The sequence below is a fragment of the Gadus macrocephalus genome, chromosome 15 (genome assembly GCF_031168955.1).
Source record: "Gadus macrocephalus chromosome 15, ASM3116895v1".
Lineage (NCBI taxonomy): Eukaryota > Metazoa > Chordata > Actinopteri > Gadiformes > Gadidae > Gadus > Gadus macrocephalus.
Window position 1 is genome coordinate 23,494,081 of NC_082396.1, and position 72,089 is coordinate 23,566,169.

Sequence of the window (72,089 nt, forward strand, 5' to 3'; positions counted from 1 at the left end):
TCGATGGAACTGCCCCTGCCTACCTCCAATCATTGCTAAAGCCACACACCCCAGCTCGAACCCTCCGCTCAACTACCTCAGCTGGACGTCTGGTACCGCCATCGCTAAGAGCTAGCAAAGGTCGTTCAGCAAAGTCACAACTTTTCTCGGTTTTGGGACCTCAGTGGTGGAACGAGCTCCCTGCTGCTCTCAGGACCGCAGAGTCGCTCACTATCTTCTGAAAAAGACTCAAGACTCACCTGTTCAGAGTCCACCTCGACTCTGCATAGCCACCCTCCCCCTTCTGGCCACCAATGTACACTGTATTGTGTTGTGTTGTATTGTATTGTATTATAGTACTTAACTCTGCAGTAGCTGCTATCATTGCTATAACACGGGGAATTGGTTAGCCTAGCGATTGTTTTACTTGCACTTGGTTCTATGAACATCCTTTCTGTACCGACAGCAATATATTGATGCACTTCTTATTACAAATGTACTTATTGCAAGTCGCTTTGAATAAAAGCGTCGGCTAAATGCCCTAAATGTAAATGTATATGTGTGTCCATGTACGCATGGACGTGTGGGTATGAGAGGGTAACTGAGGATGTCCTGTTGTGAGCAGTCAGCGTCATATATCACTCAGTCTTACATAGAAAACTCAGACACACTCACACCCACATATGCACAAACACACTATTAATAATACACAACCATCAAGAAAAAAACATTGATAAAAACACACACACACACACACACACACACACACACACACACACACACACACACACACACACACACACACAGACGTCCACTTCCATCCACTTTGTACAACAACACTTTGCCCCCTTTGCTGGGGCCACAGACGAGGGCAGGGACCATGCCGTGTTATTAATTACGTCTCTAGGAGACAAGGTCACAGCTCGGCTCAGCTGGGAGGATGTTCAGAGGTCAGGGCCTTCCGTCCAGCTCCTCTGAAGCTGTCAGCAGCAGGGAAGGTGAATCCATCATGGCTCAAAACTCCAATCTCTAATTACATATGGCTCGTCCCTGGAAGCACTACAGGAGCCATTGTTTCAATCTTTTCGCTTTACAAGGGTATATCTGACCGGGTGCAAACTTTTGGAATGGACGCTAAATCTATGTCGCTTACTATGTTGATCATGGTTGATTCAAAGAGCTTAATTTTTTCATGTACACTGTTTCAAGTAAAATGAAAGATTGAATTCATGTTCACAATGCAAATTTTACGTTGATTACTTCTCAAAATGAGAGGAGTTGCCCCATCCTTTTCACTGCTATCTAATCGTTAGTGCCTGTATTCAGTTTAGCCTGCTGCCAGAAGGGTCACGCCAAGGAAACGTTCATGTACACAAAGGATCTGGATATCTGTGAGACACACCTAGAGCGATCAATAAGAAATGTGAACAATTATGCAATATTATTAGAGATTTCAGATCCCTCCATTTAATTTCTGACCAATCGGGGCATCTTTTTTTATTTTACTTCAAATGTACAAGGTCAACCATTAGGAGTTGAATTTGAAACATGGCTCTTTTTCAAGGCAGTGTGCAAAGTCAGATGTCAACACAATCCCATTTCTCACACTATCAGTTATTATGCATATCTTGCATAAACCTTCACATTTAGAGGCCCATGAAAAAAATATGAAAAATGTCACATTTAGCAGGGGCTTTGAACCAAAGCGCAAAACAGGAAAGGCTGGGAGAGGTTTGTTTTTTGTAAAAAAAATAAATGTTTGAAATAAATGTCCCATTCCCCTTTCATCAAGCTGCCCGGAAAGTAGAAAGCTGTTTCCTCCTGTGCCTCTGTTCCCTCTCATCCGCAAACAGGGTCTGAAACGTGTTGTCGTATCCATCGGTTGAGCTCTCTCATTCTGACTCCATTCATCCATTATTCAACCCTCCCATCCACTGATTCATCCATCAGCTGGAGAAAAGGTAAACAGTGCTGTCTTACTGAGTAGGTTAAGGTCGGCTGACAGCTCAATGTGTTTGTGAGTTCAATATTTTTGTCTGAGAGAAAAACAACGGAACAGGGTGTGTGTGTGTGTGTGTGTGTTAGTGTGTGTGTGTGTGTGTGTGTGTGTGTGTGTGTGTGTGTGTGTGTGTGTGTGTGTGTGTGTGTGTGTGTGTGTGTGTGTGTGTGTGTGTGTGTGTGAGCGTGTGTGTGTGTGTGTGAGCGTGTGTGTGTGTGTGAGCGAGAGAGGCAGGTCTGGGCATGTGTCAGCCTAAAACAGAGTTCATTGTAAAAACAATGGCACAAACAAAACAATTGTGTACTCCAGAGGGGTATTCCATCCAAAGTCGCTAACGAACGCGGCACTTAGTTGATTAAGCCCGGTTAGAACTAACGCCAACTTCCACTTGAGGCTAAAGCCATCAACCCAGTTCAGCTGCACCTTGCTCAGGGGCCTGTACCACGAAGCTCGCTTAGAGGGTTAGCGAGGTATGTTGAGCTCAAAGCCTGGGTTAGTTGTACCACGAAAGTCGATCTCTTTTAGCGTCGCTGTATCACCATGGTGACTTATGCTCGCAACCAAACCTGGTTGGGAGCAGTTTTTCGGCTTAGTCAAGCCGGAGATCGGCTACTTAAATCGGCGTGCGCAGCTTCCTAGCCCCTCCTCTGACAATGGCGTCACCATTTGTGGGTGTTCCCGTGGACCTCGGCGCACTCTACTCTCGTACAGGCGTCTCTACGGAGACAGAGGGTTTTATGGGACAGAACCGATCCCTTGGCATTGTCTGACGATATTCAGATTTCAAACTTTATTGTCATTGTGCAAACAACGAAATTGGGGTTCTTCATGAGAGATACAGATTCTCATCAGAGGGTGTTCGTTATTTGATCGTCCGTTTGGACCTTATGTAGACAATGCTTACTGTTGCGCATTGTGTCTCCGTGACAGAGTGCTAGAGTGGAGGTAGCGCGTCAGTCTTGAATTTCTGCGCGGGGGGTTCGACTCCCAAGTGACGCGAATTTATGTGAAGCTTAAAAAGGCCCAATTCTCATGCATATGGAATACTTATTCACTAAAGCTTATGGAATTATATTTTTGTGCTTATTTCGAACTTGAACCCATATTTTCAAGGCCGTGCTGGCACCACATCTATGGTAGGGCTGTCACTTTTTATTCGAATTTCGAATATTCGTTCGAAGGTGGGGTGAAAAGTTCGAATTCGAAGTGTAATTCTCCATTCGAACTGTGTGTGCTGCCGTCTCATAAGAACTTCAGACCATTTTAAGTAGTCTGCTTTCGATCCAGCAGAGGGCGCGCTAACATTTTATATCAGTTTGACCTGTTGCCGACCCTCTTGGCCTGGCTATCTGTATCGAATGTTGAATCAACATTCGATACAGATAGGCCAAGAGGGCTTTGAAACAAAACGTAACTGAAGAGAACGCGAACCGAGATACGGCTATTAAAAAACTGCTATTAAAAATGGAGAATTGCGAGGAGTACAATGCTGAGCGGACCATAACGACACCATCACATTTAAAAAGCAGCGTATGGAAGCATCTTGGCTTTTACACCGTGGGTGGAAAAGTCACAAACAAAGACAAGGCCGTTTGTCGTCTTTGTAAAAGAGAGCTGTTGTACTTATCGACAACATCAAATTTGCGCACTCATCTGCTAGCTTACCACCGAAATGTAGCAGCAGAGGAACAACTGCCGAGCGGAGCAGCACAGAGTGTACAGCCGCGTGTGACAGCATTCTATTCGGCTCACTCAGCAGGCCCCTTACCTGACGCCCGTAACAAGGCCATCACCGGTAAAATCGTTTATATAGGCTGTGTGTGCCATGGACGACATGCGCTCCGCATATCGCGCTCCGAGCAGTTATTGTTAATGTGTAAAAGACAGCCGCACTTGTGTGTCGGAGCTTCCTCTTGTTGTGTTTACAAATGGGTTATCAAAGATGTTTTTATCGTGTGCTGTTATGAATTCAGTAGGTATACGTGATTTCCACAAGAAATAAAAAGAGCAACATAAAAAATCAAGACTGTTGTCGTGTTCTATGGGGGGGGGGGGGGGTCGAATGTATTCGAATGTATTTGAATTAATTATGGACATTCAAAATTCGTTCGAATTTCATTTTTGGAAAAAGTGACAGCCCTAATCTATGGGGGTAAAATGCATGATGATAGACCGGCAAATTTGAACCCCGGTCGCTGGCGTTCGGGTCTACTAATCCACTACGCTACAGCCGCTACCTCTCAGCGGTTGATAACATGCGATACATATCTTACATTGGGTGTATTTAAAGTGAATTCCCTAAATGATAGAATAAGGCAGGATGGACGTTGCTCATGCATTTTTAAATCATCATCATTCTTTTTGGATTAATGGCGAACAATTCTGCATTTGGCATAGTTATTTTATAGACAATATGCAGAATCTTTTCACTTATACGCATATAGACTGCTTGATCTATCGTAAAGGTGAGAAAATTTACGCAAAAAACGCCCCTTTCAAGTGAACGCGCGCTGAACCTAAAGCGGAAAACCTGGTTCAACTAATTGAATCTAAAGTGAGCTTCGTGGTACCATTTAACTCTGATTGCGAGTTGCGTCTCTGTCGAGCCAGGTTTTCCCAAGAAAGCCTGGGTATGTTCAGCGAGGTTCGTGGTATACCCCCCAGGTTAGTTCAAGCCAGGCTTACGTTATCGTTGATTACGCGCGCTCACGAGATATGTAACCAGCCCAGAACCGTGAATGTCGAATCATGGATCAAATGTCAGAAAAGGACCGAGCGGGATCTTTTCCAGCGGCGAAAAGAAGCAGCTTGTGGAGGTCTATGAGTAGTACAAGCAGATAATAACTCAAAAAGGGAACACCGTAACCATTAATAAAAGCAGGGAGGCCGCCTGGCAATAAAATCGCAGATCTTTTGAATGGATAATTAGTATTAAGCGTAACATATTTAAATGTAATATTGACCGTAGATTAGCAATCAGGGAGATAGTCTTGAGGTAACGCGTAAGACTTGCACCGGGTCGTCCGGGGTTCAATCCCCACCTATTTAGCAATTTAGGAAGGAACTTTTCATGCCATTTATTTTCCATTTCTTTGAATATTGGCTGCCTGCTGAGAAACTCTGAATGGAATTTATGTGGCTGCAATTTCCCATGCAGCAGTGTCTTTATCATTGTGACAAAGGCTTATCAGTAACATTAATATTAACATTAACTTCACCATGGGTTTTTGTAAGTTATATTTGGGTTCTAGGGATATTGTAAGACATATTTATTACATAAATAGTCAATTGTTAGGCCTAATTTCTCTGATATAAAGGAAATTACAAAAATAAGCCAACAGCGTTACCTTCTGATGGTACACTTGTTTCCGACAGATGGGACTTCTCTGAAACACCGCTCAAGTAAGCCTGACAGTTATCCTGGTACCGACCAGGTTAGTTTGGTCAGAAAAAATGCCATGGCTACTTAGCGGAGATTCCCTTAATTCTCGTTGATGGAATGCATCTCCAACCTAAAGTATCGAGGCTAAGCGAAATAAGCCTGACTTTGCCTTTAGCTTGGTTGATGGAATACCCCTCTGGGTGTGAGTGTTTTATGTGTGCTTGTGGCTGTGTGTTCATGTATTTTTGTGACTAAATATCTTTTGAGTGTTAATATGTGTCAACGTGTGTGCACATTAATATGGGTGGATTAATGCCTGTGTGTGTGTGTGTGTGTGTGTGTGTGTGTGTGTGTGTGTGTGTGTGTGTGTGTGTGTGTGTGTGTGTGTGTGTGTGTGTGTGTGTGTGTGTGTGTGTGTGGAGGGTATGATTGTGTGGGTGCATTTAGTGTGTGTGTGGTCTTGCGTGTTTAGTTGTTTGTTTGCGTGACTGTGTATGTCCGCACAAGAGCCTGTATAAGTACATTTATGTGTGCACTCACAAATGCATGTGTGTGTGTGTGTGTGGCACGAGGTCAGGACATAGCTGACAGGTTGTACACTGTGGCAAGGACACACATATGGAACCCAGCAGCTGGAGTCAGGGGGGATGGATGGATGGAGAGATGGAGGGATGGAGAAATGGAGGGATTGAGGAAGGACAGGGAGAGCAAGGGAATGACCTAGCCCATTGAGAGACTTTGAAATATATGTTTGTCTATTGGGCTCAGCATTATCTGGGGAAAAGAACTGCAAAAGTTCCGAAATTAAGCATCTTGATATGATTTTGTTTGCTGAAATTTGCACTAAACAGGGTTGGCTTGGGAGGTAAAGCAGGGTGACTTGTAACTAGAAGGTTGCTGCTTCGATCCCCGGCTCCTGCTAGCTGAGTGTTGATGTGTCCCTGAGCAAGGCGCCTCACCCTGTTCTTGGTGAGCTGGCTGTCAACTTGCATGGTTGACGTCAACGTGTGTATCGACTGTTGTAAGTCGCTTTGGATAAAAGCATCTGCTAAATGTAATTGTAAATAAGAATGGAAGATTTAGTGCTCATATTGTCCTTGTGTAGACAATTAATAGGAAGGGAATTTACACAAGGGTTATGCTGTTTTTAATGATTAGTTGGTCAACCCCTTCCCCGACATGCTCGATTTGCCTGTGTGTGTGTGTGTGTGTGTGTGTGTGTGTGTGTGTGTGTGTGTGTGTGTGTGTGTCGTTTTTGATTTGTTGTTTCCCAAAAGAGGATGTTTTCACATTCTGGAGGACTTTCCACCTCCGTGCCTGCTGCAGCGTTAGCTGTCAAGACGCTGTTTTGCAGCCGCCCAGAGCCAGTCTCACGTCCAGGCCATTCTTCGTCCTTAATACATGAAGGGCAATCAATCCTGTTTATCACCGCCAATAAGAGCAAAGTCCAACTGCAAAGTCCAAAGAGAGAGACACAGAGAGAGAGACTGGATGGATAGAGAGAGAGAGCAGTTGGAGAGGAAGGGAAAGAAAGAGAGCCGTTTTCTTAAGACTGGTAAACTTCCCTGATTGGCGATAGAGCTGATGGAACATTGTTTTCCAGGGGACTTACTGACATAGACAAAGTAATGGAAGGGCCAACATTGGACTATTGAATTGAAACATGAAACAAGCAGCGCTGAACACCTGTAGAGGCCTCGGGTAGCAGCACTCCTCTTAACAGGCCAATCACAATGTACCCTGTAGGGATGCAAATTATCGAGTAATTCATTAATCGATAGTTGTTTCATCTTATCGATCGATGATCGTTTAATTGATAAGCGGCAATTCTTCTGAGAAGCTGAATTTCCTTCTGAATGTGACACATTTAGGTGGTAATTCAACAAAGTCGTTTAGTTGTTGTACTTTAAAATACATTTACATTTAGGGCATTTAGCAGACGCTTTTATCCAAAGCGACTTACAATAAGTACATTTGTCAAGATACTTCCACATATTGTGCATTTGGAGTCTTTGTCGTCATTAACCAACTTAAAGTGGCTCCATACTGCACTCCGTTTTGCCCTCTTCATAGCTGTGTTCGAAATCGTTCCCTATACACTCGTTCCCTATTCCCTATATAGTGTACATGATATAGTGCACTATATAGGGAATAGGGAACGAGAATTCGGACACTACGCTGAACATTTCTAAACGTCATTTGCGTCAGTAAATGCGCCGGGTATTTGTGTGACGCAGACAGATGCGCCCACATCAAGTAAACAAACCGGGCACTCACGACGAAAGCTGGAGGTTGTATTGATGTTGAATGTTACATTTCCTTGTTTAATTAATTTTGAATGTTTCATATTCTATGTTAAATCCCAAATAAATTGTTGACATTTCTAAACGAAAGCCGGAGACTCCATCATTAAATGTATTCGTTTTCGCGGTTATTCGGCTTCTTCTTCTCCCCTGGAAAAATACAACCGCATTGCATTGTGGTATACGGGAGTAACATGTAGGGAACATCGTATGTACCCTATTTTAAGTCCACTATATAGGGCCCTATATAGTGGACCACTGAGAATTCGAACACCCTAGAAAATGGCGTGCACCCTATTTAGTGCACTACATCCATGATAGGGAACGATTTCGAACACAGCTAGTAGTGTCCCGCTTTTCGTTGGGACTCTCTAAATCGACGCCACTTCGACCTGGGCGGGACTTTACGTCCTACGTCACTCGCTATGGGTGTGCATGTGTGCGCGTAGCAGTCACTCGCGATGGGTGTGCATGTGAGAAAGGTTTTGGCTTTTAGTGTCTATGGGTTTTAATAACGGTTCTGATGATTTTTCTGATGGAAAAGTGGTCTTTTATTTCCATAATCTTTGTTCAGTGAACGCATAAACCCGTTTGTTAGTTAGCAGTTAAACAAAATGCGATCTCTTTGTTTACAGTTACCAACGACCAACGTTTAAAGACTGATGATTGGGGGTTCGATTCCCTAGTGATGCAAGTTTTTTTCTTTCATTTTGGACTGCACACACACATCGCGAGTGAAGGATACTCGCACAATGTACACACATCACTGTCTTTACAATTTCTAGGCAACCGAAGTTTGAAGATTGTCAAGTGGTTAACTCTTGAACTAAGACCTGATGGGTTAGTGGTCAGAGAACAACTCATTGACGCGGGGAGAAGGGGTTCGATTCCTTAATGAAGCTAGCTTTTTTCTTTCATATTGGACTGGATGTTTGTATGCCATTTTGCGTAACTTGTAGTTTATGATGAAGAAATGTTACTGGGGTTAATGTTAGGGTAACGGTAAGGGTAAGACACAAAGTGTTTTTGCAACACAATATTTCTTACAATAACAAAGTTCAAAGTTTTGATGACTCCAGTAGGAAACTTAAGATACCTAGAGAAATGCCTGAGTGCTCACAAAACATCAACAAGTCAGCAGTGTGGTACAGGGTGATCATTTCTGATATACAGTACAAAAGCTGAAACTATAAGCCAGGAGTGGGAAAGATGCAGACGCAGACGTGGGAAGCAATAAGACACACCAACACACAGTTGCCTGTTGCAAAGTGGTTCAGAGTTTAATAGAAATAGTTAGGGTTAGCTGGTATGGCGTTATCTGGTATGGCTACTCCAATGTTAGCTTAGTTCGTGTTGTTTCGTCATGTCATTTGTAGAAATATAGCCTATCATCACAGACTGTAGGAATGTCACCCCCCCTTCCATCGCGTATGACACTGACGCTCGTAATCCTGTAGTGCAAGGGAGTTCGTGCACAGATCCCTGAGACAAACGGCTACGCGCACACATGCACACCCATAGCGAGTGACGTAGGACGTAAAGTCCCGCCCAGGTCGAAGTGGCGTCGATTTAGAGAGTCCCCTTTTCGTTTGTCTTGTTCTGCTTCGCTTGTGATCCCGCTTGTGTTCCCGCGTGTGCGTCAAGTACGTCTGGCGTCAAGCGCGCCCTCACGTGGACGGTTGGGGAATTACGGGTTAAAAATGCGATTAATTGCAAGTAATTTATTTTAATCGAGTAATCTCTTATCGACAATTAATCGATAATCGATTAATTGTTTGCATCCCTAGTACCCTGCCCTAAGTCTCACAATTCTAAATGATCCCAATGGATTCAAATAGCTGTTCAGAAGTGATTCCCGCTAGCTCTACAACAAGCAGGTAAATAACTGCTCCGGTGTGGGAGAAATGCACAGACTGTATAAAATATAGGTAACACTGTCTTATCATAGACTGCATATAATTGGCCGACATGTTCAACTAACCTCAGATACAGTTCCATTGGTGAAACTATCACAGAATTCTTCTCACAGAAAAAGAAATAGCTCTACAAAACGAGTTCTCCGTGAGATTTAGACCGTGTCTACGATGAGTATTTTGGGGTGGTTCTGGCATCCCTCATACTGATTCTTGAACTCCAGATTGATTCTATAAGGGAAATCCCTCTGCTCTCCAGAGAAACGCTGATCTCAATCCTTCCTCCAGTGCAAGATCATCTTCTTATACAGATTGAGCAAGAGAGGAGGCGCTGTTCACAGACGATTTGTTGTCACGGTGTTGGTCAGAGTGAGAGAGGATCACTGTGTTGGTGCGAGAGTGAGAAAAAATCAATGTGTTGGTGAGAGAGTCAGAAAGAATCATGCGTTGGTGAGAAAGGGAGAGTAAATCAAGGTGTTGGTGGGAGAGTGAGGGTAAAAAACTCTGTTGTCTGTGTGACGCCTCGTGCCCACTACCTCCGTCCGTTGACTGATCCCCATTGACTTTGAATGGGGATGGACGCGCAATGCATTGTGGAACCGTCCGTTCCGTTGGAGCCTTCGACGCCGTCAAAAAGTTGAAAAATTTTCAACTTTTTCGGCAGCGACGGATCCGTCATCCAATCAGATCTCGTATGCAAATTTAAGCACTGTGACGCGACTCGGGCTCTGACGATACTGGAAAGCGGGAAAGCGGGTCATCTTGCATCGCAACAAGCAGGAAGAAGCGGGAAGAACCCGGCGAAGCGATTTGATTGGCTGACGGATGCCTCTGCAAAGACTACTCCCCCATCCGTCAGCCACGCCTTCCCACGTCCGTTGACTGACGGTGCAGTGTATTACAGAATACAAAGCACTGCACCGCTTTCCCGCTAAATCTGTATATGGCTTAATCCGATCTAGCTGTCCCATGTAAACGCAAACGTGTGTTTTTGTGCCTTTCCAGTATTTGATATCAGCTTAGTCAAAATGTGATAATATGTATCATAAATATATGATAATAGTAATGCATTTATATAAATAAATATTTTCGTATGTAGATTTGGCTACTTCCTGTAGTTGGTGGATTTAAATGTTGTGAAGTGTTTAGAAATGTTGTTAAGTGTTTAGAAATGAGATCCTTATTGTATTTTATCCTATCCTTTGTAGAGTATATACTCTCCCGATCCAGCGCAAACCTATTACCTTCCTATAATAGTAATAGTTTTAAGTGTATTTGTCACATACATGAGTGCACAACTGCAAAGAGCATATTTTTAATTTATCCTTTCATACTTTCTGTTTATCTACCTGTTGTATTGCAACACTGAATATCAATGCGGAAAAAATACAGAGTTCAATCCCTTCTCTACGGTGGCGCTGAGCATTCACCAAATAAAAAAAAGTTTCACAGCTAATGTAGCCGTTAGCACACTCAGGATCTCGTAATTACGAGATAATATCTCGTAATTACGAGATAAGGATCTCATAATTATGAGATAAGGATCTCGTAATTACGAGATAAGATATCATATTTACGACATAAGGATCTCGTCTACGAGAAAAGGATCACGCCTCTCATTCATCAATAACGTTGCTGGCTAGCTGCAGGCCGGCAAAGATGACGCTATCCGACGCTATCGTATTTAATCTCCTGCTCGGGTTAAGGGAATTGGGAAATATTGATGTTCCTTAAAAGTGAGGAGGGCATTAATATAAGTATGTCAACATTGCGCAGACATCTGAAGTCATTGGCCGGCAAAGATGACGATATCCGACGCTATCGTATTTTATTTCCTTTTCGGGTTGAGGCATTGGGAAATATGGATGTTCCTTAAAAGTGAGGAGGGCATTAATATAAGTATGTCAACATTGCGCAGACATCTGAAGTAGGGATGGGCGTGAGGAATCGATTACTCGAGTACTACTCGTTACAAATTAACTCAGTTGGTGGACAGGCAAACTCGAGTTTGCATATACACACACAAACAAAGTTTTCTGAAGCAAATGTATCAATTTTCTGTCGGCGCCACTAACGCATGACGTGGGCACAAAGAAAATTAAATGCATCCATTTCCATGGCGCGTTCCGTGGCGTGTGCAGGCACGCCAGAATTCAAAAAGTTAAGAGATGGCGGTTAAAGCAAACCGCAGCGAAGAATTGAAATACTTTAAAGAAATAGGAGATCATAAGGTGAAATGTAAAATATGCCAAGCGAAATCGAGCTACCAGAAAGTACTATGCGGCAACATATGCTCCTGAAACACAACAGTGAGTTCGGGAAAGCAGACCCGCAGCAACGGTGAAAGTGAAAGTGTGTCGGCTATATTTTCACCGCCGCAAGACGCAGCTGTAATCCCGGGCGTGTAGAGAAGATCACAACGCTGAGTATTTCCATAGTCCATTTGCTGCCGTTTTATTTGCAGCTTTAAGCATTTATTTGCAATGGTTAGGCTACTTGTTTCGTTTTTTTTAAACTGTTACAGGCCTTGGTTCGACGTGATTTAAATTGTGAGACGCATATTTATTTTTGTAAGGGAAATGTGTTTTGAACGTTTGCAAAAATAAATAATGAATACTCTGATAACTCTGACTGTTTTGATGGAGAATAAGCATTAGGCCTACATGTTTGGTTGGTAATATTGCCGTTCATCATCAGGCCTATTCCTGCTGCAGATGCGTTGCATTCTAAAAATAGATTTGATTTAACGAGTACTCGATTGATCCTCGAGGAATTCCTTCGATCACTCGAGTTTGGAATTTACTACTCGTGCCCATCCCTAATCTGAAGTCATTGGGACTGTTCAGGAGAAAAGCCCAGTCGGACCTGCTACAAGTGGCTCTCTTCCTGCAGGAGCAGTTGAACCAGTACGGGATGCTTCACGGATACAAATTGATGCATCTGAAATGCATCCAAGCAGGCTTGGTAGTGACTCAAACAACTATACAGCACCTGCTCTTACTCCTCGACCCTCGAGGAGTACAACTGAGGAAACGTAATCGTCTAAGACGTTTTCTTTACATAAACCCAGGTCCAAACTTTTTGTGGCCCGTCGATTCATACGACAAACTTAAACCCTATGGCATATGTATTAATGGTGCTGTCGATGGATTTTCCCGTATGGTCATATGGCTACATACACCACAAGTAGCAATCCCTGTGTTCTTTCTGGCTACTTCCTTGATGACGTGGAACCAGTTTTCTGAGAGATGCTACATTACCGGGGGTCATCCCTATGTTCCCCGGGTTCTATGTTCCCCGCTCGGAGAACATAGGACCCTTTAAAAAAAAAAAAAAAAAAGGGTCCTATGCTCCCCTGTAGCCATACATACCGGGGAGCATAGGACCCTTTTTGGGATAAGCGCCGAACATAGTTGTTCCCCGCAATCTATCAATCTTTAAAGATATTTAAACTTTGACGCGACATTCGTGTGATGACAGCCAATCGGCGTTCAACAGCCTGGCCACTGAGTGACATGTGTAACGTAACAGCCAATCAGCGTTCAACCGGCCAACTCAGTGCAGTGCAGTCCGGGGTGAACTGCAGCATGGAGGAGAAAGTGATTGTTGCCGTTTGCGACCCCCGGAGCTCTTTATATGATATTATAATATCATATTATACGGGTGGCTTAAATCCAGCGATCTGATTGGTTCATAACTGTTGTATAATGAGCGTATACATAACAAGTGTCGGCGCTAAGGGGGGGGCATTTGGGGGCCGTGCCCCCCCTAGCGGTCATTAATGCCCCTCCTACCACAGGTCATTATTTTATTTATTTTCCCGATAATGACCGGCGTTCTATAGCCTACATTATCCCTTATATTACACGGGTCTTCTCAATGCTGTGGAACGCTCCGTTCACTCGCATGGGTCCTTCACAACTTCGGGCCAAGTATGACCGCTGTCAAGGTAAACAAAGGATTTTTTGCCTCTCATGACGTCTTTGGTATCACTCGGCAACCCAGACAGTATTCGGTTGCTTAGCAACGTCTTTGGCGGACTATTTCTCTGCCCTTACATATTAAATGTGCAAACTGTAACTTAAATGAAATAAAATAAATGAACGGGGAAATCACATCAATTTGGTTGTGCATGCATAGCAGGTTAGGCTTGCTCATTGGTTGCTGAGTAAACTTGTTACATTTGATTTCAAAATAACGTTGTTGAGCTGCAGTGCGCAGCCGCAGAATCCTGGTATTAATCGAAAATCACAGTTGGTCCTCCTATCATCGATGAAAGTTAGCCTAACTAGCTAATTATTGCCAAACAATGGATTTACGTAAATGGCTTAGACCTCCTGCTCCTCCTCAGCCAGTAGCAGACTGTGACACTCCGGCCACCACATCTAGTACTACAGCCACCACCACGGTCTCTGAAAGCCGTGCAGGCCCTTCTAACGCAAGCTCCGGGCAACCGCCAACGGATTTAGCCCGCGCAGCCATAGAGCAACGGCGATCCACAAGCCCCCCAAGTCAGCGGATAGCGGGCGATGATCTCGGGACTGACAGGCCTGTCCAAACTGTGCTAAAACAGTATCCTGTAACACTTTACAATGGAAAGGGGAGATCATTTGTCGATAAATGGTTTCGCAACAGAGAGTGGTTGGAGTACAGTGTAAAGGCAGACGCAGCATTTTGTTATTGCTGTCGGATGTTCAGGATCACTAGAAAATCGGGAACATTGGATGCCTTCGCGAGTGTGGGCTATCGTAACTGGAAACAAGCTATGGCCAAAGACCGTGGATTTCATCAACATGAAACTTCAAAGGACCACATGTCTTGCTATGCAATGTGGAAGGAGAGGGAGATGCGTCGCACTACAGGGAATGAGGTATCAACGCTTGTCAATACAGAGCAACTAAGGAGAAACCGGTATTATGTGGGCTCACTAATAGATGTTGTTGGGTTCTTGGTGGAAAACCAGTTGCCGCTACGCGGGAAGATTGAAGCTTTTGACGACATGTCGGAGGGGGGGTCTGGACTTTTCCTTTCCATGCTTTCTTACACCATCAAAAAGGATCCTGAATTGGCTAATGTAGTGAAGACTATCCCTCGCAATGCCACTTACACCTGTCATGAAATGCAAAATGAACTTATACGAACACTGAGTGATGTGGTGACAGAGGCTATAGTGGAGGAAGTTGCTGACTCCTATTTCACTTTGAAAGTTGATGGAACGCGTGATCCCACAGGATGTGAAAATATATCAATTGTGCTTCGGTTTGTGAATGAGTCATAGGAAGTTACAGAGCGTCTACTGTGCATCGCTACGGCTCAGAAAGGGGACGCACAGACACTAACTGACACTGTTCTGACTGAGCTAAACAAGGTTGGCCTGGATTGCTCAAAAATTCTGAGTCAGGTATATGATGGAGCTTCGGTTATGTCTGAGAAACGTGGTGGTGTTCAGACAATTCTACAGGAGAGACTTGGACGTGAGATACCATATGTGCACTGCCTCAACCATCAGTTGCACTTGGTTGTGGTTCATGCCATGTCTGCAGAGACTGCAATTTTGGAGTTTTTTGAGGTGTGCAGGTCCCTCTACAAATTCTGTAGGAAGCCAACGGTTGCTATGCACTACAAAGGCGCGCATCTTAAACGTCTTCTGGAGCAGAGATGGACAGGGCATCTTGCCACTGTCTCAGTCATTCTCAAGTCATTTGATGACATAAAATCGATTCTGACTGATGCTGACACTGTGCTGGACTATGGCGCAGAGACGAGAATGGAAGCTACAGGCCTGCTGCGCGAGGTATCTGAGCCAAGTTTCATGTTCCTTGCCAACTTAACCCACAGAATCCTTGCTCTATTGGACCCACCGAACAAGCTTCTCCAGAGAGAGGACACTGACCTGTTGACGGGTTTAGGTGTTGTGGCGAGTGCAACAGCATGTGTTAAAAAACTCTGTTGTGATGAAGAGTTAAGGAAGATGCTGGATACTGTCACGGCCACCAGCGAGTCACTGAGACCCGGGCCCAAACGGAGACGCATAGAAAGCTCACGATTGGATGGTTACATCGTTATGGGGCTTACAGGAGCACACAGAGACAGAGGTGATGATGACTCGAAGACTGAACTTCGGAGATTGTACTACGACACCATTGATTCGGTGGTCGGGGAAATGGAGCGTCGATTCAGTGAGCGCAACACACAACTGGCAAGTGCACTTGCAGCACTAAATCCAGAGGCCGATAACTTCCTGGATGTGAAAGCTGTGCAGCATATTCTCGACCTGTCACAATCGATTGGAATTGACGCTGAGTTTGAAGTTGCTAAAGAGTTCTTAGTGTCACAAAAGCAAGCAATGGAGGGAGACTGGACAATACAGCACATAATCTCCACGTACCACAACCAACTGACTGCCATGCCCAGTGTGCTGACTGCGTTCAAACATGCAATAACATTCGGCGCATCCACAGCAATGTGTGAGAATTCATTCTCCACTCTGAAAAATGTTTTTTCGGAACACAGACGCACAATGCTGCACGAGAGGAAGGCCAGGTTGGTGCAGCTTGCATTCGAGAAAGACTTGACGCGCAAATGCACAAGTGAATGGAAGGACACAATACTGAGACGTTTCAGCAGCAGTACTCGTCGCCTGCAACTCTTCTAAAGGCAAGACGTTTGTTTGTTTATTTCACTTCTTAAAGCCAGCCCTGGCTTTCAGAAGGCCTACGAAGCAGGTAATTTGTTTATTAATATTTGCTGGGTCTTCTATCTGCATTTGTGTTTTAGAGGTAAATATCACACACAACCAGACACTTTTTTTTATTATTAATATTTCGTTTTTGTTCTTCTGGTTCATTATTCCCATTAATTCCTGCCTGGAATTTCTGTTTTTGTGATTCATTCCTCAAATGTTTTGCGGTTGTTCATTTATTCACTTCTTGAAGCCAGCCCTGGCTTTTTATAAGGCCTACTAAGGTTGTTGATTAATGTTTGCTTTGTCTATTGGTGTTTAATAGGCTTGTATAAGTACTATGGCATTGTGTAATTTCTGCCTGATGCGTGGCTTGTTCAGTAGGCTACTTTCTGCCACAATGCGTGCCTTCTGTCAGCGGTCCTGTTCTGTTATATGTTGTCAGGGGTGTTTTTTATTATTGTGGAGGCTGTTCTCTTCATAAACAGTGCCAGGCCTACTTAATCTTTTTTTGGAGGTCCATAAACTGATGTGAATAAACTATTTATGACACATAGCAGAGGTGGTTAAAGTGCATTTATTTGCGTTTAGCATCCACGACAGCCCTCTCCCTTTTTTTTGCGTTAAAATATTTCATAAACGGCAGTGCCCCCCCGCTGGCAACCCATGCCCCTCCAGTAGATCTGCTCTGGAGCCGACTCTGTACATAACTGCTATGACGCACAATCACGGGTGTAAATGTTGTTACTCCGGGAGTGAGCAAGGCGATGGAGAGACTAACGAAAGCTGAAAGTGAACTGCTCCATAGGATAAATTGCCGGCGAACCGCTCTAGCCGAGCCTTCTCTCGGAGGGACGCTAAAGTGTGTTGCATAGCGACCGTCGTGCATTTTGAAGGCAGCCAGGAGGGACTACTTTTTTGTATTCTTTAATAAAACAGCTACTTTGACTTTGTTGTTGTTGTTTTTTTAATGTAGTGTGTCTATGACTTTCGTTTTGCCATAATAGTAACCGTTGTATAAAAGCAATAGATCACTTCAGTCAGTGGTATGTGGTCATTATACCACTGTGAAGGTTTTTTTTAAATAATTTAACAACTGACAGGGTTTGCCTTTAGTATGAACATAGTATTTTACATTTGAATACATTAATTATGTGACATACTGTCACAGCCAATATTAAAACAAAATCTAATGTGGGCAGTGGGACAGAAATTCTATTTCCCCACAAAAACAATATTTTATTGATTTGTATAAAAACAATTTAGCTCATTAATTGGAAAAGAGCTTGAGGTAAGACGTTTTCTGAACAATAATGCATAGTATAAAGTTAAACACATAATGCACTGCTTGTGTTCAACTTTTAAGAGCTGCAATGTGAGGGGCCAGCCACATGCCCTTTAAACCACCACGACAACAACATTTCCACTTCTGGGTTCCACTGAACAATTAACGCGTCAATATTCGAGGGGCTTTGGCAGATCAAATGATGGAACAAGCATCCCGTACTGGTTCAACTGCTCCTGCAGGAAGAGAGCCACTTGTAGCAGGTCCGATTGGGCTTTTTTTTTTTTTGACTTTTAAGGAACATCCATATTTCCCAATGCCTCAACCCGAGCAGGAAATAAAATACGGTAGCGTCGGATAGCGTCATCTTTGCCGGCCAATGACTGCAGGGATTAAAGTGAAAAAAAATCTTCTGACTGAAATTTTATTCGCGCTACAGCCAAGTCACGTGCAGTGTGTGAAACATGTTCCAGGTTAGGTTACTTGACACCTGCTTAAGAAATACAAATGCATAAGACGTCAGCACCAAATGCAGCCATCACGTTTAAATGCTTGACCAATACTGTTTTACAGGAGGAGGATTTTAAACAGCTGTTCTTTTGCATCTATTGCAATTTTTTTGTTGTCTTTTCAATTAGACTCTAAGATTTTTTTTTGCAAAGCTTGTCTCATATTTTACTCTCTAAAAAAATCAAGCATCTACATAACTTTTCATTACATGTTTTATTTCAAGTAAACCTTTTATATATAAGAAAATAGAAATAAAAAAATACAACAAACAGCACCAGGATTTATCTTATTAAAACAATGAACAACAAACAGAACAAGCATCAAACAAACAACACCAGAATTAAATAACAATTGCAACAACAAGTGCAACTTTGCAAAAAGGCTCATTTTTTCTGCTTTTTGGCAACAAAACCATATGCTTGAAGCTTGGTTACACCGAATGCACGTTTTAGTGGTAGTAGTGCAGTGGCTCTGGGTCCAGGAGTGATGAGGGAGGAGGAGGAGGCTGTGGCTGCAGTGGCTCTGGGTCCAGGAGTAGTGAGGGAGGAGGAGGAGGCTGTGGGTGCAGTGGCTCTGGGTCCAGGAGTGGTGAGGGAGGAGGAGGAGGAGGAGGCTGTGGCTGCAGTGGCTCTGGGTCCAGGGGTGGAGGAGGAGGCTCTAGCAGCAGCAGAAGAGGTGGAACCTTTCTTTACTTTTCTTATTCTAACTGCTGAAAGGACCTTCACAGCTTCTCTCAGTTTCCTTTCCTTTTGTTTGTTAATGATCTCCTTCTTCTTCTGCAAATGGTTCTGGTATCGCTCATAAGAGGACAGGCAAGAACTCCTCAGTGCAGGGCTAATTTCCATTTTGGATGCTGTTGTCCCTGTTGCCTTCATGTGGGACTTGATGATGGCTAAGCCTTCATATGTCTCAATGTTCAACCTGACCCTATCATTCTCAATGATGTCATCCATGATGTTAAATGATCCTTCAATAAGAGGGCCAGTGAACAATGACAGAACAGCCTTTACCAACTTCCCCAAGACAGGGAATCTCAACCCTCCTCCTGGTGTCTTGCTTGCAAGTATTTTACTCCACCAGTCAACATCAACATTTCTTCATAGCACTTGGCCTGTGCCCCAAGATCTGAGTCAATCTGGTAGGCTCGCACCTCATCATCCAGTTGACCAAGCTCCTCTGATTTAACCACATTTGGCAAAGCTTTGGCTAGGGTGTTGAATGCTCCTTGGACAGATTCCTCGAGAATCATTGATGGTGCCAGCGCAGACAAAGAGGTGATGGTGTGATTCCTCAGTGGAAGGTTTTTCAGGAGGAATGTTGCTGCCTTGATGTAGCCTACTCTGAGAGAGCTGTAGATGTTCTGAACCCAGATCTTCTTCTCCACTCTAGCCTTGTTCAGGGCAAAGAAGCTGTATCTCCCCACAGACAACTTTTTGTCAGGGTACTGCAGCTCTCTGTTCTGGACATCAAGCTTCAGCAAATCATTTACCCTCATGGAGATGGCTTCAGGCTTCATGAATTTAGAGAGGAGTTCCCTGACCAGCAACACCATCTCAGCATGCAACACATGGAGCATGGGTTTCTCATGTTGCAACTTCTTCAGGAACACCTGGAATGTTGGAAGCACACCTGAAAATCAGATTAGAACCTGATTAGAAAAGTGGGTGAATGATCACAGGAGCTAAATACTTTCATACTTTCAAAAAACAACACTGAAAAGTATTTTACCCCTTTCCTGTTTTGATAACATAACAGTTATAAGCTATTTAGGGTGGTATATGTGGTATAAGACAAAGTTGCATGAGCTACTGCATAATTTAATCTAGGAACAGGACTCTGACCAGGCCACTCAAAAAAGAAAAGTGACTCAACATACCTCTGTAAAGATCTATCAAGACTGTGAGCTTGTCGAACTCTGAGAAGAGCTGCACACAGATGCGTCTCTTCCGGTTTTGGTTGAACACTGTTCCAGTCCTTGCAGATTTTGCCATTTGCTGTCGGAGAAGAATGATCCTGGCCCTCTCATCGGGTGTCACTTGATGCTTGTCAAGAACCTGGTTCAGGAGCCATCTGCATCATAAAAGGCATTCTACACATTAGATTAGGGCAGACAACACACCTGAAAAAGCTATATATTTGTTCTGACTTATTTCAAGAGTTTGCATAATATCATGATATAACATAAACGTTATAATACATAAATATAGTATATGTGGGCCTAAAAATAAGTTCAGTGTTAAAAGAACAAAATGTATTTCATCCCTATTAAACTTTGGTGACTGGCTCTAAATCACATCCGCCCACACCCACATGTAGGTTATTAAGAAATGTCACTTAGGCTTGGCTGTGATGCAAATTGGGCCTACTAGTAAAGACAAATTGTAGTATAAAGTTGGGGATAATAATTGAATAAGAATATATGAATGGATAATGCAGAAGATGAGGGACGGGCAGTGTCGCTGTCACAAAATGTCCTGTAGGTTTGCTTACTCTCGCCATCTGTCCATGGAAAAATATGTTTTTCAGCAGATATCTTAGTCACTACAAGACTGAACTAACAAAGCAGTTTAGTGCTTATATGTGCAGTATTTATTCAGTTTGGGAAACTCCACGATCTCCATAAGCTTTGACGGGACTGGAAAACGTCTCCGTTGCTAGGTCATCGCTGCTGTGCCTGCTTCATTGCACAGTTTGTATACAGTTCACATGAACAGTTTCGCCTGTATCTAGTCATTTCTTACGCGTATTCCTGAATTATTTGTGAATACACGGAGCCGCTAAACCGGAGTAAAATTAATTATAGCCCATGTTTAAATCTACATGGCAGATGAAGATTACATCCCTAATATAAAAAAGAATGAATCTCACCTGTGTTTGTGTTGCTCCTGAGGGGACAGGAAACCGTAGAAATGCACAATCAATGGGTCCATAATCTCCCGCACCCTGTTGCACACTTCCAGCATTTGCAGGAACCTGTTGCTGATAGGACGTATCAGGCTCTTGTTTTCCAAATGCAGTAAGGACTGAAACTCTGAAAAAAATTCCTTCTGTTTGGGGAATTTTTGGATATCATAGTAGACATCAGAGCAAAATTCTTCCACAAATCCTTGGAAAGGATCCAAAAGGGCCTTGGCTGCATTTGAGACCATGTGAACGGTATCTCCGCTGATGTCCAGGAGTGATGGGTTTTCTCTTCTGGCTTGTGTCTCTACGCCAGACTTTTTCCCCCTCATAACATTGCAATTGTCCAATAACAGACCAACAACCTGATCCCAGTTCAGGCTGTAGGACTGAAGAATATCAGTCAGTTCTTGTTTGAGGGTTGAGGCATCTGCAATGTTGACTTTTCTTGAGGCCAGGTGCTGAGTTAAAACCTTCCCCATGTCTTCATCAAAGTAGCGAACAAGAACATTTAATATCCTGTCCCTGTTGCCATTTGTTGCCTCGTCGGCATTTAACGAAAACATACGTGTTTTCAGTATATGTGCTATTTTCGCTTTCTGATGAGCGGCAATACCGTGTGTGCACATATAGGACGCATGGGAGTTGGACATTGACAGTCTCGACAGTGCGCGCCGGTCTTCTGCACACGACTTTATGAGGTCGACTAGTGGTTGGGCGATGGTCAGTGACAGGTCATGTTCCGCAATAAACGAACATATGCATACTTTCTGGTTGCACGCACGATCGGCCATGGATTGTTGCGCCTCCGATGTCGTTGTTGTGGCACCAGGCAGTGAGGATGTGTTTTGGAGACCGCGAAGGGCAGCCTTGTGAGAAGCGTCAGCCTGATGGCGAATTAGCACTTTTTTGCCATTATTGCCATACAGAATTTTTTTGTGGCATATCACACAAAAACACGCACCTGGTTGTTGAATTTTTTTGCACCATGTACCGTAAGCCTTGCCATCGTTCCCCGTTTCCATCAGCCATGCCCATCTCCATTAATTTTTTTGTGTTTTATCAATATCCGATACATCAGAGCCGTCAATCATTATAAGGGAGTTCATACTAGCTTAACTTTCGCTCTGACACTCAACACTAACACAACAAAGAGACGTAAGATGTGGCGCGAAAATTGTGTGTATATATATATATTTGTATATAATATATTTAATATATAATCGGGATGTACATTAAAATGCTTGTGTTTTCAGTCAATTTTAACGGTAGACCCTTTAAATACTCACTATATAATTTGACAATTTTACCGGCCAAAAAAAAAACTCCTCGGATCTACATTGATCTCACAAGTGGCCTCTGTGAACTCCAAATGACGGAAATCCGTCGTAGCGACGGAGAACTTTAATCCATGATGACTTCAGATGTCTGCGCAATGTTGACATACTTATATTAATGCCCTCACTTTTAAGGAACATCAATATTTCCCAATGCCTCAACCCGAGCAGGAAATAAAATACGATAGCGTCGGATAGCGTCATCTTTGCCGGCCAATGACTTCAGATGTCTGCGCAATGTTGACATACTTATATTAATGCCCTCCTCACTTTTAAGGAAAATCAATATTTCCCAATGCCTCAACCCGAGCAGGAGATTAAATACGATAGCGTCGGATAGCGTCATCTGTGCCGGCCTGCAGCTAGCCAGCAACGTTATTGATGAATGAGAGGCGTGATCCTTTTCTCGTAAACGAGATCCTTATGTCGTAAATATGATATCTTATCTCATAATTACGAGATCCTTATCTCGTAATTACGAGATCTTTTCTCGTAATTACGAGATCCTTATCTCGTAATTACGAGATATTATCTCGTAATTACGAGATCCTGAGTGTGCTAACGGCTACATTAGCTGTGAAACTTTTTTTTATTTGGTGAATGCTCAGCGCCACCGTACTTCTCTCCTCCTTCATATATTCTTACTGATATACCATCTGGTATAGTGTCATTACCCTACCCTGAACCTGCACAATCCTATCACCTCCCTAATAACCATTGTTTTTTGGTCTGATGACATTTGGACTCAGGTAACATGGAAGGACAAAATGGCTTGCTGGAGTATCTGGAGGACCGAGGAATTGAACAAGACATTCTGGATAAACTGAAAAAAGACAAAGTATTCTGAAGAAAATGTTAATTTATTCTGGGACCAAACTGTAAATAAATAAACTGCTTTCTCTGTTACGTTTAAGAACTGTTAAATTCTTAACAAAGTCTTAGAAAGTATACAGAGGATATCTAGTGGTAAACCTTTTTTTTTTTTGACCTGTCGTCCTCGAAATAGAAAAGGCTTATGAAATATTTCTACTGCCAGAACGTACAAAACGTGCATGTCACATAACGATTTACTTTTGAAAATCACATACTACGATTTACTCTTGAAAGTGGCCCATTTCTCGTTTACGTCATACAACATCTTTAAGGTAATCAAGAACAAATTGTGTATATACATATATGCTATTTTCAAGGAATGTAAATGGAAAATCATGCTTGCTGTAATTTCATATGTTTGTACTGTAAGAATGATGACATTGTCGATTGTTGATATCACGTGGAAGTTATATCCTCAATATGTCTGGTCAGTTGTCTCTGAATCTGTGACTGTAATATTTACTGACCAGTTTTCCATGTTTGAAGTTGGATTTTCTTTAGTTCAGCCAGGATGGATTTTTTAGCGATGTTTCATTCGTCCCGCGGCAGGTTTCATTGCACCTTTGCCAGTAGAATTTTAATCCTTTTAACATATCACTTTGTATTTTGCAGATTGATTCTTCAGTACTGACATTGATGTCAGAGGATCTCTCCAAGTACATCCCCCATTATGGGGACAGACTGGCTGCTGTCGCGTTCTGCCGCAGACATTCACAATCTGCCGCAGGAACATCTACACTCACAACCTGCCGCTGGAGCATCTACACAAGGACATCTAGAAAGAGTAAGAGCAAAGTACTCTTCCCCAGATATGCCTACTAAGAAGAGACAATTGTCTTGGGGGACATTAAAGGGTAACAAAAATGCAAAGAAAACACTCAGAAGAGTAGAAATTGGTTGGATTCACTTCTCTGAAAATATGAATGCCTTTAAACAGGTGCGAACCAAAAGAGGGGGTTGGACCCGGCATGTCTGTGCAGACAGTTTTGCAACAATCGGAGACCTCCAGAAAGATGCAGAGATACTTTTTTTTCCAAATGGTTCCTACAAGTCTCTTAAACTGACAGAATGCGTCCGGCATATGTGTGACTTTGCCCAGAACAAGATTGTCTCAGTGTTCAATTCAAGAACTATATGAAAAAAATAAACTAAAAATAATTAGATTGTACCTATGCACCAAGAGAACATCACCAAGGCAGCAGTCACACGAAGTGGTGCATCAAGAACAAGAAAATCAGACAACAGTGCAGATGCAGAACCCCATTGATGTCCAGGATGAAAGTGAAGTTACATATCAAGAACAAGAAAATCAAACAACCAACACAACAGACGACAACCAAAACAACAGACCAGACCAAGAAACAACAGTTTCAGATGTGCAGATGCAGAACCCCACCGATGTCCAGGATGATAGTGAAGTTACATATCAAGAACAAGAAAATCAAACAACCAACACAACAGACGACAACCAAAACAACAGACCAGACCAAGAAACAACAGTTTCAGATGTGCAGATGCAGAACCCCACCGATGTCCAGGATGATAGTGAAGTTACATATCAAGAACAAGAAAATCAAACAACCAACACAACAGACGACAACCAAAACAACAGACCAGACCAAGAAACAACAGTTTCAGATGTGCAGAACCTCACCCATGTCCAGGATGATCGTGAAGTAACATTTATGGGACAAGCTTCAATGACAGATCCTGTTCTCTTGGAGGACACCTTTCCGTGGGAGGATTCAAAGCCAGTCCTTGTCATTGTTGTGCGTAGGGGTCACTGCCTTGCAGACCTAATGATGGCGTTTGTGGACCCTGAAGTAATGAATAAAGACATTCATGTGAAAAGGAAACTCCCAAATGGACAGCTGGAAGAAGGTGAGGGCTCGGGTGTACTTAGAGACTGCCTGACTTCTACAGCAAATTTACATTGGGCACCAACGTCAAGACACCCTACATTCGGCATGAATATCAAGCGGAGAAATGGCAAGCAATCGCAAGCATCCTGGTCAAAGGATGGACATCTGTCAGTTATTTCCCACTCCTTCTCCCACTCCCATTCTTGGAAGAAGCACTGTACGGAACCACTTACAGCAGTGTCACAGAGAACTTTTTGAAATATGTCTCAAAAAAAGGCGACATGAGTACTTCAGCAAGCACTGAGCTCCTTCCAATCAGTTGATCGTGATGCTCTTTTAGATGTGTTGGATGCGCACGATTGCCACCACCTGGCCACTGAAGATAACATTACAGTACTTATCTCACAGTTGGGTCACAAGACGTTGATCCAGACGCCGATGTTTGTGATCAAATGTTGGAGACGAATTTTAAAAACGCTGGCAGACACCTTGTGCCCACGGGGACCTCCTGATATTCCCAACACAAATGACGGCCGTCCAAAACTCAGCAGCAAGAAATTTGAAAAGGTATGTAGGGGAATGCGAGATCATTTCTTAGATTCTGCACAGGAGCAGATGTCCTTTTCGGACAGAGAATTAAGGTGGAGTTTATTCAAACGTCTGATTTCCAGTGTTGCCCACAGGGGCAGACGTGTGGGTGCCAGCTAATGTTGCCGATCAATTATCAGAATTACCCAGACCTCCGTAATGACTTTGACCTCATTTTGAGAAGCTCAGTTTGGGTAATGGACATTGTGTGACTCAAACCTAAGCAGGTCTTTCACATTTAATTCCATGCACCAATGTACCCGCTAATAAGACTGCACACATAGGCACACCTATTACATGTTGCAAACTCTTTTTATTGTTGTATTGGTCTGCTGTTCTTAAAGGCTCATCTTATTCCATGCACGGATGCACCCACTAATATGACTGCACACATAGACAGACAAACACACACACACAGGTACATCTTTTACCTATGCGTTCACATTTGCTTTTTTCTATATATTTGTTTTGCAAATTCATTCATGGTTCTTGTAAAGATTTAAAAAATGTGCGTTGCTTATACATTCACTGAATATAATCTGCATTACAGTTCAAACTAGTTACCTGACATGCATACCAGTTACAAAGGCAATGTGTTATGTTCTGCCACTTCATGTCCGTTCATAGTGTTCTATGTTGTAAGTTTATATATTGTCCATGTGCTTGGAACTCTCCATGTTCTTTAAATATGTGAAAAAAGCCCTTGAATGATTGTATTATATTGATTTCATTTTTGATATTTGATTGTCATTTTATTCAAAAAATATATAACAAATGTCCATTCAAATACACTCATAACATTTGAAGATTGATAGGAATATGTGAAGTAAATCATTCACTGACCACTGAGTGTCACCATACATTTGTTAACCCATGCTTTAATTAACCCAGGTTTAAATAGTTATCATTGAACCAATATTTTAGTAATGGAATCGGTAATGAGTTGTATTTCACTTCCAGAATCGTTGGTCATATTACAGGTGGAGTGTTAACATGTTTTTGCAATTGTTGAATCATATTGTAGCTGTTCATATGTGAGGCTTTCACAGTAGGGCATACTGTAACTATATGTGTAATTCCAAAGAGTCGCCAGCACAGATAGGAGCCAAGTCAGTCAATTTATCAACATAAAAGGTTGATTGACCTCAGTGTTAAGAGTTGCAGTTGAAAACAAAACAGAAATAGATTAAAGAAACCGTCTGAATAATCTAACCAGTTCATTATGTGCTCTGTATGACAATACAATTTGACCTTTCACAGGTCACCAAAATCTAGTATTTTCATTGAAGACTATGCCCCTACCTTTTCTATTTGAAGTCTTAAGACATGCCTGGGGTGTAGCTTCAATCATTTAGTTGTCAATAGGCTGCTCAGTTAAATATGAGGGAGCGAAGAGCCACACAAATTGTCAAGTAAAACTCTTGAGCTTCTGAAATGTTTTTCGGGAAAGTAAGGCCAGACTCTGACATGATCATAGTACACAGGTCAAATATATCTTCATCGCAGGGGACAGCTGAGAGGAATTTGCAAGCCTCTTTGCAGACATCAAGATCACTATGTGGAACAATAAAGTCCTCAGTACCCCAGAGCTGTGGTACAGTGAACATCACATCAGGGATCCCACTGGGTACGTTGGGATTATTGGTTGGCCGGATGCGGTGGCCGTTCCAGACCCTCTTAATCTCATCTAGCTCGTCCTACCAGACCAACATGAAAGAAAGTAGACACGATTATTGAGAAATTAAGATAAGCTTACCCACATTTTAAGCTACCCCAGTAAATGTACACTGTTATACAAGCTGTTCACTCACTACTTTACATTGTAGCAAATTGTCATTTCTTAGGCCCACATACTTTCAAACTCACCTGAATAATGTTCCGAAAGCAAAACTACACAAGGGATTTGTCCAGGTAGTCCCCAATACACAGGCCCTCGTCTTTCATTTCTCCCAGGAGTTGCATTCAGTACTGGATACTGTATCCATTATCCAGTACAATGCTGTCTTTGCGCAAAATACTCCACCAACTTTCAATCCTCTGATTTGAAGTACTTGCTCCTGCAATGTAGCTTTTTTCACCTGCTCTACTGTCAACATCACTGCTGCGCAGGTAAGTCTGGATATCTCGGACAACCACATTCCGTCCCTAAATCAGTGCGGACAATTCGGGGACAGCCACCAAACGCCTCAACGGCCCCTATGAAGTAACCCCCTATGATGCTTGGGTCGCTACTTGTGTAGGCGGATTTCAGCCATATGATTTTCTGCGAAAAGCCATCAATGCACTGATGCAGATCCCATGTGGCTTTAATTTATCATAAGCATCTATATGCCAGATGTAGTTGGGTCCTGCGGCAAAACACTGTCTACTGCTGAGTCTTCTGGAACGACGAATGGCCGATGCATCAGGGTCCAAGGCTGAAAGAATAATACGAACATCTTCCTTTTTTGCACGAATGCCATTTGACAAGCACTTTTGGTGCATCCATCTGTATCCGTGAAGTCTCCCAGGTCCTTTCAACTGCTGAATAATGAAATCTATTACTTCCCCGAGATCAGCATATACTTTGCGCGTCAAGCCATGCATTTTTAGCAGCCGCATTAGGTGTCTCTTGCTAATTATGACTCCATGCCTAACCGCGAGTGACTTAAGTATTTGATTATAATCCATCCCTAAATGAAAATAAAACAAAATTAATTCTAAGTTTTCCATGTTCTCCAAGTTCTCCAACGTATAGGCCTACAGCCGACAAGCTCCTAGTTTGATCGTGGCCACAACATAGGCTACTAATTAATGGCCACAAATTATTATTATGTGGCCACGAATTATTATGTTGTGGCCACGAATTATTTATTTTGTGGCCACAAATTATTATTTCGTGGGCACGAATTATTATTTCGTGGCCACAAATTATTATTTAGTGGGCACGAATTATTAATGTGTGGCCACAAATTATTATTTCGTGGGCACAAATTATTATTTCGTGGGCAGGAATTATTATTTCGTGGGCACGAATTAGTAAATATTCACCCATGTCACCAGAGGGGCACCGTAGAAACACATGCAGTTTAACTCAAAATAAGACGGGGCATTTTTAAAATTATGAGAAGATGTCAGTGATCGTATGTTTGAAGGGAGATTGTTCCAGTCCGATGGCGCTTTGAACATAAATGCTTTTTTACCAATTGTTTTATACACTGTATGGATGGAAAAGAAGTACTGAGATGAGTGTCGTAATTGATATGTTGAGGAATATGGAATCAAATTTTTTTGTAAATAAGCAGGTTAATTGCAGTGTATACATTTAAAGATAAACTGTAGCCAGTGGATATGTCTTCTTATATTGAGTGCGGGCCATTTGAGTGTGTTATACATGATACAGTGATGAGTGTAAAATGAACAACCAAGAACAAATCTACAAAGACAGTTATATGCTGTGTTGAGAGGTAGAAGATTGGTTTTAGATGCATTTAGATATACTACATCAGCGTAACCAAAAAACTGTACAATAAGTTGTAATGCCCTGTTTACACCTACTTTTATAATTAAAGGGGTACTTCGCCCATTTAGAACCGGCGTTCTATTATTATAAAATCGCTATTGTAATATAAATAAATATATAAATAAACATCAGTCTAAACCAGTCTCCCCTTGGCCTTCTCCCGAAATGACGTCAAATGACGCCAAACGCACTTCGGGTGTCTTCCCTGGCATAAATCGTTATGTTATCGTTATAACATCGGGAATGTGTAAATGCTACCCCGATAAATGGACCCGATCATACATTTTTAGCCCGATGTCACCCGAATCACCCCGACTTCCGGGGTCGGTGGCACATTCCATCGGTGGTCCATCGGCCAATAGCGGCCATTAGCGGGATGGTGTAAACGGGGCATAAGGCAAGTTTCTTTCGAACATTAGATGTAAAACAGTTCTTAGATCGAAATAATACACCAGTACCAAAGTTGATTTTACGAAGCATATAGTCAATGTGAGGTTTGAAGGTAAGTTCTGAGTCAAGCCATAAACCTAGATATTTAAATTGTTCAACTCTAAGCAGATTCATACCATCATTACATGTTATTATTAAATTATTAGATTTTGTTTTTAGATTATGTTTTGTACCAAAGACCATGGAATACGAATTTGTTTTATTGAGCAGAAGTCTGTAAGATGAGAGCCAGTTTTGAACGATATCAAAGTCCAATTGAAGAGCATTTTGTATCTGTGAAATATTAGATTTAGAGGCATAAAGGACAGTATCATCAGCATAAAGTTGAACTGAAGTTTTAGAACAAATCACAGGAAGATCATTAATAAAAATGGAGAAAAGAAGAGGTCCAAGTGTTGAACCTTGGGGTACACCCCTTTGTTGTACAAAAAATCAGACTTACATCCCTGAAGAACAACACATTGCTTTCTATTATGAAAATAAGAATTAAACCAGAGAAGTACATTTTACGAAAAACCAATTGCATAAAGCTTGTCTAAAAGTAAATAGTGGTCCACCAAATCAAGTCTTCTTCAGATCAATAATGGCTCCTGTGAGATCACCAGAGTCAGATGCTGAAAATATATCATTAGTCAACTTAACAAATGCAGTGGTTGTTGAGTAATTAGGTCTAAATCCAGAATGAAAAGGTGAGAGGACAATGTTTATTTTAAGATAATGTGATATTTGATTAAAAATTATTTTTTCAAAGACTTTTGTGACAGTATAGATTAATGATATTGGACTATAATTATTTGGATCATGGACGTTGCCGTCTTTGTGAATTGGCGTAATACGTGTGTCATGCTCTACTGAGGAGACTGGCAGATTAGAACCCAAAAGCACGACTCGGAGACAAGCAAATACAATGATATTCCGATCTTTACTTCGTCAAGCAAATCAACGGGGACGGGGCGGAGAAAGTAGTCGGGGACAGGCAGGATCGGGAAACCGGGACAGAAGACAGGCGAACGAGGATCCAGAGGGGCGAGACGGGGAACGTAGTCGGGGACAGGCAGGGTCGGGAAGCCGGGACAGGAGACAGGCGAACGAGGATCCAGAAGGACGAGGCGGGGAACGTAGTCGAGGACAGGCAGGATCTGGTGGAGAGACTTGCATGAACCTAACAGCGAAGACAATCTGGCAACAGGTGAACAGTGCTCAGCCAACTTAAAGGCTCCACTAATCACCTGACGCAGCCCAGCTGCAAGGGTGAAAGGGGCGTGACGGACAGACCGTATTTCCACATTGTTGGTATCTCACAGGTAGAAAAAGACAGGTTCAACCAATCAGCTAGAGGACACATAAGGATATGGGAGGCCAATTTAATATATCTTGATTCAATTCCATCAAGGCCAGCACCACTACTCAGACTAAGTTGTTTAATGGCATTCTGGACTTCTTGAGGTGTAATTTTATTAAATGAGAAGGTACTATGACAGGCAGACATATTATTAGAACACTGATTGTAAGAAAAATCTGATATTGAGCCAGAACAGACTGTGGAGAAATGCTGACTGAACACTTGAGCAATTGAGAGAGGGTCATGAATTATCGCATTATCATCACGTATTTTATTGATAGGGCTTTTATCAGAGGTATTTATTATGGATTTTAAAGCGTTCCAGAATTGTTTAGGATTTTTAAACTGGTTGGAGAGACATTCCTTATAGTAATCCGATTTTGCGTTGCGGGTCATTGTCTTGGAAAGGTTCCTTAGTTTCCTGTATGTTTCCCAGTAAGCGTTATCCCTTGTCTGCCGAAATTTGGCCCAGGCCTTGTCCCTCTGTCTAAAAAGGCTTAGAAGATCAGCAGTTATCCAAGGAAGATGTCGTCCCTTGACCTTTGACATTTTCCATGGAGCATGTTTATCCACTACTTGTGTTAACTCAGAGTACAGAAAGTCCCAGGCATCCTGCGCAGTTGGAATTAACTGATACCTGTCCCAATTAATATAAATAAAAATCATTGATAAATAGGTCTATTGTAGTGAGTGTAACATAATTCACCTACAGTATTTTGTTATGTGTTGTTCTTTCAATTGTGTTGTCGTTTCAGGGCTGCCAAGCCTCACGCTTTGAGTGTGACAGTCACGCAATTTGACCCATTCTCACACCACACGCCACACTTGCCATTTCTCACGCTTATTTCCCCATTCATTACTCTATTTTTTTTTCTCATGATAATAAGCTTTGGTCCTCGCGGCTTCGAGTGGTTATGTAGTCGCGCGGTGTCCACTTTGCGATGTATACGTTTGACAGTTTGTAAACAATCTCCCGCGACCTGCGCGTGTGAGCGTCTTGGTGGAGCGTCTTGGTGGAGCGTCTTTGTATAAAGTGCCAAATTTGACTTCTGGACTGCATTCTGCAACATGTTCAAGAAGGGTAAGTAGGCCTACATCAATCGCCTTCTTTCAAATATACATTATACACAGAGATGTTTCTACTGGTTGTTTTCATATTTCATAACAGCATTATGTATAAAAACGTAAGGTAATACATTACTGAACTCTTCGTGTTAGTTAGCCAGCATAACTAGGTAGCAGCATAGTTTGATTTCTCAAAATCAGCTCACCAATAAAATCAATTCAAGTGTTCGTCCCGGGGGAAAGGCAACCATTGTGACAGGTCGCTAGTACAGCTGTTATACAGTTATCCCATAGAAACCCTTATGCTTTTCCGTACACCCTCGAAAACAATTACTACGTTTTCTCATGCTGTGATAGACATGTTTAAGTGATCTAAGTTTTATTTCTACGAGTTGTGTTAATTCATAGTAATTTACGTCACGTTCTAATATAGAGATAAGACCGTTATTCATTCATAATTCCGTTAATGGCTAACGTTAGCACTTGCCACTGGTTAGCCAGCTGTGCAGTTCGCTGTAGTCTTCCATTTTTGCCGCCCTGTGGGCTCTCGCGCGCCCCCTTCTTTGAGGCGGAGCTAGAGTTGACCTCTTTTTCACTGCAGGTTATTATGTCAGATCAGCCAGACTAAATAGGTTCTACACATAGGCCTACGTGAAATACATTGTTGACAGGACATGCGCATGAAGTGCTACAATTTACATGATTATAAAAAGGCTTACAATGATTGGAATCATACAGATATGACATTTATAGCACATAACTGTAACTGTACAAATAGAACCAAATGGACCCATTGGGGCCTTTAATACAGTATTCAATAAAACACTAACATGTAGCTATCTTTTGATAGATGCTAGGTAAGACGATGCTAGGTAAGAGGAAGAGCCCACAGAGAGATCTGCTGTCATTCTGGGCAGTGCCAGCCCCCCCTTATGCACCCCCGGAAAATGAGAGTGCAGAGGGCACAGAAGAAATGGAAGATAAAGCGAGATCAGAAGAGATTGAGGACAGTGAGGGCGAAGATTTTGATTGTATACAAATTGAAAACACAGAGACAGAAGAGCCAGCAGAAAAAAATGTGGAGATAAGAATAAATTCAGGGAAGAAGCAGAAGGCCAAAAGTGGAGCAGCCCTCTACAGGTGCACTTTTAAAAGGGAGTGGACAGCAGAATGGCCCTTCATTAGTGTAGGCACAACCACCGCCTACTATTGGTGCTCTGTTTGCCGACATGAGAACAGCTGTGCCCATCAAGGCAAGGCTGATGTCGCAAGGCATATCAAAAGCAAAATACATCGTTCAAAAGAACAGGCAGCACAGTCAACAGCCAGCATTGCACCATATTATGGCCCAGCCACTGTTGGTGGCATGACATCTCAGGAAGTCAAGGTACTAGGCGTTATACCCGCTGCTAGTAGCTGAATTGCACTTGTAGGTTATATGAGCATAAATACATAGTAAATGAAACAAATGCCTAGCTAATCTGATGTTCATTTGAACTGTTCTTATTAGTTTATTTTTGTATGTAATAGTGTTTTCCTATGGACCTTGAGTCTGCTGCTAAGACATTCATTCAATTTTATTAATGTTTTTGCATGATTTGCTCTTTAATTACATCCTTTCTGTTGCAGACAAGGAGAGCTGAGGTAAAGTTAGCAGTGTCGATGGTGGAACACAATGTGCCATTTGCAGTAGCCGATCACTTCAGCCCATTGCTGAAAGAATGCTTCAAAGATTCCCCTACTGCACAGAGCTTCAAGGCTGCCCGCACAAAAATGTCCTGCATAATAAATGAAGCAGTGGCTCCTCACTTTAGAAAGGAACTGGTCATGAAGATGAGGACCAATCCTTTCACGTTGATCACAGATGGATCAAATGATACAGGTCATTACATTTTCCACATTTTCCAGCACCCATTTTAGATATTAATTAATGTATTATATTAATCAGAACAAACACACAAACAATTTCAGTCTGATGTGTACCTTTAATCTGACATATATCATATATGTACCTATCGTTACAGGACGTGAGAAGATGAACCCGCTCACTGTGCGGGTATATGACAGTGATCTCAGCAAAGTTGTCCACAGGTTCCTGGATATGTGCCCCACCAGCGGGCCAAACTGCGGCACAGCTGAAGTCATCTACAAGAAGATGGATGAGGCCATGCAGAAAAACGCCATACCATGGAGAAACTGTGTCAGTCTGTCAGTTGATAATGCCCCTGTCAATACAGGAGCAAGGAACTCCATCGCATCCAGAGCTCATCAAGAACATGGCAGTATCTACATCCATGGGTGCCCTTGTCACATCATCCACAACACTGCCAAACAGGCTGGCCAGGCCTTTTTGGAGGTCAGTTGCTTAAGACCCTCCGTATGCCTTATGCCTAATGTCACGTCAAACAGGTTGTTATGCTGTGCGGTCATGAACCAATGACAACAATGTCTTGTGACTATAAATAATCATGTATTTTGCAGGTGTGTGGATTTGATCCAGAGGATCTCGCTGTGGATGTTGGATATTGGTTTAAAGGAAGCACCAATCGCAAAGGTTACCTAACAGGTATGTGTGTGCAGTCCCAATGTAGTACAAATTAAATCTATAATACTTTGATCAAATTGGCATTAAGATGTTCCATTCTTGTCCTAGAATTCTGTGAGCTCCATGGAAGTGAGTATATGGAAATGCTCATGCACGTTTCTGTTCGATGGTTGAGCCTGGAGAAGTGTTTGACTCGTATCCTGCAGCAGTATGAGCCACTGGCCAGCTACTTCAAGTCATTAAGTAGGCATCACATTTTAATGATGCAAATGCATGGTTATTAGAGCAGACTGAAAAGTAAATAAAGTATGTAGTATGCACAACCATTTTTTTCTCTCTTTTTCCCACAGATGACAAACAGCCAAGGTTCAGGAGGCTTGTGGTGGCATTCTCTGACTCAATTACAGAGGTGTACCTACTGTTCTTTCAAGCAACTTTTCCAGTCTTCTCCACATTCAACCTCCTCCTCCAGAGAGAGAAGTCGTCAATCTTCCTACTACATGATGAGGTAAATTGGAACCGTTGGGATACAGTTTGCTAGTATGATGTTCTATCTTTGTTCCTTTTTTATTAGCAGGAAATAAATGTAAATTTGTAAATCTTTTCTGACATTTTTAGATGAGGGGTTTTATCCGCAAGCTGCTCTCAAAGTTTCTGAAGCCCGCAGCATTGCAGCACCGGGAACTGCATGAAATATGCTTTAAGGAGCCATCCAACCAACTGCCAGGTGATTAGTAATTGTCCAGGTTTTACACATGCACTATCCACTCACTGATCTCACTCAACACACTTTTCGTTAGAGGGCTGCAGTCATCTCGTCACAATCACTGATATGATGAAGATACTTAAAGGGGTGCTTTCAAGTTGGCTATTGTGGTTTTTGATGGTGACTAAAGTGACTCAACACAGTCTTGTTCCCGTCTCATACTGACATGTTACTGCATACAGCATCGTTAATGACCTGCAGTTGTTGATTTGTGTCTCTTGTAGGAGAAAAGTTGGTGATTGGCTTCACTACTCGAGTTACACTCAACAGGCTCCTTGAAGCAGGAGCCATTACACCGCAGCAAGTGCAGAGGTTCCAGAAGGCAGCAGTGGCGTTTCTGGAAAGGGCTGTGGAGTATGCCATCAAGAAACTCCCCATGAAAGAGCCTCTGATTAAACATGCCATGTTTCTGGATGTCCAGCAGAGAGCAGAGTGTGGAGTGGAAGATGCCTTCTACTTTGTCGACAGGTAAGTTGGGCTATCAAGTAAAGTACATTTTATCTATAGTGCCAAATCCTAACACAAGTTATCTCAATATGCTTTGCAAGTAGAGCAGGCTTAAGACCAGGCACATTTTCTTGTTTGATCCACATCTGAAAAACAACCCCTGTTTCAGTTACACTACTTTACCAGATCACTGCACATTTTTTTTCTTTTTAGATTTCCTGAACTTCTCCCATACAATGGACCTGAAGAGCGTGACAAACTTTGTGAGGAGTTTCTGGACTACCAGACCATGGACATTGCCATGCCCGACGACCCAGCAATGTTTGACTTTGAGAGATTTTGGGGGAACATGGCATCAATGAAGAACAAGGTAAGAATTATTCTGTACTCATGGGAATACCCATTGACATAATCAACTTAATAGTACACAAAAATACTTGTGAGTAATTAGGCTTCCTATGTGCATTTTTCAAAGGTGACCGGTATGAGCAGATTTGGCAGGCTGTCTTGTATTGCCAAGTTGGTCTTGGTCATGCCTCACTCCAATGCTGATGCAGAGCGAGTTTTCTCTGTGGTTGGACTAAATAAGACCAAGACCCGAAACAGTTTGGCTCTTGAGGGAACTCTGTCATCCATCATGACCGTGAAGATGGCGAGCCTTGAGCCAGACTGTTTTAAGTGGGAGCCCCCTGCCTCTGTCATCAAGGCATCAAAATCTGCCACCAACACCTACAACGTTAGACATGCTAAATGATTGACAAATAAATGTATTTTGTCAAAATTCTTGTCTTGTTAATTTCTGGTTAAGAGAGGTTAGGAGGCCACAGTGCAGAGAGAGCAGCTGGCATGGAGGTGAGGACATCAGTCCTAAGGTATTTTGTTAAAAAAGGCACATTTTTTTGGTCGGCGGCCGAACGCTTCTGACTCTAAAGTCTCACTCTTGTCATTTTCTGAAACTTGGCAGCCCTGTCGTTTACTGCATGTCATTTACTGTCTTAGTGGTTCAGGGATCGCGGTCCCTTTGAAGGATTACGAGCGTCTCATGACGTCAGAGCCCATGCGGGATTTGTTTACCTTCAGCACGCTTTGATTTCCGGTTATTCTCTTTGACAAAATAAACGAGTCACACGGCTGTGTGCTCAACGTGCGAAGTTGTGTTCTTCACTTAATAGGCTACTTGCACAAGCACTTCCTGATTCGCCGTAATACAGCTCATCAGCTTCCGGTTCCAAGATGGCAACGTTCTACACCCGGTGTTTACAGGAGCTGCCGACAATAAATATCACAAATGTGCATCGTTTATGTCGGGAAACAAAAACTCCGACAAGCAGATTGGAGAAGGGGTTTAGGCTGTATGCTTCGACCTACATTCACAGCTACGAAGGTAAGAAAACGACGTCTAACAGACGCTAGCTACTGTCAAAGTCTAATCTGTCAGTTAACTGTCGAACGTGTATTACGATGCAGGAACAGCAAACGCCAACAAGATTTCTTAACGAGTGTTTTATATCAGCCTTGATGTTTGCCTGTTGTGTTGAGTAATAATAGTTTAAGTACAGCCACGGTTTTGTGTATATAAAAGTAACATTACTTAGCTACCTAACGTTTCTTTCCATGTAGTAACATGTTATAGATGTGATGATGCGAGTAACCCAGTACAATTGAAGCTTAATGAATTTGTATGTGTCATTTCATTCAGTGTCCAATAAAGACAAGCTGACAGTGCAGGTCAGCGTGAGAGCCTTGTGCTACAGGTCGATGGGGAAGAGCGAGGCACCACAGTTTGAGTCTAGGCAGGAAGCTGTGTTCATCCCTGTTCAGTGGTGTTCGGTTAAGCAGTAGCTAAGTGTAGTCCTCAAGGGCCACCAACTTGAATGTTTTTCATGCCTCCCTGTTTTTCACACACAATTTAATATAGTCAAGGTAATGAGTACAAGGCTACAACTTTTCAATAAACAAGATATTTATTGTCGTGTCAATTGCATCACGTATAATTACATCTGTAACTACTTATAAAGTACTGTTGATGCACGTGCAGGTGCGACCACTTCTTTTTTCTGGGCAGCTGATTTGGCTCTGGAAACACGGACCATCTTGTAGAGAAGGCTCAATCAAAGACCAAAAAGCTATCAGATGGTTGTAGCTGGCAAATCTATTCACAAAAGACATCGCATAAAAATTTTCAATTAGAAGTGTACATCAAAAGTATACATTGTTACCAAAATAATGTCAACAGTAACTACTAAGATTAAGATTTTATCGTATATATAATATATATATATATATATATATATATATATATATATATATATTATGTAGCACGGTGACCTGTATTTCTCCCATATATCTGTTTCAGCCTCAGTCACCTCCCTTTTACCTGTATTGTGACTTGTGCCACTACGCAACGGTTGCTCTACCGGATGGCGTCGTAACTAATCCCTGGCACTCAGCTGACAGGTTTGTTTAGTTTCCTCTTTGGGTGCAGTTCAATAACTGCACCAACTTACTGTAAGACAACCTGATGTGGGTGGATATCCAATGCCCTAATGTGTTCTCTGTGCTCTCTTTTTAGAGTAGTGTTCTTGTCCGGGCCGTATCTTTGGGAGGCGCGGTTTGGTGGTTTGCCGTGTACTTGCATGTAGATAAGTAGGGTGTTACCTGTTCAATTCATACATTTTTACAATTGTTTCTTAATAGTATTTTGTTCTAGGACCAGCATTGGTGGAGTTGGAGACGGTCACATTCTGGCGCTGGCACTTCAGTGCTCCTATTTTCAACTCATAGAATAATAACATGACTTTTTTCAACCATTTAAAAATAAACTTTTGTAGACTTGAACTGGAAACACGTCTCTGTAAGTCTTTACACAAATCTGTATTATAAATGTTGTTTGTTTTTGTACTATTGGTGTGGTCACATTCATATATATAAATTCTGATAAGACATGGACATCCCCAACTCCAATTACACCATCTCTCAACATGCCACTACTTGTGTCCTATTAATCATTCACAGACCTATTAAGAAATAATTTGGTACAGTACTATAAATTAATCTGTGACGTAAAGCTATTTTCTAACCAACAATGTGCCTGACTGACACATATCCCCGTCACGTAGGGACTAGGCTAATAACAGACTAATACAAAAAATGTGACTGTGAAAAAGTGACTTCCCTTGTGTAAATTCGGATGTCTGCGTCGGAGCCAGCAAACCGCTGCAGTCCAAACTCTCGCTGGAGACGTAACTCCTGTAGCTCCTTTCTCAGCTCCTGTACTTCATTTGAGACGCTTTCAGCAGCGGATGCGGACATATCCATGGCAGTCGGTTCAGAGAGAGCAGTAGTCTTGATCGTTGAATAGGAGATCAACTTCATCTTCCGGAGGGGCAGTTTCGACGAACCGATCAACTCTCTCCCACACGCCGCGCCTTGGGGTTTCGACTGTATACTGGTTCCACTCAAAAAGGGTCGCTACGGCACCTTTTGCAAGTCTCCTTCGACCCTGAGGAGTAGTTGGCTCAATCAACTTGTCGGGACTAAAGTGTCTGCTACAGACCTTGGAGTGAGTGGTGATGACATATGCATCCCGGCGTATGTTCACAATCCATCGACTCCTCACGTCAGTTTAGCTCGGAAAGCCATGAAAACTTAATACCCCGTTGAATTTTGCTGACGCTGTACAGTGGGGGACACAGCAGTGCTCTGCTTAGGTTGTCTCCTGCCTCTGAAAAGGTCCAGTTTTTAGATGTTTGCGGTCTTGATCCATGTTTACAGTATCAAAGTCAGCAGGCTAGCGTGATAAACACACAGACCGGAAGCAACCGAGCTGTATTATTTGAAACAGGAAGTACGTCACACAGCTTAGTGCATACACCCTATTGCAATTTCCACACTGGTGACCCCGACTTTAGTCTGCTGGACGTATCCAGGGATACAACACGACCATGACCGCGAACGCTGTTACTCTTAAGCTCCCCGAATTCTGGGAATCGTCGGCGTCAGCATGGTTCGCCCAGACCGAAGCGCAGTTCGCGTTGCGGGAGATCACGGCGGATACGACGAGGTACTACTACGTTGTGTCAGCTCTCGGAAATTCAACAGCATCCAGAGTGGTGAGCCTCCTTAAAAATCCTCCGGCAAGGGAGAAGTATGCGGCACTCAAAGCCCACCTGTTAAAGACCTTTGAACTGTCGGACACTGAGAGCCAGCAGGCTTTTCTCACTTCAAGGGCTCGGTGACAGCAAACCGTTTGAGCTCATGGACCGTATGCTGGATCTCATGGGTGAGCATGAACCCGATTTTCTTTTTGTTCAGCTTTTCCTGCGTCAACTGCCTTCCCAAGTGAGGGCGGCTTTAGCCAACACCATTGTCGTGGAAATATCAATCATAACTATAAATATACAATCACATACAAATTATATTAACCTTGTTTATATAATTATTACATTCGAAGGAACTGTATACATTCTCCCTGTAACTTAAGTTAATTCGTATTCAAGTTCCCACTGGAGCCAGTAAGTCTGGTTTTGTGACCAGGCCAATCGATTGACTCCTTTGTTGTGTAAACTCGTTTAGAGCCAAACCTGTAGACATGTCCAATACCCACCCATTGTATTACACATTTACTTGGCCTAAGGTCACTCCCACTTCCTTCCCACAATGTTAATGTTCCCTATAAGAATCTTGTGAATCTATTGTCTCGGCGAATGTGTTCTTGGTAACTTTTGCTGCCAGTACTTTTCCCATGATCATGCCTTAAGATTCAATCAAATATTTCGCTGTCCGACGTGTCCGTGAGAGAACTTTCTCTTCATCAACCATGATCACTGACTGTCGGAGGCTGGCTGAAGAAGCTGATACATTTTTCCAGGCGGGTCAAGGGCACTGTGTGGCCGCGTTTTTTCCCGCGCACATTGCTCCTATGACACTGGACGACTCCACGCTCGTCGCTGCCACCACTTCTCGTCGGCAGCAGTCTTCTGACCCCCAGCAGTCTTCCGGCCCGCAGAGATCTTCCGGCATGTGTTTCTATCATGCGAAGTTTGGACCGAAGGCTCTTAAATGCCTTCCTCCATCATGGTTCTTGCACCATTTTTAAAGTCAAATTTAAGACTTTTTAAGACTTTTTAAGACCAACACATACATAAATTAAGACCCAAAAAATGTCTGAAAAATTATTTGATAGAAAAAGTGTGTATAATTGAGTCACTTATACACATCAACCGTAGCCGTAGTACTAGCAGTAGTAGTACTAGCAGTAGTAGTACTCTTGCAAAGTTATCTCGGAAGCGCGCGGACACGACGATACGCGAACACATTAACCCACCCGTGTCACCCATAGTCACCCATGACCGTCGCTTAGCAACCGGACACGCTGGGGTTGATATGTTACCGGACTACTGTAACTACTACGGAGTGATAACAAAGACATGAATCGGGCAATAAATCCACCGTCCTTGACAGCGGTCAAATTTGGAGTGCGGAGTGGACCAAATGCGAACTACTGCAGCTTTCCTAAGTTAAACCCCAAACTAATCGGAATAAGTGTATGCATGTCGATTATAGCAGACGAACAGATTTACGAACAGATAATTGTATTCCGATTGAGGCGTATTATATGATCCTTTTCTATTCCGATTGAGCTGTTCTTCCACAACTATGCGGATCAGATGTGTCCATGTAAACACGGCTGACAGTGATCACACACACACACACACACACACACACACACACACACACACACACACACACACACACACACACACACACACACACACACACAAATAAATCAAAATTCAAACAAATATTAGGCAGCCCTTAATATTCGAACCTGTTATGGCAGGCCAAGAGGGAGAGCGAGAACCCGACGCAGTCTACTCATAATATTGTAATGACCACGGAAGAGGCATTGAATGAAGTATTGATTAGACAGCGATTTATTAGATACCTAATAAACCGTCAGAACACGCAGGACCGGTAACCATAGCAACGCCGGTAAACAAACCCCGCGAAGCCCAATCCAGGTCTTACTGAAGGAATTTAATGGTCATAATATTATTAATAAATATTCGAATATTAATATTAATAAACAAACAAACTTCGAATATGATTTTTGGGAAAAAGTCCGTCACACAATTCAATTAATTTACTGTTTGGAATACTTACATTAAAATGATCCAGCATGAACTGTGATCCATAGTACCGCGATAAGACATGGCTGTCGGTGTCGTCCGTGGGCCAGTACCTCACATGGATATCCATCTGTTTGCTTTTAGTGGTTTTGTTCACTCATCGAACATGAGGACGTACTGTTTATCGTTTACGCTGCGTGACAGCTCTCTTTTTATGAAAGATGCGATCCCGTATTTGGCTAGATAGGCCGTTTTGTTTTCACCGCAGGTGAACGACTTCGCAAACTCAGAATCTGGGAACATAGCAGCCAAGACGTTACTAATGTCCTCGTTCGATTTGAAGGAATTATGTCTGCTCACCGTGTGGAGAACCCACAATACCTCCGCCTTCTGGGTTTCTGGTGGCGACACAAAGCCGGTTAACGCCGTCTGATGTGAAGTACTAGCCACGGATGCTGAACTTTTCAGTCCACTTCTTTCAAATAATACGGGCATCGCTGTAGTCCCGCTAGCTGCCACGGAGTATCGGATATATTTCTGCGACCTCATGTGGGACTCAAGAGCTTTTGCTCCCATGGTCCCTAGTATGAATGCCTTTCGGGATAAACAACACCTTGCCTCGTAGTCACCTGCCTTCTCCAACCACCCCCGAAACGTATCTTCCTCAAACCATTTCTCATTGAATTTGCACTGTCCCATCCTGAAAGTAGCGCAAGTTGGCCTAATGATGTCAACCGTCACTAGCTAAAAGTAGCGCCAGCAAGTTAGCCTACAGACGCAGCTGCAGGCTGCAGATGCAACCGGCCCCCCGATGACTGATGTCAACGTTAACGTAACGTAAAACTCCTGAAAATGCCGTAATTAAAAGACGCACTAGGTGATTTGTTGTGCGCGACAATTTCCCAGTCTTAAAAAACCCTCTGCAAAATTTAATACCTAGAGCAAATTTACAGTAAATTTAAGACAATTTATGGCCTTAATTTTACACAAAAAAAATTAAGACTTTTTAAGACTTTTTAAGGACCCGCGGGAACCATGTCCATGCAGTTACGGCGGGTTGGGAAACGCTTGGGACGGCGCTCGGTAGTGGCCATGAGCGTCGGCCGTGCTGGCAGGCTGCTTTTCATCCGCGACAGCATCTCCGGACGGCGGTTCCTGTGCGACACGGGAGCACAGAGGAGCGTCCTGCCTGCTTCCTGCTTGGACATGGTGACCGACAGCCACGGCCCCCCTATGGAAGCTGCTAATGGTAGCCCCATCCGTACCTATGGAACAAGGTACATTGAGTTGTGTTTTGGAGGCCACCGGTTTGGCTGGGACTTTGTTACAGCAAAGGTCTCCGTTCCCCTCCTCGGCGCTGATTTTTTGTGTGCGCATGGACTGTTGGTGGATGTCAAGAACCGCCGTTTGATGGACGCCGTCACGTTTTGTTCATATGCGTGCACGCTCAGCGGGGCTGACTCCATACGACTGTCTAGCATGCTCCCCGCCTCAGATGACTTCCACCGTCTGCTTGCCGGTTTCCCAGCCCTCACTAAGCCTACTTTCTCTGCGTCTGCTGTGAAGCATGGTGTGGAGCACCATCTCGCCACTACTGGTCCAGCCGTCTACGCCCGTGCTCGGCGCCTCGACCCGAACAAGCTTGCCGTTGCAAAGGCTGAGTTTGCAAACATGGAGCGCCTGGGGATAGTCCGCCGGTCCGACAGCCCGTGGGCCTCACCCCTCCACATCGTCCCCAAACCCGGCGGTGGCTGGCGCCCGTGTGGCGACTACCGGCGGCTAAATGAGGCAACGACGCCTGACCGGTACCCAGTGCCGAATATTCAGGATTTTTCAGCACACCTGGCTGGTATGGTGATTTTTTCCAAGGTGGACCTTGTCCGGGGATATCATCAGGTGCCTGTACACCCACTGGACGTTCCCAAAACAGCAGTGATCACACCGTTTGGTCTGTTTGAGTTCCTGCGGATGCCGTTTGGCCTCAAAAACGCAGCTCAATCTTTTCAACGCCTCATGGACTCTGTTTTGCCGGAGCTGCCTTTTCTTTTTGTGTACTTGGATGACATCCTAGTGGCGAGCGCGTCCAAATCTCAGCACCTCGCGCACCTCCGGACACTTTTTGAGCGGCTCAGCCAACATGGGCTAATTGTCAACCCTGCCAAGTGCCAGTTTCGTCTCTCCGTCATCGATTTCCTGGGACACAGTCACTAGGGACGGTGCAGCCCCTCTCCCATCAAAGGTGGAGGCGGTCGCGCAGTTCCCACGCCCGCTCACTGTCAAGTCCCTGCAGGAGTTCCTCGGCATGGGGAATTTTTACCACCGTTTCATCCCTCGAGCCGCCCAGCTCATGCAACCCTTGCATGAGGCCTTGCAAGGTAAGCCCAAGCACGCTGTGGACTGGACTGAGAGCAGGGACAAGGCTTTTGTTGCCACTAAGGCGGCCCTGGCGAACGCCACCATGCTGGCACATCCTTCTCCCACGGCCTCCATCGCCATCACCTCGGACGCCTCAGACTACGCTGTCGGTGCCGTCTACGAGCAGTGGGTGGGCGGGGCCTGGCAGCCACTTGCCTTCTTCAGCCGTCAGTTGCGTCCCAACGTGCGGAAGTACAGCACTTTCGACCGGGAGCTGCTTGGTCTCTACCTCGCCATCAGACACTTTCGTTCCCTGTTGGAAGGTCGGCACTTCACCGCTTTTGTCGACCACAAGCCGCTGACTTTCGCCATGGCCAAGGTGGCTGAGCCGTGGTCCGCCCGCCAGCAACGTCATCTGTCCTACATTTCCGAGTTCACCACGGATTTACAGCACGTTGCCGGTAAGGACAACCAAGTGGCGGACTGCCTGTCACGGGCTGTGGTAGGAGCGGTCCATCTTGGTTTGGATTACAACCGCATTGCAGCGGACCAGACCACAGACCCAGACGTGCAACTCCTGAGGACCTCGACTACAGGGCTGAAAATAGAGGATGTGGTTTTTGGCGATGCCGGCACCACGCTCCTGTGTGACGTCTCCACAGGCAGTCCTCGTCCAATCATTCCCACGGTGTGGAGACGACAAGTTTTTGATGCCATCCATGGTCTCTCCCACCCAGGTTCGAAAGCGTCACAGAGATTGGTGGCCGCTAGGTTTGTTTGGCACGGCCTCAAGAAGGACGTTAGGGACTGGGCTAACACCTGTCTGGAGTGCCAGCGGGCCAAAGTGCACCGCCACACGAAAGCCCCGTTGGAGTTGTTCCCAGTGCCGGAGAGACGTTTTGACCATGTCAACGTGGATCTGGTCGGCCCTCTGCCCTCCTCTCACGGTTTCACCTACCTGTTGACCATGGTTGACAGGACCACCCGTTGGCCTGAGGCTGTGCCACTGACGTCGCTAGCATCTGTCGAAATGACACGGGCATTTATCAGCACCTGGGTTGCCCGTTTCGGCACTCCTTCCGACATATCCTCCGACCGGGGCGCGCAGTTTACGTCTGAGCTGTGGAGCGCTGTCGCACAGAGCCTCGGGGTGAAACTCCACCACACTACCGCATATCACCCACAGGCTAACGGACTCTGTGAGCGATTTCATAGGTCGATGAAGGCTGCTCTTCGTGCCAGCCTCAAAGACAGCAACTGGGTCGACAAGCTCCCGTGGGTACTGCTTGGCATCAGGACTGCACCAAAGGAAGACCTACAGTCCTCCTCCGCAGAGCTTGTTTATGGCCAGCCGCTGCGGGTTCCAGGGGATTTCGTCCCTGGCACCAACGTTCCTTGGTCTGCGACTCTCCAGCGGTCCACGCTACTGGACAATGCGAGGCTTTTCGCACCTGTCCCCACTTCCCGTCACGGCCTCCCTCAGTCGCACATCCCCGCTGGGCTTTGCACGGCTGCCTACGTTTTCATTCGCCACGACGCCCACAGGGGACCGCTACGCCCGCCCTACGAGGGCCCGTTCCGGGTTTTGGAGACGGGGGAAAAACATTTTGTGGTGGACATGGGCGGCAGGCCGGAGCGACTCCATTGACCGCCTCAAGCCAGCTCACTTGGACCTGGCCAGGCCCATTGACTTGGCTCAGCCCCCGCGGCGCGGACGACCTCCAGCTCTGCCCCTGCCGGGCCTGCCCCCTGCTCCCCTCCCTACCGGAACTCCCACACTCCATGCCCCATACCCGTGTCATGGCGGGACGCCTGCCGCAACCGTGGCTCCTCGACCCCCTGTACGACGCAGCCGTTGTGGCTGGTTAATACGCCCGCCCCGGCGATGACTGTTTTGTTCTTGTTTTGTTCTGATGGTGAATTCTGGGGGGACGTGTGTAGTGAGTGTAACATAATTCACCTACAGTATTTTGTTATGTGTTGTTCTTTCAATTGTGTTGTCGTTTACTGCATGTCATTTACTGTCTTAGTGGTTCAGGGATCGCGGTCCCTTTAAGGATAACGAGCGTCTCATGACGTCAGAGCCCATGCAGGATTTGTTTACCTTCAGCACGCTTTGATTTCCGGTTATTCTCTTTGACAAAATAAACGAGTCACACGGCTGTGTGCTCAACGTGCGAAGTTGTGTTCTTCACTTAATTGCAATTTCCACACTATATTCATTTTCTTCGGTTGTCTGATTTTTTACTAATTTTGGTGGTGCTTTTGGGATTTTAATTTTCCATACACAATAGATAACAGAGTGATCACTGAGGCAGTCTGACAATATACCAGCTTCAACAGATCTTTCAGGATGAGTAACAAGTATCCAATCAAGTAGGGACTGGGACTTAGGAGTAATTCGAGTGGGTTCCTTAATGATTTGTGTTAAATTAAACTTTTTATCTTTACCAGAGGACTTATCTAGCCAAGTTTTGTTAAAATCGCCTAGAATGATCATTTCATTTTTAGAGGGGATAGCATCAAAGGTAGACATCAAGCACTTGGAGGATTCTACCGGGGCAGGGGGTGGTCTATATACATTACCAACAGTAATATATTTATTCTGATGAAATTTAATTTTAACAAAAAGGCATTCAAAGTGTTGGTTTAACTGTAGGTGTAATTAGCTCAGCAGTTAAATTAGAAGAGACAGATAGCCACACCACCTCCCCTGGAGCCTCTATCAGCTCTATATAATACGTAATTTTCTAGTTTTATTTCATTGTCTGAGATGTTGCTATTGAGCCATGTTTTGGACAGAGTAATAATATTGGGATTGTATTGGGCTACCCATGAACGAACAATTTTTGGCACAAGACTTCGAATATTCAGATGAATGATTTTTAAACCTTTACTATTATTAATTTGGGATATTTAGGTTTATATGGATAATAACACTGTTCAGGGCTAGGCAGATTAGATCATCAGAAAATGTTGTAGAGGGTTGTGACAATATAACACAAAAAAGTAGGCCTGCAACACAGAAACACAAAACTGTCAAGAAACAAACACAATACAAAACAGACACAAACACAAAAAACATTAATGATGACCCAGCAGCCCCAGCCATCCTAGGCCAAGGCATCTCCGTGAGGGGGGCATATTAAATCAATAGACGAAGAATAAAAATAGACCGCAAACAGGTCGGTCTGCATCAAAGGAAAAAATTTAAAATAAAGTGATAACGATAGTTCCGCGCCTGTCATCTGTCAATGGAACTGAAAACAACTGGCATTATGAAAGTTCAGTTATACGACTACCGAATAACAGCCAGATGTAAACAACAGCTTCAGTTTACGGCAGTTACAAAAAAAGAAAGAAAAAGATGCCAGCGATAATAATGCGATAATCGATGGATACAGCAAATTAAGGATTGTAATTAAATGTGAACTTTAATTATGGGGAAGAGGCGTTCATGGGGGTCTCAGGAGAGCTTGAAGAAGTCATAAAAGCTGCTTCAGCGGCTCTGTGACATGTAAACAGATGTGGTTTCCCGTTGACAATGACACTCAACGTGGATGGATACCGAAGGGAGTATTTTAAATTTAACTCCCGAAGACTCTGTTTAACCAACAACAGGATCAAAGGAGCGGCGTTTCTTCATTAGATCAGCACTGAAGTCAGGATATATGTATAGTTGGTTACCTTTAGACACCAGCTCCCTCTTCTCTCTGGCAAGATGGAGGATTTTTACCTTATCCTGAAATTGAGGAGTTTGATCAGGATGGGTCTTGGACCTGCTCTGTCGTTGTGGCGGAACGTAGGCGTGCGGTGGGCTCGCTCAATGACCGGAGGAGTGGGAAAGTTTTCTGGGCCAAGTAACTGAGGAATTAACTTGGACATGAACCCCAGGATATCGCGGCCCTCCGCGGATTCAGGAATCCTCACAAAGCGAAGGTTAGAGGCTCGGCTTCGGTTCTCCAGGTCCTGGATCTTGTCCATCAGGTAGGCATTGTCTTTGGTTAATTCCTTAGTCAGCGTGCTGAGATTTGTAACGTCGTCCTCGTTTGCTCCGACCCGCTGCTCTAGTGAAGCCACATGTTCTCCAAGAATGCCTAGAGAAACCTGAATGCTGCACAATTTTGTTTGAATGGGATCCACCTTTGAATCTAGATGAGCGAGCATTTCAGTTTGGATTTGTTGTATTCCATCCCATAAAGTTTGTAGGGAGATCTGGCTTTGTTGATCAGCTGCCATTGTTTGTGTTATCCAATGTTGTGCCAAACAACAATATGCAGGAGAGAAAACGGGACTTAAACACTACGATGCGACAGAGGTATGAATATTATAAGTAGGATTGTTTGTTGAGCTATCTTAAGAGGGCAGACCTGCCTGCGTTGCACTCCCTCACGCTGCGACCATCTTGGATGAGTTACTAATATCCGGCGAATATCAAACAGGATGCTAACTTGTACCTGCTGAGGCAGCATGCTCCGGTAGAGCTGCTCTTTAGCATTGCACTAACTTGGGCTAACAGTGCCTGTCCTTTCACATCCTATTAACTGTATTTATGGGACAGAGCCCGATTAAATCTGGATGTTTTAATATGTTGGGTGTTATAGGATTTAAACAACATATCTGAGTTGTTTGAACGACAGAAGCTCCGCTGGCTCGATGCTAAAGCGCTAACTGGAGGTAACAGCTTGTCCCCTCCCGTCCTATTAACTGCATTCATGTCTATGCCTCTTTTTCTTTTTAATATGACCAAACACAATATCCAGAGGACCAGCATCCTTTCTTACCTGGCAAACAAAATATTCTTTGAGTTTTACATGTTCTAAAAATGTTCATTGATTGACAGTCCTAATGTTTATTTTCTTGTCTTCTGATACTTTATCACACTATGGAAGGGGAGATTTGGAGGTACCTGGTCAGGGCTTGTTCAGCCTACAAATCCCAGGTGTGGAGAATTCAGGGAAATCGCACAGAGAGGATACTAAAGAGCCATCTCTCATTCATCGAGTGGACTCATTGGTTTGCGAATGACCACAAAGATGACCATAGGCAGATTGCTGCATGGCATTCGCCACTTACAAATTGTAGAGGTTGAAGCAGTCTTCATTGTGGTCACTTGCCATAACTTGCCACTGTCATTAGTTTTATCAAAACTTCATCAGTAACGTTTAAATTGAGTTGATGTGGACGGCTCTTTGAGTCTTTCTGAGTCTTTCAGTGTTCAGTGCCTGTTTGTGAGATATGCATTGTTTGAAAGATAAACCGAGGACGTAAGCGCCGCAGAACGGCTGTGACGCGGTCACCGCTGCTGATCGCTGCCACTCTAATCAATGAAACAATTTCCACCGGCTCAGCAGCGTCCCAGAAGCGGCGCACCGCGCCGGAGCGCTACCATTCCGTAGCACTTCTATTTTTGACCCGAGCCATTGCTCAACCGTGTCAATTTCAACAGAGCAGATCGAGCCGGGCAGGAAGTGAAAAAGTAAAAGCCATAGAGCATCCGGTCAAAATAAAACACAATACTAGCCTATCACAACTTCACATCAACATAACGTCATGACCCGTGGCACCAGGTCAGCAGTCAATCAATCAAAGGGTCTCAGAGGGTCGGCAACATGGACGACGAGAGACTGATTGTCAAAGTGGAGCAACATAAAATAATTTATGAAATATATCATCCTTTTTATAAGGACAATGTCAAAGGACAAAGCCTGGCATTTAATTGCTGTAGGTTTGGGAGTGGAAGGTGAAAAAATGTGCCTTATTGTGTGCAGTAGAATCTTGATGCATCGCAATGCATAGAATTGTATTGAATCGCTACCTGGTGAATCGTAATCGAATCGTGAGGGCAGTGCAAATGCACACCCCAAGTAAATTGTCATGTTTTACTTAGTAATGTAGCAGAACGTACATGGTACAAGTTCCAGTTTACTGCATGGACAATGGAATGTATCTATTACAAATTATATGGTAAGAACCTGGTAACACCAAGGAAAACGGTTCCTGCAGAGGAATTACTTACCAGGTAAGGAATTACTTACCAGGTAAGTAATTCCATTTTCTAAGGTAAATCGAATAAACCCTTAATAAATAGGTGTAGCTATGAATAATAACTGTGTAAGACAAGTAATTTATTGGAAAAAACTATGCTAATTTCTAGATAGTACATCATTAAACTTGGGCTGTTACCAACATTAAAATTGGATAACTACAATTGTAACTTGAATTAATAGGTGTTTCTAAGAATTGGTTGCCTAATTTCCTAGGAAGTACACAATAATATCTGAGTTATTACCAACCTAAAACAGTTACAACTACACAGTTGAGTTGTTGGGTAATAGTGGAGGTTTTACTTATTTCTTCAGCTGTAATTCCTCTGTATGTACCTTATTACCAGTGGTAATTACCCAGTAATACACTATGATTTACCATATGTTTACCAGGTAATTCCTCTGTATTTACCTTCTTATTACCAGTGGTAATTACTAGTGCTGTCAGTTTAACGCGTTATTAACGGCGTTAATATTTTAATCGCGCGATTAGCACTTGTTTGGCTTGGCAAACGTAGTTCCACCTGCTGTCTAGCAACAACTAGTCACGTTAGATAAACTACAACACCATACCGGATCTAGCTACACCGGAAACAAAACGACAAGCACGCCGCACAAACTTAAAAGTGTGTGTGTGTTTGTGTGTCATTCTGTTCGAGTCTGCACAAGAGTTTAATGTTGTCATTACCCAGTGGTGGACAGTAACGAAGTACATGTAATTCGTTACTGTACTTAAGTAACATTTCCATGTATCTGTACTTTACTCAAGTACATTTATTTGGTAAGACTTTATACTTTTACTTCACTACATTTAAAGCGAAAATTATTACTTTTCACTTCTTTACATTTACAGAAACACTCGTTCCTTACTCGTTCCTTTTTTATTTTTTAATAAAATACCAAAAGGTCAAAGTGTATCGCGACTATAACCAATCAGCGGCAGCGCGCGATTATCTGCTGAAGTTAACAACAGAGGTGCGTTCAGAATCGCAAACATAGGCGAACGTTCGCGAACGATTTTAAACATTTTCCGTTAAACGAACATAAGCAAGCAAACGTTTACGAACATAGGCAAACTGTCTGAAGAGGTAGTTCTCCACAAACAGAGATGGATCGCGGTGCTCTCTTCGGCTACGTGACATTCGTTGCCATGGTAAAACTAAACTATATTGAAATCATTTACTCCTTTCCTACACAGAAAGCAATAGATAAAACGTTTCATATAGCCTATCTACACCCTTACTTCAACTGTTGTCTTTTGCATCCTAAAATGCGATTTGAACGTTATATCGCAGTAAGTGGGTACAACTTCGGTGACGTAGCCCTCTATTCTTGAATTTTCCGGACTGGTTGTCTGCAGTAGGCTTTCAACGAGGTCGACCACTTGCAAACCCTCTTCTGTAAACTCTTCCATTAACATGGAGGCTGCCGCTAATACCATGTGCGCCTAATTTGGGCGCACATGCGCCTAGAATTCGGGGTAGTGCGACCAAATATTTTATTTGGGCGCACCGGTGCGACTGAAAATGTATCTGGTATAATTATTATTAGTATTATTTTTTACAGAGCAGTCTATTCATAATATTTAACGCCGGTAAACAAACCCGCGAAGCCCAATCCAGGGGCCTGTACTACGAAGCTCGATTAGAGGGTTAGCGAGGTATGTTGAGCTGAAAGCCTGGGTTAGCTGTACCATGAAAATCGATCTCTTTAAGCATCGCTGTATCACCATGGTGACTTACGCTCGCAACCAAACCTGGTCGGGAGCAGCTTTTCAGCGAGTCTACCCGGAGATCGGCTACTTATATCGGCGTGCGCAGCTTCCTAGCCCCTCCTCCGATAATGGCGTTACCATTTGTGGGTGTTCCCATGGACCTCGGCGCACTTAAGTTATCGTACAGGCGTCTCTCCGGAGACTGAGGGTTTTTCGGGACAGAACCGATCCCTTGGCATTGTCTGACTATATTCTTCATGAGAGATACAGATTCGGCATTTATTTAAGGCATTTATTTAATGGTCAAAATATTATTAATCAATGGCGTAAATATCGACGATGCAACCGGTGCAGCTGCCCGGTTGCCCCCCCCGTCAACAACTCAGCGCAAGGCAGGCACGGTCCAACGCCCCCCCCCCCCCCCCCTCAACAACTCAAAACTTGGGTGCACCATAAATACGTGCTGGTGCACCCAAATTAAAAAATTTGGCGCACCAGTGCACCCAAGGGAAAAGTTAGTCTGGAGCCCTGGCATGGTGAAGCTGGATGGCACATCCTTGAAGTTGTGTAGCACAATGTTTTCTTCAACCACAACTGCCACATCGAAGACCTCTGGAAAGGCATCCTGGTTGTCACCTTCATAGCCTATCAGTAGGCCAAGTTGCATCCCCTTCATGGCTGCAGCCAGACTCTCACCATGGGCCTTGAAAAACAGAAAAAAATTGTGGTAATGTTTGGGTCTAGAAGTCTGTTATCATAAACCTTGACATGCTTTCGGACTAATAAGAGTCTCCCTGGGATTTCCGTTGTGAGTGTGCAAGTGCATTCTATGTGCAATGCTGAGAGGTTACTGCTAATCTTCTAATCACCACTATTCTACCCATCCCTCCTCATCCCCATCACTACCATTCTGCCCCTCACTCTTCCCCACATCACCACTATTCGGCTGCCACAGGACTTTATCACCCCATGAGTGGATCTAATACAATTTGTGTTAAAGATTGTGTGTATGTGTGCTATTATGCATGACAGAAAAAGATCTTACATCACACATCCTAATGATGTCGGATGGGTCTTCGGATAGGTAGTGTGGCAGACCCAGTAGAGCAGCAGTCCTTCTCCTTTCGTTTGTGTTCTAGAAGACAAATATAAGCAGTGATGAGATTTTATTGCAAACATAACACCTGGTGCCCAATTTTAGAATTCTCAGCTCGTCTACTCACATCTTTCTTCACACAGTCTAAAATGGCTTTCAGTGCAGGCTTCTTCCCCCGACTTGGTCACAGCTTCGTACACTTCAAGCAGTCTTGGTACCAGGTCATCAAGTCCGTTGAGGAATGACTCAAGAAGGTCTGTGTTTACGATTCTTTTGAACTCCGCCCGAACCTGAGGAGACAAAAAAAAGACAAAAAGGTTAAGAGCTTCGAGAACAGATATACAAAGCATAGAATCACCATTTGGTAAGCTAAGGTTGTCTTGTCAAAGGCTTTCATCCACTCAGTTATACTAACTGCAAGACTCAATGCAAAAATGTAATCCAGCTCTTCCTGGAGGGAAGCTCACACATTGATTTCCGGTCAAACATATTTGGATTAAGTGACTAATCTCAGGCTGAGTTGTTTATTGTGATACCTGTCTCTCACAGAACATGGCCGGCCATCTGGTCATGACATCCCCGATGAGAGGTTGATCCCCTACGATCTCCTTTCTGCGCTTGGAGAATGTGGCAGACATCAGCTCCTCTATCTGTTGATGATCCAGGTCCTTTTTCAGCATTTCCACCTGGATTGGATTGCACAAGCACAAGGACACATACTAAGACAAAATAGTAGGCTTCACAAACACAAAACCAAAGTGTAGGTATGATGTGTATGCGTGTATATGATGTACCTCAATCATCCTCCACAGCCCTTCTTTGACTTCTTCACACGTGATCCCTTGGCATCTTCTCCTATTCTTTTGTTGACTCTCACCTCTGGGCATCCAGCTGCACTTAACTTCTGCCGATAGTTTCCGAGCTTAAACTTCAGGCTGTGGAACCAGCCGTACCAACCCTTTCCAGAACCTGGCTCTTTGAGACTGGGATGCTTCTCCACAAGCGCTTTTGCAACATTCTCGTAGTGTTGCCTCTCAGGATAAGGACTAATCTTTGACATGCTGTCTGCAAGTGTGTCCAGGATATCGGTTTTCATACCTTTAGGAATCACCATCACAGATCCATCTTTTGCATACTTTCTATTTGCTTCTTGCAGCGTGAGTTCAACGTCATGTGAGAACTGTGGAATCGGGAAGGGCTCAGGCCATTGCTGGGAGTCAGATTCCCCACTACTGAGAGATGGAAGGCTGGCTGTATCCAATGTGGAAACTGAGAGAGCTGCATCAGCTGTGAACAACACTTTCAATGTTGCTCGTTCCTCAGGAAGGTCTCGGATTTCGGTCAGGTTGGTCAGCTGATCCTTGAACGCAGGGTCCTCAAATTGTAAAATAAATCCACCTCTCAGGTAAAGGTTTGCACGCAACACCTCGCACAGTTCCTCAACACTCTGGGGGGGGTTTTTGATGGAAAGGCGTCTGATATCCATTTCACAGAGGACAACTCGCAGCAGCATCGTGGATCACTTCAACCTGAAATTGGAGAAGGAAAAAGGTTTCATCCCCTGTATACATACAAAAATAATGGTTACTCCTAGAAAGATTTGTAAAACACAAGAGGGTTAATTATTTTGGATCAGGCTGTTAGATGTTATTTTGCAGGACATCCAACACCTGGATTGCTGCTAGAGAGATTTGGAAACATTGCAAGAGGGTTAATTATGCAGGATAACAGTGACGACTTGTCGGACAACAGATACCCCCACACTCAAACTTACCGCAGCCTTAATTCAAGAAAGCAAGAAAGTTCTGGGAGTGGCTAACAGGCGCCCCTGGATGAAGTATGACACAAGTGGCATGTAGTCATTGAGATCCTCTGGTTTCACCAAGAGACACTCAGCAGGGCTTTTTTTCACGAGATGGTAACTCCTCAAATGCTCCACGTAGAAAGTCGTAAAACGCTCAATGAAGAAACAAACATGACCAGCCAGCACAATGCATATTTCCAAAATCCTTGATCCGAAGTCTGGTAGTCCACTTGTACTTCCAACAGAGAGTATCATTCCCTTTGAATACTGCGTTCCATTTAAGAAGATACTAGGGGTCAGTCCAACTGTGTCAACATCACTGAATCTATTCAAGATTGCTAGTCTAACACCACCATCTAAGACTTCCAGGCAGACATCAGTCACTTTTGCCGTCTCAATCTCAGGCTTGAAAATGCTAGGCATTTCAAGATAATATGCAAGCATAAATTGGTGTCTTGAGGCCAGGGTAAGCAGAATGTTTTTAAAGTTATTGGCATCACGCACTACCTTTTTAAAGAAAGAATGTTTAGCCTCAAACCTGATTGTCCAACACTCTATTAAGGGTCCAAACTTTTGAATTAGGCATGGATAATGCTCAATGAAGTGATGTTTGGGGCGTAACTTGTAATCTGGGAAAACTGTCAGTAGTAACTGTCTATGATCCGATATTTTGGACTGCAAATAACAAAGTGAGTCTAAAGTGTAAGATGGAGTTGCCAAGAGCTCAACCAAGTCTTTCAGTTCAAGGACTATTTCCCATGTTTGATCTCCTTCTGGAACACGGTGGCCGATGATAAGGGGAAGGAAACGCACAAGACTCCAATTTTCGTGGCCATTACCACCTACAGTTCCAGTCTTTCGAAAAGTTGAAGGAATTGTCTGGGGACAGTTTGTCTTATCAGAGAATTTAAAAGGATAGCTTTGTATTTCACTATTGAGCTCTTCTAATGTGAAATACTTCTTTGAAATCAAATCTGCAAGGCACAGACTTAGTTATACAGGTACAATCCCTTCCAACACATCATGCAAGAAATCAGGTGGAAAGCCTGTGCATGTGTGAAATCCTGTCAGGCTGTTGAGAGGGCAGTCTCGTTTCACACCATCAACAGATGCAACGTCACTCTGCTTCAACACATTTACAGCTTCATCAAATGACTCTGGTGACCTTAAAACAAAGTTCCCAGTTCTAACATCACACGTCTGTATGTCTTTACGACTAACTAGACAAAACCTACAAAACTTCTCAACATTGAACGACTCTTGGAAACCACCTAAGGAATGTGCAGCTAAGTTGTCAGCAGCAACAAACAAGATGGTGCCTTTAACATTACACCCTAGTTTGTCTACAAACACACCAACTGTTTCAAGACATTTAATATCGTCAATCAGTGGCTTCAAAACACTATCATAACCATAAATCCTGACATGCTCAGGATTTATGATGACAATGCTGACTTGTACCTAGAGGGTAAATTCCCAATAGCCCAATACACACCACAGACTTTATGTTGATTTTTTGATGTGCCCAACGGATTGCAGATTTCAAAGTCGTCAATATACAAAGTAATAGCTACACTTAGTTCTTGACCTGAGAGAATTCCATTCGATTTATAGAAGTAACCATCCAGAAAAGACTTGTAGTGGCCAGACTGTTCAACTGGTTTGTTTTTCGCTAATGCTTGCAGTACCTCTTCTCTTTTAAGAAGATTGGAAAGTAACTTTAGAATAGGGATATAGATAACAGTATGAGACTTTTCTTGTCTGTTCAAAAGATATTCGACATGCTCAATGACACTAAAGTTATTTTTGTAATATGACTGTCTTTTGTAGTCAGTGCCTAAAGATCCTTCCCTTGAAAGCAAATTAAGTGGGTTAGCACTTTGAAATGCTTCAGTCAACGATGTCAAACATTCCTCAGATGAGTAATTATGCTCCTTCAAAACATTCTCAATTGACTCCTGTTAAGTATTTTAAGAATCTAAGCTACCTACACATAGACCCAATGATGCAGGACCAAACATATAAGCCGTAAATACCATACATAGCCACAAGGGAAGCAAGACCTTACTGAAGACTGTAATAAATACTTTAGCCACAGAAGGCAGCATCACAGACCAGGCGAGAAAATACCGAAGATTACCTCACATCGGCTCCCCCCTACTACTTCCGAACCGCGCTGATCAGACCCCAACAGCCTACAGACCCACATTGACTTCAGAAACTCCCGGTAGCTCTTGGACAAGGGGTTAGGTCTATTGATCAGCTAGGAGTCGCTCAGCACGTGTTTAGAATACATCTTCAATCTCTCTTTGCTTCAGAGTATCAGTTTACCATACCGAAAATGCTTTATACTAAATAAAGTCTCTTTAAAGCTATTCCTTTGGATTCGATTACTTTCCTTGAAGAACTCTGCACTCCCTAGTTATTTGTCCAGCACGTTCTCCAATATCAAACAAATCATCCACAAGTTCTTGAATCGCAGACTTTGACACATGAAGGACGGCTTGCAGTCGAAGGAAAAGGGATGCAATTCGGCGCTCAACTGACTTCTGTGTAGGCTGAGAGTCAGGTTCAGTCACTGAAACATCTGGTGACTCTAAATCAAAGTTATCCTCTTCATCATTGACAGAATCTTGACTGAGACAATGAAGAATAAGTTCAGGTTTGAAATGATTGAATGTAGAAGCCTGATGATGCCGGCTTCTGTGAGCAGTAAAAGTTGAGGCTACTCTAGATTTAAAAGAGCACCCCACAAACGGGCAATTCACAGTCTCTCTATTTATCAAATGTCTCTTTAAATGAAGAAAATAATGTTTGATGTTGCTTGGCGCTGAAAAACGACAAAGTTCACATCGAAGTTTAGCAATGGGACTCGTTCCTTGTTTGTGGCACTTCAAATGTTGTACAAGTTCCACATGGGATTGAAAGACAGTAAAACAATTAGGGTAAATACAACTAAAACCAGTTATTCCACGTCCGTGCTTGTCCTTGTAATGATTTACTATAGCCTTTTGCTTGTATGAGGCAAAATTGCAAAACTTACAAGTCCACTTCATCTAACGTGTAGCTAAGCCTGGTAATTCACAAAGCACCTGAAACACACAAAACAGAAGAAACACTTTAAGTGATGTGAATTGCAAAAGTGAACAAGAGCACATTTCTAGTTAAGTCTAACTAACAAATTGGATTTATGAATTGCTTCACTTCATTATTTTGAATAATTAAGCTTTGGATTGTTCTTTGTAATGTAGTGTCACCATGACATGATTCATTGCTATGCAAGTTCAAAATACAGTGAACTTATTAACATGTGTTCTGTTCACTAGTGCTGCCGCGATTAGTTGACGGCAATCTTTTTGTCAACGAGTCGTTTTTACTATTGACCGCCTATTTATTTTTGTTCTCCCGTCTCAAACGGCTCACTGTAATTCACCTCCACACAAATATGTGCCTCTGCGCACCCTTCTGGTTAATCGGCTATCCTCTTTCTTCCCCCTCCCCCCGCCTTCACTGCTTTGATATGACGCACGTGCGTGTGTGGCGAGCGTATGCGATTTCAAAGTAACAAACCAACTCAAAGCCGATGCATGCATCCAAAACTATTCGTTCAAAACCAAATAAACAAATTAAAAACGCTTAAAATACTTATTTTCAAAACTTGGGAATTAATACGGCACGGTACCGAGCGGTTGAAAACAATGTTGGCGTCTCATGTGGCTGCCTTGCGCACCTGCGTTATATTACGTATTAAAAAATATACTATATATACGTATATATACACTATAATTAGGCGTTTAGATTAGTCGATAGTGGCCGCAGTACTATTCACCAGTCCTTGTTAGTGGTTTCAGCAGTTATTTTCATCAAAGAATGTCTTTAAAGTAGTTTATCTTGTTTAGACAATCTAAAATATTTCAGTTCTCATTTAATTCATTCATTTTAAAACAATCACACACGACAAGTGGGTCTATCTGGCTATCCGTGTCGCTAATGCGATCGATGTTCAGTAAAACAAACAGTAATGAACTTGCACAACCAAGCTACGAACAATGGACTGCTAACGTTAGCTAGCGGCCACGCCGCCAGCTAACGTTAGCTAGCGGCCACGCCGCCATAATCGACAGGCAGCTAACATTACTCAGGGCCGAAGGGCAAGTGCATAGACAGTAGAAGGGCAAGTGCACATGTCTGCCTTGCTAGCGTTAGCTATGTTAGCTAACAAGGTAACGTTAGCCAGCCAACTCGGAATGTGCCTCGCTAAAATGATATCACAAGTATTGCACATATCGAACGATAGCTAACGTTAATCAAGTTATTTGCTTCATCGACGCACAAATCTAAATATCTAAATTCTAAATATCAAAAAAAAAAACACGAACACTTACCAAAAGCCGTCTCGACTGCTTGCAGGTGGCTGGCGCCAACCTCAAATTCAATCTCAACGTCTCGAGGCTGGACTCGCACATGCGCAAAGAGCTGTCCTACGCACACGCCAGTTGCACCCCACTCAATTTAAAATGGCAAGTTCGTTCAAGCACCAGGAAATTTGTGATTCATTGAAGTAACTTATGAACCTAAATTGGAAGATTGAAAACTCATACATTTGAATTGAAATGTCATAAAACATTATTTTAAGTTAGAGTTGTTGAAATAAATAAGTTATCATAACTTATTGATCAGATCATTTTTTACAGTGTAGTTAGAGGACTGTAAAAGGAAGGGTTACCTCATTATGATTGAACCAACTGCTACAAAAAGTGCACTTCTACAGATTAGTGCCCCCTAAGACTCCTTAAGAATATCTTGAAGTATTTTGTAGACATAAGTGTAAAGGTACTTTAAAGTTTCCACAAATGAATCAACGTGCTGAATGACAACAGGTTTAATGTCAATCAGTGTAACACATGTGATCCCGTGTCAAGCTCACTCGAAATGCTCGACAAAATTTAAGTCCACTCAAGAGGTAATAAGAAATTGATTGGGCTGTGCATGATAAGTCACATAATATTTTCTATTATTATTTAATACAGAAGAAGCCTGTTCTCATGGGCTACTGAAAAAAAAATCAACGTTTAAACCTTCAAGTAGGTTGGTAAACAGAAAACAAAATTGAGTCAGTAGCATTGTGTTTGTGAAAGCACAGATGGGTGCATTTATGATCATGCATTGTGTGTGTGTATGTGTGCCTCAATGTGTGAATGTGTTTTGTGTGGGGCATGTCTGGGTATGTGTGAGAGCATAGTGTGTGCAACACAGATGCCATTAGCCAGCAAACTGCTCCCAAAAGACAAATTTTAATCAAAAGGCCCAATCATTGTAGAGGGAATAATTATAAAAATGGAAGGAATGAGATGGAGAGAAAAAATAAAGAAAGAGGTGGGGAATGAATAGAAAAAACCCTGAAGAAAGAAAGAAAGGAGGCCAATGTTGTGAGAATAAACAAGGCTGAATTAAATTAAAATAATGTCAGTTTTCTAACAAAAACGTGCCGTCAAGAAATTAAAATATTTAATCGCGATTAATCACATTAATGCCATAGTTTACTCACGAGCAATCGCGATTAATCGCAAATATTTTTTCTATGCTCAATATACCTTGATTTCTTTGTCCCATTAATTTTTCTCATTTTAATGCTCTTATCAACATGGAGAAGTGCATCGGCTTGCCTTGTGCAAATGTTTTTTTATTGATAACAACATTGGCATATACTGATCAAAACAGAACAATAAAAAAAAAAATGCCTATAGTGCAATTGAACGATGAACATACAAACATACTGCCTTGAACATAGCTGTCAGGCTACTGCTTCTTTGTTTTGAGCCAAGGGAGACATGTTTTTTTCTCTCTCTCTCTCTCTCTCTCTCTCTCTCTCTCTCTCTCTCTCTCTCTCTCTCTCTCTCTCTCTCTCTCTCTCTCCCGGGTTGCAGGGCCATGTGATACTCAGCTTCCTTCCTGATTTGTCACTGCTTTGCCTGGAGCCAGACCTTTAAATAGGAGTTGTTGAGGAGTACTACAGAGATCCTTTTAATCTGCAGTCTGCAATACAGATATTTTTCTAATTTGGTGAGAATAGGTTTTTTGGTTACAATAAATTGGATTAAACCAAACAGCATGAAATAAAAAATAACCAAACTGAATTCAAATATAAGATATCAGAGGATTGGGATGAAGGCAGAGAGCGAGGAAAAGGAGGGGGGGTTAATATAAAGGGATATACAGAATCAACACAATTATTATTGGTTCATTGCTGTTCCTGTTTCAGCCGTCTAGAATTAAGAAAGGGGGAAGAAGAAGGTAGTGGCCGTCTAATAGTGCTCATTGGTTTGTGCACTGCAGGCTGATCATTAAAGAGCTCTCCCCTGGTGATTAGGAGGTAAGGGGTTGTCTCAGTGCTTGCTAGGTAGTATATTAATTCTTCATTTATTTATCGATGTGTGCATGTGCAAGCGTGAAATTAGAAACTGTCATCAGGTGTGTTTTGTGTGCCTGTGATCGTTTTCAACGGGTATACATATTTACATATGTGGGAGTGCATATATGTTTCACCACAATGACAAACAAAACCATCCCGTAAACCATGGCTGCATAAAATATGCAGTACAAGAAAAAAAGTGCTTGTGCTACTCACAGGCAGACTTATAACATGGTTGGTATTCCTAGTAATTAATATTTAGTCTCTGCAATTTTAATCAAATCTATTACGCTGATTTGTTTATTATGCAAATAGCCTAAGTGCTGGTGTTCGAGCTCACTGCTGCTTCCCCTCCTGACCACCAGGAGAGAGTCAATGATCAGCTTCATGTTCTAGAAACAAACTCCTCTCCGTATACATGCACCGGTTCACCCATTTAGTAATGTTCTGCCGTAACCAGGGGTTAGTGGAGTGTGGCAAACAGCCTACTAGCCAGCATATACAAGCAGCTACAATCTCGAGATGTACCTTCAGGGAACGATTCCGTTACGAATCACGGTTTGAGCCATGATTTTAATAATGTGCTGCTACGTATTTTGTTATTGGCTACCACGGTTGGCTAACTGAAAATCATTTGATGTATCTCCAAACTAAACTCCGGGGATGTCCAGTTAATTACACCCACACAGACATGCAAGCCAAGACAATAATGTATACATGCAAACATGCACAAACATGTAATCATACACCGTGCAAAATGCACACCAAACTGCAGCACGAAGCGGATAGAGCAAATAGAGGAAGGTGATGAAGATGGGAAGAGGGAGGGACAGAGAGAGGGGGAGAGCAAGAGAGAGGGGAGATGGACAGAGGGGGGAGAGGGGGAGAGAGAGACAGAAAGGAGGTTAGAGAGAGAGAGGGGGGGAGTGATGGGGAGAGAAAGTGAGAGAGGGGGGGAGCGAAATAAAAGGCAGAGGCTGGACAGTGATGCATCAGGCTCCCCATTCATCTTTTCATCAGCAAGGGCAGAGCAAATGAAAGAGGAGAGAGAAATAAAAATAAATGGTTATACCCAAGGGTATATTAGGGTTAAAACAATAAGAAAGAGAGGGGGGGGGGTAGCCAGCATGGATTCATAAAGGAAACATGGGAGAGTAAGAGAGGAGATGGGATAACACTATCCGATGCTGGCATGACATTAACCGAATCCCTAATGAAGGTGAGAGCAGATGATTGGCTGGGCACGTATTCCCATGAAGTCTCCCATGGCGATAGTTGCCGGGGTGACCTCAGTCTCGCAAGGACACAATCCAACTCATCTTGCATTTCTAATTGGCAGCAGGACGGCAGCCAGGAAGGGCTTCCCGTATATGGCGGCAACATACGGTATCAATCAGGGTTAAAGAGGACAGTGAGCGCAGGGTGAGGAGGGAGAGGGAGAGGGTACCAGCAGGCCAAAAGGAAGAGAGAGGGAGAGTGAGAGGGTAACAGCAGGCCGACAGCAGGGGAGAGAGAGAGAGAGAGAGAGAGAGAGAGAGAGAGAGAGAGAGAGAGAGAGAGAGAGAGGGAGTGGGTAACAGCAGGCCAAAGGAAGGGAGAGGGTAACAACAGGCCAAAAGGAAGAGAGGTGGAGAGTGAGAGGGTAACAGCAGGCCAAAGGAAGGAGAGAGGGAGAGAGAGGGGGAGAGTGAGAGGGTAACAGCAGGCCAAAGGAAGGAGAGAGGGGGAGAGTGAGAGGGTAACAGCAGGCCAAAGGAAGGGAGAGGGTAACAGCAGGCCAAAAGGAAGTGAGGTGGAGAGTGAGAGGGTAACAGCAGGCCAAAGGAAGGAGAGAGGGAGAGAGAGAGTGAGAAGGTAACAGCAGGCCAAAGGAAGGAGAGAGGGAGAGAGGGTGAGTGAGAGGGTAACAGCAGGCCAAAGGAAGGGAGAGTGAGAGGGTAACAGCAGGCCAAAGGAAGGGCGAGAGAGAGTGAGAGGGTAACAGCAGGCCAAAGGAAGGGCGAGAGAGAGTGAGAGGGTAACAGCAGGCCAACGGAAGGGGAGAAGGAGAGGGAGATGGGGGGAGCGTTGGAGGCACAGGAGGAGTAGTGATTACACAGAATGAAAAGGAGAGCAACTGGCAAATGGGAGAAGATCAATAGACATCGGAGGATAGTGGAGGAGAACTTCCACTGAAGACAAGTGAGAGTCAACCTTCTCATTGTTAAGCCATGTGTTATGCTCCTCCAGTTCAATTGTGAGTCTTCTCTCCCAGGGCTGCGTTGTTCATTTCAGATATCCCAGTGACCGTCGAAATTTCAGATATCCCAGTGACCGTTGACAAGAATGATGGTTGAATTTTAGGTTTTTGTGCCGGGTTTTTTTCCATTAAAAAAATGGGTCGTTTTGAGCCAATTTCCAACAAAATACACACACACACAAAATATATATACATATCTCAATATATATATGTATATGTGTGTGTGTCTGTGTGTTAAATATGTTGTTATTGTTTTTGCAGTACCATTGTGCTCCATAGTGGTAGAGCTCCATAGTGGTCAGGCTCCATAGTGGTAGGATGTGGCTCTATAGTGGTGTGGCTCCACAGTGGTAGAGCACAATATTGCTGCGTAGTGGTAGGGCTCCATAGTGGTAGGCTGTGGCTCCATAGTGGTAGGATGTGGCTCCATAGTGGTAGGGCTCCATAGTGATGGGACGTGGCTCCATAGTGGTAGGCCTCCCTAGCCCTAAAACCAACAGCCAGACCAATGGATATCCTGCCTTAGCTTAATCTCTGAAAGTGTCGTCCTTTGGGGGGGACGTAAAACCGAGGTCCTGACTAAATCAGGTCATACAAGATCCCAGGGCACTTATTGCCAAGAGTAGGGGATTCCCCGGTGTCCCGGCTAAAACTACCCAACCGATTGGCTGCCGTGCATCACCAAAGTGGGTGCTACACATTGGTGGTGGTAAGTGAGGTCCCCCCCTTCACTGTAAAGAAAAAGAAAAAAAGTGCTATATGAATTCAACTAATTATTATTATTATTATTATCATAGCCGTAGGATGTGGCTCCATTGTAAGGATATAAAACCGCTGAATCAAACAAATTCAACATGTGAATGTCTCACTTCTTAAACCTAGAAATTGGATATTCTCTTGAATTGATCCAATTTATGTTTAATGTTAACATAATGTGTGCATTGCATTCCCTGTTGTCTATTAAATTAATGTTTTGAGTCTAATATACCCCAACAGATTTAATCTAAGGCTAAGTTTACACGATGACGGTCTGAACAGAAGACGCAAAAGTGGCGTTGCGTCTTCACTTTTTATTCTGCATTTAGACAAGCATTTTCAGGAGGAAATCTGCATGCATACGGTGACGCAAAAGTGTGTGGAATTCGATTGGGTATGCATGTAAGGCAGCTAGGTGATGCTGTGATACACTATCACACAACACCATCATGTCTGAGCGCATGCTTAGAATCTTCCTTCTCTTATCTGCGCCTCGAAAACCAAAACATAATTACAGATCCTTCTCTATTCAGTAATACTATCTGTACTGTGGCAACCCCTTTCGTCGGCGGCGGGGATTCAGGAATTAATCAATGAAGCAGGGTTGCGGTGCAACAGGTTTTATTTCCGGCCACTCACAAAAAGGGAAATCATAAACAAACTAAGGTTTTTCCGTAATCGGGAATAAGGGTGCGGGACCTCCGGATCCAGCCCTTCCTCGGGGTCGGCGGGGAAACAGCTCCCGACGCCTCCGGCTCACTCCTGGGGGGGGAAACGTTCTTTAGTTTACGTCGGGTCAACAACACGTCTCTTCCCGGTCAGCCCTCCTTCCCGTCTCCCCCGTCCCCAGCCCTTAAAGCTCCTCTTTCGTCCCCGTCCCCCAGGTGCCCCCGATGTTCTTGATTGCCTGGGTCCGCTTGATGCTCCCTCTAGTGCAGCTGGGTGGAGGGGGAGGTATCTTCCTTCCACCCCCCGTCCACGGGGAGGGTGCTGAAGCGGCTGGCCCCTGGCCAACGGCGTGGGGTTGTCACAGTACATTTCCTGTACATTTCGTGGAAAGACTCCTGTAAGTTTATTAGAGCTGCCAGAGCAGCTTGACGGTCTGACGCATGGAAATAATCCAAAATGTTTGTTTATTTCCCTGTACTAGTGCATGTATGTGACTTAAACGCGTATGCGATGTGAGAAGATCTGAGCAGAGTTTTGCGTCTTGGCAGTGTAGACTAGGGTTGGATTTCGGGATTCGTTTCTGTGATTCAGTTCGCGTCATTCAGTTCGACAAGACAAGTTGTTCGCGAATCGTTCGTTCGTTCGTTCAGTCGAGTTTCCGGTAGCGGTGAATCTAATCATGTACGGTTCTCTGAGTCAGTCAGACTCAGCCCCTCCCGCGTTTGTCGTTCAGTCGAGTTTCCGGTAGCGGTGAATCTAATCATGGAATGCACGGTTCTCAGACCCTCGTTCTCATTCTCAAACGTCAACATTACAACTTTAACCAAACGCAGTGAGATGGGAGTGTAGTTGAGTATTGAAAGTTTAACATAGCACACTACACTGAACATTTCTAAACGTCATTTGCGTCAGTAAATGCGCCGGGTATTTGTGTGACGCAGACAGATGCGCCGACATCATGTAAATAAACCGGGCACTCACGAGGAAAGCTGGAGGTTGTAGGCCTATTGATGTTGAGTGTTACATTTCCTTGATCAAGTTTTTTTTTTAATTCATTTTAAATGTAACATTTTCTATGTTAAATCTCAAATAAATTGTTGACATTTCTAAAGTAAAGCCGGAGACTCCATCATTAAATGTATACTTTTTCGCGGTTATTCAGCTTCTTCTCCTCCGGAAAAACACGAGTAACATGTAGGGAGCATCGTATGTTCGCTCAAATTTTGGGGATTTTATCCACTATATAGTGAATGAAATTTACCACTGAGAATTCAAACACCACTACAAAATGGCGAGCACCCTCTATATCCGTGATAGGGAACGATTTCGAACGCAGCTAAAGACTTAAACTCATTGCTCCCACTAAAGTAGAGGAGAGCTAAAAAGGAGGCTAAACTGGCATTTTACAGATTAAGCTGTTCAAATATATTTAAAAAAAGTTAAGCAAAAACATGCTTAGATAAAGATGTTATAATGTGTTAAGAAATGTGTTGAAAAATACACAAAGATGATTAGAATGTTTAAAAAATGTTAAATGTTTTAAAAATATCTTTAAAATGTTTCAAAAATATGATCAGAGATATTAAAGATGTGTAAAATATGTTCAGATGTTTAAGATATGATCGGAGATGTTTAAAATGGCTCAGCCGAATTTTGTTCTCTGAGGGGGGGCTCACTCTCCCATACTTTGAAAACCCCTGCCCTAGAGTATATGTGGTATAAAGGCTGGGACGAATTTTTAATTATAAATGTACACTTTATGTTAAAAGTATACCGTAAAGACGTCTCTCAGTCGGCCCCTCCTCACCACTGAACCACAGTGAACGAACTGTAAGCGAGTCAGTCAGCGACTAGTGGGTCTGGGAGGAGTCGAGTCTGAGAACGAATGAGACGAACGAGATGAACTGGACGAACGTGACGAGTGAAACGAACGAGACGAACGATTCGAACGAGACGAACGAGAGAGGAACCAGTTCGGTAAGTTCGTCTTAAGGATTCGTTCATTCGAACTGATTCGTTTGCGACCGAGCCTACTCTAGTGTAGACGGAATCCCCACGGCGGAATCACCACTCTCGATGGTGATTTCAGATTTTTGCGTTTTTAAGCCCCAAAAACGCTGTCACCGTCTAAACGAAAGGCACTTCCGATAAAATATTTTGTCATTTTTACCCGCAAGCGTCCTTGTGTAAACAGGGCCTTAGGTTTATGATAAAACTGAAAGAATTGTTCTGCCATCCCAGTCGATAGTGTTTGTATCTGCTTTACTGGCAGATGGTTTCCACTTGTGTCTATGTCGTATCAAAATAGAAACTACAGTGCACTGAGAAAGTACTATTTTATATTTACAATCCAATGGTCATGGTTTGTAATCCCATTCATTTTGGTGATCAACCAGAGCTGAGCACCACAATTTCGTAGGACTTGGTGTGTGTGTGTGTGTGTGTGTTGTGTGTGTGTGTGTGTGTGTGTGTGTGTGTGTGTGTGTGTGTGTGTGTGTGTGTGTGTGTGTGTGTGTGTGTGTGTGTGTGTGTGTGTGTGTGTGTGTGTGTGTGTGTGTGTGCTTGTTTATGTGTGTTGTAGAGTCCATAAATACAGTTGCTCAGGGTCAACCCTGAGCAATGATATATACATACATAAAAGATACAACCTAAGAAATACAAATATACAAACCACATACATTTAAGGACAATATAAATATAAATAAATATATATATATATATATATATATATATATATATAAGACAGCACTGTGCAAAAGTATTGTACAGTATTGTGCAAAAAGGGCAAGAATTATAGTCCTTGTTTGAGGTCAGAGATTACAGAGAGGGGGTGTCTGACTTTCTAAGGGAGGCGTTGTAAAGTTTAATGGCCACAGGCAGGAATGATTTCCTGTGGCGCTCAGCGGTGCATCTGGGTGAGAGGAATCTTCTGCTGAAGGTGCTCCTCTGCTGGGCCAGTGTGTCGTAGAGAGGGTGTGAGACATTGTCCAAGATGGACTGAAGCCTGGACAGCATCCTCCTCTCTGCCACGGTCGTCAGGGTGTCCAGTTCCTCCCCCACAACATCACCGGCCCTCCTGATCAGTTTGTCGAGTCTGTTGTTGTCTGCAACCTTCAGCCCACTGCCCCAGCATGTGACAGCGAAGAAGATTGCACTGGCTACAGACTCATAAAACATCCTCAGCATCGTCCGGCAGATGTTAAAGGACCTCAGCCTCCTGAGGAAAAAGAGTTTGCTTTGGCCTTTTTTGTAGACAGCCTCTGCATTTCTACTCCAATTTATTATTAAAATACATCCCCAGGTACTTGTATTCCTCAACAGTTTCCACAGGGACCCCCTGTATGGAAACAGGGGTCACTGGTGTTTTCTCCCTTCTCAGATCCACAATGAGCTCCTTCGTCTTTGTCACGTTGAGCTGTAGGTGATTAAGCTCACTCCAAGTGACAAAGTTGTCCACAACAGTCCTGTATTCACGGTCATCCCCCTTTTCAATGCAGCCAACTATTGCTGAGTCATCAGAAAACTTCTGAAGGTGGCAGGACTCAGTGCAATAGTTAAAGTCTGAGGTGAAAAGGGTGAAGAGGAAGGGAGAGAGGACAGTCCCCTGTGGGGCCCCAGTGTTGCTGATCACCTTGTCAGACACACAGTTCTGTAGGCGTATGTACTGTGGTCTGCCCGTCAGGTAATCAACAATCCAGGACATGATGGGGGCCTCCACCTCCTTCACAGTCATCTTCTCACCCAGTAGAGCCGGACGGATGATGTTGAAGCCACTGGAGAAGTCAAAGAACAAAGAACATGACTCTCACAGTGCATGCCGGCTTGTCCAGATGAGTGTAGACTCTGTTCAGCAGGTAGATGATGCCGTCCTCAACTCCCGGGCGGGGCTGGTAGACGAACTATAGTGGATCAGTGAAGGGCCTGACCATAGGCCTTAGCTGCTCCAGGATGAGCATCTCCAGGGTCTTCATGACGTAGGACGTCAGGGCCACCGGTCTGTAGTCCTGAGGGCCGCGGCTTCTTAGGTACAGGAATGAGGCAGGACGTCTTCCACAGCACGGGGACCCTCTGGAGGTGCAGGCTCAGGCTGAAGACCTGACACAGTACTCCATATAGCTGGGGGGCACAGGCTTTAAACACCCTGGGAAACACACCATCGGGGCCTGCAGCTTTGCTGGAGTGGAGTCTTGTTAGCTGTCTTCTCACCAGGTCAGGCATGAAGGACACTGTGGAGGTGACAGTTGGGGGAGGGGTGAGGTCCTCAGGTTGTAGAGGACATGATGCAGAGCAGGGAGGAGGGGTGGAGTAGGTAGGAGTGAATTGAGGTGTCAAGGGGCAGACAAGAGGTCTGTAAGGAGAAGGAGTAGGGGGAGGTGGAGTGGCAGTAGGTGTTGGGCAGCCAGCAGAAGAGTCTTGTGGGGGAGGGGCCGCAGTCTCAAACCTTTTGAAAAATAGGTTCAGTTCATTGGCTCGGTCCACATGGCCCTTCAACCCCATGCCACCAGTCTTCTGGAACCCAGTGATGTTTCTCAGACCATTCCTCACATCCCTCGTGTTGTTATGCTGGAGTTTATTCTCCAGCTTTCTCCTGTATCTGCCTTTTGCCTCCCTGATTGCAAGTTTGAGTACCCTATGTACTCTCCCCACCTCATCACGGTTGCCATCTCTGAACGCCCCCTTCTTTTCATTCAGGATGGCCTTAATGTCCTTGGTGATCCACGGCTTATCGTTGGCATAACAGGTAACAGTCCGAGCAGGCACATTGCAGTCCACACAGAAGTTGATATAGTCCGTGATGCACTCTGTCAGCCCATCAATGTCCTCCCCGTGGGGCTCACAGAGTGCAGGCCAGTCATGGGCCTTTCCCACCTTCAAAATCTGAGCCCGTTCCGGGCTAGTTCGGAGCTATGGCCAGGGTTTTGGTTTCACACCGCCAGAGAACCGGCTCCGGCCTCTAAAAACTGGTCAACTCCAACCCCAGGATTGAGCTGGGCTAGAACGAGAACTGCTTTTACGCCAAGGGCAGGGGGCGGGGTTATCCTTACCTTCATAAACAGGTAGACCAACGAAGACCGGCATTTTTAAAACACTGAAGTAAACAATGGACGTGAATCTGTGTATGGTTCGTTCTTTGAATATTCCGATTTAAAACAAAATCAGAAACAATAATTAACAGTCGTTTTTTGGTTTTTGAAATTGAAAAAGGGCAAAAGGAGTAAACAAATAAACAGAATTTTTCTGTTTTCTAAATCAAAACGGGAAAACTGAATAATCAAGTTGCTTGTTTTGTTTGCGTGATATTTAGATTAAAAAAACGCAATGAATGCCAGGAAAAGGGCACGTGGTTTAAAAAATATATACATAAAAGACGTTTCAAACGTTCGATCGAGTCTCACGCATTCTACAATGGCCAGCGTGGGAGCCGGCGAGTGGACGATCTGAAACTAAATCGTGAACTAGATTTTTTCTTCGAGGGTTTTGCTCCACACAGAACCTCCTCACCGTCATAACGGAGCACTTCGGGACACCAGATTGCTTTTGAGCGGTACTGATCACGTCTAGTGTCTTTCCAGTGTCAAATAGTTAAACATGTTTTGTGTGTGTGGGATTCTAACTCCATAGGAGGCGGTTACAGAAGCGGCTGTTGACCAGGAAGCGGTTGCCGCCCAAGTGAACATGCACAGATTTTGCCCGACTGCTCAGCTTCCCCCGTGTTAAAACTTTCGGTGGCAGCCGCCCGGCGGCAGCAGCAACGGCAGCCGCTTTTGAAAACGCCTGGGGTCTCGTTTATAAAACTGTGCGTGGGATCGTTACTAAAAGTGTACGCACGCCCAAAAGCCAAGTTTTGCATTTGCCAAAAAATATTCAGACTTATAAAACCCTGCGCACGCACACCTCTAAGCAATCTTTGCTTTATAAATCACAGAGTTCCTACAAGTGTGCGCAGCTGATTCAGCTTCAATTTCCGCCCTGTACACGCCCCTTTTTAACCATAAATGGTCAATGCAAACAATGGCAGAAGGACTGAGAAAAGCAAAGAAGTGAAATTTCACGGAGGTTGAAGTGGAGACACGTGTGGGTGAGGTAGAGGCCTGAAAAGTAGTTTTGTTCGGCGGTCACGGGATTGGGATCACTAACAACAAAAAGCAGAGTGAGTGGCAACATGTTGCTGCAGCAGTGAACTCTGTCATTGGCATGGAGCGCACAGTACCAGGATTAAAAATACGTTATAGTAGCTAACGCAAACTTTAGCTACTAACCTAGCACGAACAAACTGCACAGAGAGCTAAGATGCGTTGGTTAGCCTAGCTGAAAACATTAAAATGAGCACCACATCCAAGTGTGATAGGGCTCATTTGAGTACAAAACATTGTACAGTTTACATAGAGTACTCTACAAGCCTATGGATAAACATGAATGCATGAGCACCAAGAAACAATCTGGTGCTCCTGTGAGAACCAGATCAAAATTGTTACGTGCACCCCTGGCCATTTCCGTGTTACAAAACAACACAGACAGAGACACAGCTGCTGCGTTAGGCTAGCCATGATGATCAAATGCATTGTTGGACATAACATTACTTTTGAAAAGTAGCCACGATAGCATTCAAATAAACTAATCATAGCATAGCACTGCAATGAGGTTAAGAGTAGATTTAAAATGCCCCACTGTCATAGCTGTTGTTCTAAAATGCATTGCTTTTGTGTTTTCTAGGACAAAGCAAAGAACCTTGCCGTCTTACCTTGGGAAAGAGACACAATGCACTCCACAGAAGGCAGCTGAACTGAGCAAAAAGATCTTGAGAGTAAGTAAGTATTAGCTCACTGTTGTTTGCTTTGAGCATCTTTTAGGATGGAAAGGCTGTGTCAATTTTTTGTGTCCTATATTTATTAGCTAGGTTATGGGTGTTTCTTCAGTTAACTTGGCCCTTTTCTTTGTGTCCTTGTTTGGATTGTCTAATAATTAATCTTCTTACATTGTAAGCAACATATGGCTCGATGAAAGGTGCTATGTTCATGTTGTTATTAATAATGATTTTCTTTGTCTTACAGGTGATCGTCAAAGACATGAGGCCTTTGTCCCTTGTTGAAGGGACAAAGGAGCCTTCATAGACATGATCGAATATGCCTGCCCA

At 43.6% G+C, this 72,089-nt stretch overlaps 1 protein-coding gene and 3 long non-coding RNA genes across 5 annotated transcripts; 3 read left to right on the top strand and 1 right to left on the bottom strand.

Moving 5' to 3' along the window:
* The first annotated feature begins 31,661 nt into the window (after window positions 1-31,661).
* LOC132473401 (uncharacterized) lies at window positions 31,662-36,578 on the top strand. Its single transcript, XM_060073506.1, has 10 exons — window positions 31,662-33,360; window positions 33,603-33,855; window positions 33,998-34,329; window positions 34,455-34,539; window positions 34,627-34,761; window positions 34,869-35,026; window positions 35,137-35,245; window positions 35,509-35,752; window positions 35,945-36,101; window positions 36,207-36,578. The coding sequence occupies exons 1-10, from the start codon at window positions 32,824-32,826 to the stop codon at window positions 36,483-36,485; spliced, it is 2,289 nt and encodes a 762-aa protein (XP_059929489.1). The 5' UTR covers window positions 31,662-32,823; the 3' UTR covers window positions 36,486-36,578.
* Window positions 36,579-36,898: 320 nt separating this feature from the next.
* Window positions 36,899-39,181, top strand: LOC132473236 (uncharacterized). Of its 2 annotated transcripts, XR_009529291.1 has the most exons (3): window positions 36,899-37,115; window positions 38,088-38,188; window positions 38,304-39,181. It is a non-coding gene; the product is annotated as an uncharacterized LOC132473236 (long non-coding RNA). The 2 variants fall into 2 exon arrangements; XR_009529290.1 differs by having other exon boundaries at window positions 38,088-39,181.
* An 8,658-nt stretch (window positions 39,182-47,839) lies between these two features.
* Window positions 47,840-48,818, top strand: LOC132473336 (uncharacterized). Its single transcript, XR_009529337.1, has 2 exons — window positions 47,840-48,695; window positions 48,737-48,818. It is a non-coding gene; the product is annotated as an uncharacterized LOC132473336 (long non-coding RNA).
* A 3,697-nt stretch (window positions 48,819-52,515) lies between these two features.
* LOC132473363 (uncharacterized) lies at window positions 52,516-53,883 on the bottom strand. Its single transcript, XR_009529349.1, has 4 exons — window positions 53,611-53,883; window positions 53,202-53,364; window positions 53,024-53,113; window positions 52,516-52,681 (listed from the first exon to the last, which is right to left on the bottom strand). It is a non-coding gene; the product is annotated as an uncharacterized LOC132473363 (long non-coding RNA).
* Window positions 53,884-72,089: the final 18,206 nt, after the last annotated feature.

What these genes read in the sequence shown, in the direction of transcription:
- LOC132473401 (XM_060073506.1), top strand. Translation starts at nt 32,824, where the DNA reads ATGCTAGGTAAGACGATGCTAGGTAAGAGGAAGAGCCCACAGAGAGAT. An exon ending in GCCATCCAACCAACTGCCAG is followed by an intron (nt 35,246 to 35,508) that starts GTGATTAGTAAT and finishes TGTCTCTTGTAG; the next exon opens with GAGAAAAGTTGGTGATTGGC. An exon ending in TGGCATCAATGAAGAACAAG is followed by an intron (nt 36,102 to 36,206) that starts GTAAGAATTATT and finishes CATTTTTCAAAG; the next exon opens with GTGACCGGTATGAGCAGATT.